The following is a 72,089-nucleotide window of genomic DNA, read 5'->3' on the forward strand; positions in this document are numbered from 1 at the left end:
GATGTTTGTCTGGCTTTGCTTTGTCTCCAGTTCAAGTTTTCCTGGGTTGTTGGGGTGAGGCGGGTTCAAATACTCCACCAAGATTGGGGGTGGTGTGGGAGGTGGGTAGGATAGGGTACTTTTTACTGTATGTTCTCTTTTATCTTGCTCTTGGGTTATGTGCCCCCCAGACGAGACACTGCAACACAGGAAGCTCTCTGCATCAAGTTCAATACACAACCAATTTCCTTTCATGCCACACTACCCACAGGCATTGACTTGTGACGTCGACAAAGTGCCTCATCTGGAACATTCGTGGTTGTAATGACCACTGGAAAGCTTGCCTCATTCTTGCCTACCTGGTCTGCCACCAAATAGACATATGTTTCCTCTAGGAGGTACACCTCACCTCACACACCACTCCTGGATTGCGAGCTAGGTGGTGCAGCAAAACTTATGCCTCATTGTACTCCAGTTATGCCAGAGGGGTCGCCATTTTAATACACAGGGGCCTCCCGTGGCACCTTACCAACACCATTATTAACAAAGAAGGACGCTACGTTATATTAGCACTACAAAGACACCCCATATTTCTGATGCCAGTCAATGGCCCAAACACAGACACTCCAGAATTTGTTTCTGATCTTTAGAGTGATGAGTGGCATTGGTCCTGGAGCCATAATTTGGGGGCTGGGGGGATTTTAATATGGCATTGAATGACCAGTCAGACCCTTTTAGGGCATCTCGATGTTCTCACCCCAGCGCAGCTTTGACACTTACCACAATTATATATTATAATCAGCTGCTGATGTCTGCAGACTGATGCATGCGGAGATGCAAGTGGGCAGTTGCTTTACATCACACCACAATGCCTGGCCGAGAATTGATTATTGGCTTACATCTAGAGACGTTAAAGCATGGGGATTAAAAGTAACACACCTATCTTATGCCTTGTTAGATAACGCCCCAGTTCTTTTATAATTTACAATTCCTCAGGCTCCCCCTCGCTCCTTTTCATGGCATCTTCCCCCAAGAGTGCTACAGAATTCAGCGTTTCGGTAGGAGATCCGTACAGAGATAGTCACCTATTTTGCACATGATGAGGGCTCTGTCAACTCCCCATCCATGCTGTGGGAAGTATTCAAGGTAGTGATATGAGGGGTATGTATTGCTAAACGGTCCGGTGTTCTGCTGTCTAAATGAGGTCAGCTGGTGAAGCTGGTGAATGACATACGTAGCTTAGAGACAGATTATTGACAAACCAATGACCCAGTCACCTTGGCGAGCATACAAGAAAAAAATATCAGAATACTCTGTTGAGGTAGCTCGTGAAACCAACTACTTTAGTCGGGACGCTCAAGCCTGCCTATATGAGGAGGGAGACTGCCTGGGCAAAATGTTAGCAGGTTTACACCGCCAGCCCCATGCTTCCACATACATGGTAGAACATTTCAACAACAATTCCACACTTCAAGAAACCCCACAGCATCTCCTAAACATGATGGGTACATTTTACTCTCAGCTATACACTGCCACCCCAGTACACTACCAGGCTACATTAACAGAATACTTGGATACAATTCAACTACTCTGGATTGACAGATCACACAGGGAATACCTCTACTCTCCCATCACTGTAGAAGAAATTGTGAAGACCATCACTTTGCTTCCAGGAGACAAAGCACCTGGGTTAAATAGCCTCACTACTGCTTTCTACAAAGAATTTGCACCCTTGCTAGCCCCCCTAGCAAGGGTACGCTGTCGGCTGTGCTTCGAGAGGACATTATCGTATCACTCCTTAAACCGGACAAAATAGCCTCCAAGTGTGATTCCTACACACCGCTTTCGCTGATAAACGTGGACAATAAGATCCTTGCCAAAATCCTGATGAATAGCTTCACGCGCCTGCTTCCTGATATAGTGAGACCAGACCAATCTGGATTCATTCCTGGCAGCTCTACCTCACATGAGTTGCGTGCCATCTTGGCAATCATGCATCACCTTGAACCCCAGAACTCTGCAGTAGCTGCCTTCCTCAATGCCACAAAAGATTTTGATTTGGTAGAATGGGCCTACTTCTTTCCATCCCTCCAGCATTTGGGTTTCAGTCCTACTTTTACCAGATATATTCAATTCCTGTACATGCTTCCAACTGCATGTGGTAATCTTAATGGGATGATTTCAGACCCATTTCGATTACTCAAGGCATGCAGGGTTGCCCACTTTCGGCATTAATATTTTATTTATTTAAGTTATTTATAATGTGCATGAATCATCCCCGGAGGGGTATCTCGGCGCAGCAGAAGAGAACACCAGCAGTGGAATTATGATACAAAAACAGTTCGTTTTTCAATTTCCTAAAGCTATGATGAACTATGCAATCTCGTATGTGAATAGGAAGCCTGTTCCAATATGAGGGGCTAGAAAAGAGAAAGCTCTGCCTCCAGAACGTGTTTTCTTAATTTGTGGGACACTTGTTTGTAGATCTTAAAGACCTTATGGGTCGGTAAGGAATGAGTTTCTCCATGAGATACCTCGGTCACTTGCCACTAAGTGCTTTGTGCACTAGGCATCAGATCTTGAAGATAATTCTATTGTATGAGACATATTCCATTACTATAGACATGGAACCCCTTGCTGCCAGACTCAGACAACACCAAATAAATTGGGGCATTGGCTTCACATAGAGAGTATTGATATTTTCGATGTGCGCTTATGAAATTTCACTATCCATCTGCATCCCTCGTGAACACCTGGGACCAATCACATGGGAGGTGATTCAAATTGGTGGCTTTTCTGGTATACACATAAACTGTGCTAATTCTATACTTTTCCCCCTTACTGACAACACACACCCCTTCCACAAGATGACTTCCTAGGGTGGGCAACTGACCTAGCCCGTTATTTGGTTATATGGCTTAGCCGAGATCTGACAGAGATCTGGGCAGCCAATTATGGTTATGTGATTGAGTGTCTGGAGGACAGAATCCCTATGGGGCATATTATCAAGGGGGTTTATCTCCGCTTTTTTGGCTTTAAAAGCCAAGAAAGCGGAGATAAAATTATCTCCCTATTACCTAGCTATCGCTAACACCAGTTAGCGACAGCTAGTAGGAGATAGCGACCATCTTGGGCCCCACTTTGCATGTCAGTGATATTTATCACTAATGACATGCAAAGTGGGCTTGCCAAGATGTTAGCGACTGAAAACAGTCGCTAACATCGCTATCTCCTATTACCAACTTTTGGAGATATTCGCGCTAAGCGCGAATATCTCCAAAAGCTAACACCTGCCCTGAGCAGTTCTTAGCCATGTTATCCAATGGGAGGTGGATAACATCGCTAAGAGCATTAGCTCGGTAATGCATGAATATCGCTGACTTTTCAGCGATATTCATGCATTGCGGCGATTTTTATCGCATTTGCGATAAACCTTGGTAATACCAAGGTTTATTTGCGGTAAAAATCGCCGCAGCTCAACGGTAAATTTTTGTCTCTACCCAAGCAATAGCGATAATTATCGCTATTGCTTGGTAATATGCTCCTATCTATTCTAAATTACCCCTCTCACTGGCTGGCCGGACAGCCATTGCCAAAATGGTGGTTCTCCCCAAATTCCTTTACATATTCCCTGATTTCCCTCTCCCACTCACAGCACATTTTTTGCGATGTTTGCAGTCTGATTTAATTACGCTGGTCCGGGCTGGTAGGCAGCCATCAGATTTCCTGGGACATATTCACTCTGCCTCTCACTCAGGGGGGGCTAGGCGATCCAGGCATGTCACCATATGCATTATGCACTCAGGCACAATTATCACACTACTATATTTATGCACCACCATATCTGCCCCTCGTTGCGGTTGAAATTGATGGTGTGACCCCCATGGCCCTTGTCCATGGCACTGTATGCCCTCTATAAAGCTCCAAGGGACGAAGTGGATATTGAGGCATGTGTACACTGAACCTGGGATGGCCTCAGGAAATGTGCCAGACTTTCCTGCATTTAGTCACCATCTATTCCCTTAAGCAACAATCCTCTGATCCCCCTTCACAAGACCAGAGTGCTGCAAAGCAAGCACGAGGACTCAACATCACTAACTTTTCAGATTTATATCCTGAGGACATCTTTTTGAAAAACCTTGCGGATGGTGCTTAACCCCCATTTTCTTCTCTAGGCCTTCTTTTGTACTACCAGATCAGGGCCACTTGTCACACTATTCTTGATACCTTCCTGGCCCAGACACCGACACTCCACGCACTTGAACACATACTTACCACACCATCCACTCGCAAATTAATGACCTGTCTATATAACATTATGCAAAATACCTCTCCGGTTGGGACTCCAAAAGCCCACACACAATGGGAATTTTATATTAGCTCTCCCCTATCTGTGGTCATTCTGCTGTGGGCAGGAAGACTTTCTTTTGATTATTTAGAAACCCAGCACAGTTATTCCAGATGGGCCTTGACCCTGGTTCCAACTGCCTACGTTGTGCCGCGCTACACGTCTCCTTCCTCCGCCTGGCATGGCAGTGCCCTAAAGTCACAGAGTTCTGGTAGGCAGTCTTTTTGACCATATACACATTGAGTGGACAGCGTGTTCAATGTACTCCGCTGATCGGGTTATTGGGTTATGTGAAAGACATTCCTGCGTCAGTTCGTAGACTCACTGCTACGCTACTTCTTATTGCCAAACGCAGAGTGGCCAGTAATTGTGGCAGACGCTCGGTGCCCACAATAGATGCCTGGCTAGGATACAGCAAATTGTTCTGAACAACTTTCCTGCTTTTGGGAATTAATGCCCAATGGTCACACCCTAAAGACATATGGGATCCTTTGCTTGTTTTCCTATGTGCCAGGAACCCAACGGAACAATCATTTGTGAACTCACCTAACATGACACCAGGCTCACTTGGCAATTGAAATTTTTTCTTTTCACATATTGTGCTGGGCTGCCGTGCCCTTTGCTTACATAACTCCTGTTATTCTACAATGCTCCTTGCATTATAACTGTTGTCTACTATCGGTAGGTTATCCAGTTGCTTGGTGTGCAATGCGCTTTAACCCGTTCCATGCTCGTGAAGGAACCATTCCATCATGAGTCACGGTTGGGCTGTGCTGATGACGGAATGGTTCCGTCACGAACACGCCTGCGATTGGAATGTCCAGCACAGGGCTGGAATTCCTTCCGCATGGAAGCGGTTAATGTCATACTTCACTTGCCACCCTAAATTGTGTCGTCGTATAAACTCCATTGTTTTTATGCTGGTATGTTGCTATTCCTGTTGCCGACCCTTCTTTTTCTTTCCTTTTGTTCTCTTCTCCTCATTTTTTAATAGCTCCGCACTCTTTCTTTTCTTTTCTCCTAATCTGTGTATTATTGATCCTTCATTTGTGGGATGGTTACATTTCTGTATCGGTTTCCGAAATGCTAATAAAAACATTAAAAAACAAAACAAAAATATCGGTCATGCTAGTATAATACCGGCCAGGTGGCAACTCTACCTGTATTGAGCCTGTAGTGTCTTGTGAGTTAGGGATGACGGCACCCTTTTGGTCCCTGGCGGTCTCCGTAGAACAGTGACGTAGGAGCTTGGGTGTGGGAATTGAATTCATGCTGTAGAATGTTCAGTTAATGGTTACACGCTGAGGAATAAAGATGTGTAATGCCAAGCTCCGAGTGTGGCATGATAATTTAGATGTACCTGATCTGGGGAGGACACTACAGAGCAGTTCTCATATATAATGCTTATTTGAGCTAAATCTATGCAGGAAGCGCTAGGCCTAAAGAGATCGCAAAAACAGTCACCTTGAAATAACTCTTCAAAAAATTTTGTTTTAATGTGCAAAGGATACAAGTATTCCTTCAAGCTCCAGGACACATAGAATGTTTTATCTGTGTGCTGTTTTGCAATATCGTATGAACTGGTCACGCTAACAGAAACAGGAATTCTGCCTTCTAACAACATACAGTATAACTACACCAGCCATGCTTTCAATTCTATTCTAAAGTCCACAGCACACAAAGTGTTAGGTCCACTAAAGCATCAAGGTTGTCTTCACAGCTTGCAGAAATAGTGTTGGTTATATAATTCTTTATTTTTCTACATTTATCCAAAACAGCTTTGGGGAAAATACATATATTCTCTGTAATGGATGTTCCTAAAAATCTACACTAATTATAGCAAAAAGTGATTTATGCACTTGTTATTTGAACTTGTTGTTGACAAAGCTGCACATTTTTCTTGTGCAATTATTTAGCACTGCTAGCCTAGTGACCTTTGACACAATATCAGAGTTATGTTACTTTTGACAGGCTCATACTTATTTTGACAGCTGATTACGTCTTTATGAATATTTTGCTGTGCACATTTTCCTTGTGCAATTATTTAGCACTGCTAGCCTATTGGCATTTGACACAATATCAGAGTTATGTTACTTTTGACAGGCTCATACTTATTTTGACAGCAGATTAAGGCTTAATGAATATTTTGCTGTCAAACTTCACTAGTTTGGAAAGGCAGTGTACACTGCAGTGCCTATTTTACACCAAGGTGCTATAAAAAGGCAGAAAATGAAGAAGGCCTACTCATGTCAATAAAAGCACCAATAAAAGACGTGCTCAGTATTACACGTTAAAGGACGAATACAGGCCGAATGTGTCTTTGGTAGCAGGATAGAAAAAAAAGTTTGAGCTATTGGTATTGCAAATGACACATTTTTTATTTATGTGTTGGTTTTGAAAATAGCGAAGTAGCTTTGTCATTTACAATGCCAATAGTTATAACTTTCGCAAATGTGACACCTATAGCATTTGTAATGCAATATGTGTTGTATTTACGTGACTTACATGTATTGATATTACAAATAACAATGGCTTTTATTTTTTTTAAACGTGAAGTGCATGATTGTTTCAACCTAATATAAACTTATTTATACTTGTACTTAGGCGGTTGTTAATTTACTTACTTATATACTATTGCACGACCACCTCTGACGTGTCTGTAAAACGTACCTTTTGTCCCGAAGTTTTGTCCTGAATTTTAACCATTTGTCCTGAATTTTTGTCCTGAATTTAGTCCCTTTGTCCTGAATTTTTACTCTCACCGTCCTGAATTTGCACCTATGCCAGTTGGTCACCCTAGACACAGTAACCCCGGGGCCAATCGCACTTAGTCCCGACAGCCTGTTGCTTGCAACATTTGATTAACTTAATATTCATAATCAACTCATCGGGTCTTTATTTTCACCACCCAACTTTACAATGTACTCTACGGTGGCTGCCTTTTTCCAGCGCGAGGTCCAGCAGAGATTCAGAACTCCGTCTCCCCTAGACACATGCGCAGTACAGCCACGCTCCCCCTGTGCATGCGCGATGAAACACTTCATTCTCACGCAGCCGCAGCATCAGGAGACATGATTGAGCACATCGGAAGGGGGAACATCCCATTCACCACAAGTACGCCAGGTACTTAACATGGTCAGAAAACCTAGCACCTTTACATGCAAGCAGGTGCCAGGACTGGGCAGGTCTCACGAGCCGGCACCCGACCGCACCCGTGAGTAATATTGATCGGTTTTCGATAGGAAAAACTTATCTTTCCAAGGAAGTGTGTGTGTGTTTGAAAACCGACGCCCGTTTGCCTTACTTAACTGACTGTTGCCTCCTTTCCCCTTTTTTCCGTTCCTCCCGCCCACGTCGCTCCTTGTGCCTGTAGCCCATTTAGGTGTATGCTTCCTGCGCCATAGCTTATGGAGCACTGCTAGGGCTCCCTTAGGTAAGCATGGTAGCTTTTGTGATATTTACATGAATCAACCATGACTCACAAGACCCGGGCCTTATCGGACGTATTGTTTGTGTTCAACATAGCGCCATCATGAGGACTGTGCCCAGGGTACGATTATGATATGGTTTGATGAAGGAGTCGTGAAACCAACTTCCGTATGATGTTGGAGGGGGGGGGGATCGGGTGCGCTTGTATGTGCCTGCCTGTGTGTACATGTGCCTGTGTGCAGGGGTGTGGGGGCTGGCTGTGTGAGCACGGGAATGTAAGGCACGAGAGGGGCACGGCGACGTGCGCGCTCACAAGGTCAAATCTGAGCAAATCTGCGCTCGTGCACCCTCTCGCGTCCACATTCCTAAATACGGGCCACAATAGGTCTGAAGCAGACACCATCAATGCTCACGCATTGAGGGTTAGGTCTGCTCGACCTAAAAAGAGCACAGGTGAAGACAGGACCCCGGGGAAGGGAATTAGATATGAGCTTCAGTAGGATAGGCAAATATAATTAGGCATAGAACACATGGAAGGTCACAAGCCCGCATTGCAAGAATACATATCTGAGAAAATATGTAGATTAGGCAGCAGAGAGGTGCAGAATACGTGGGAGGTTAGGCTTTGCCAGGCAGCAGATGTGTAGGGAGTATAGCATTTTTAGGCTTCAAGTACGAGACTAGTCGAAGACACCTGTAGTGAAGCAGCGGTGTGTAAGTGTAACTAATGGTAACATGTGCTCCTGAGTGGCATTAGTAAACATGTGACTAGCTCTTTTTGCAGAAAGTATAACCTTTTGATAATAATGTTGTGCTTCGGAAGATGGTCATTTGCCAAGCAAATGTATGATGTATTTTCGATAAAACATGTATAAAAGAAACTGTCTGTTGCATTGGAAGTCGAAGCTCCGATTCCAGTTCCAAGGAGCTGACTGACCTTGCCCGCTTGTTTTTACATGAAAGTCTGTACTATTTTGCCAGTAGAAGTCATGCTGTTTTTTCTTTCATTCGGCAACAAAAGGAGCACTTGTAGTATACTGTAGTACTGTAGCTTAGACAACATTTCAGGGAAAACACACAAGGCACACCTTATAGCAAAATCTACATCTGTCTTACAGTGGATTATGAGAGACTGATCATAGAGGTGCTTTATTTAGGAGGCAGAGCCATCCCTCAGGTTACACAAAAGGTATGTGCTCAGACAACCTGGTCTTCCAAACCTTGGCCTTTCTGAAGCGTGCACAGAGCAACAATGGTCATGTATGTGGCAGCTGTCATTATGATTCTAAAGTACACATCTGTCGAAATGGTGACCTCACCAAAGGAAAAGAAAATCCAGAGTTTATATGAGGTGAGGAGAGAGAGAGAGAGTGTGAGAGAGAGAGAGAGAGAGAGAGAGAGAGAGAGAGAGAGAGAGAGAGAGAGAAGGAGAGAGAGAGAGAGAAGTGTAGAGGAGAATGGGAGTGACTGGGATGTTCAGAATAACACTCTCCTTTACAAAGACATTTTTAATGTTATAATTTAAACTCCTTCAATTCTAATAATTCACAAACTATTATTGCTGCTCATATACGTGATGTTGAATACAAATCAGTGATAACAAGTACTGGAAAAGCCAATAGCTATGGCTTAATTTATGTGTATGCATTCATTGAGTAACATTTTCAAATGCTGTCAAAGAGCACCCAAATACTGGTCAAGAGGCACATTCTGTCAGGCACAGTATTCTAGTTTGCATGTCCTAGACTTTGCTCTTAATGACATATGCTGCAACCTCTCTGGGATGGTTTGTGTCCATCTGCAGGGACCTGGCGTGGCAGTCCAGGCTGGGTGGTTCATATTGGAGCAGTGTCAATACTGATTTGCATAAGCCGATCTCTTTCTAAAGCGGTGTTGGCATGGGAATGGCATCTCTATTGTAAATCGGCCATGTACTGAGTGACTAAATGGTATATGAAGCTGGTGTTCTAAATGCTGTTGGCTCTGCCAGCATGCAAATTTAGGGTGTGCCCTGAGGCATCGACCTGTCCATGGTGATTTCAAGATCCAGAATCTGTTCTGTGACTTGGAGGGGTGCAAAGCGCTTGCCATCTTTGTTCACATGTGGTAGCAGCATATCTATTTTGATAATTGGCAGATCTGAGCAGATTTTTTCCTATTTCATGAGAACTGTGGCTTACCAGCTCCACTCATGTAAACCTTGGTGATGTCATTCCGTGTATGTCAAGTAAGTGTACGTATACTATGCTTGGTAGAATGACTCCATGTTATGATGAGTGTCTGGCTGCTGGGACCAGTCTGATCCATTTTGGATGGTCCCTGGCTATGACATGGCACAAGATGGAGCAAGGGAGTCAGCTTTTCCAGACAGTGGAACTATATTGTCTGCATTCCTGGTGCTGTATGGAAGAGACCCAGACATTGAAGTGTGTCTGGAGATAGGACTGTTCTTAGAAATCCAATGTAAACCTTTGACGCAAGAGATTGTTCATCACTCCTTCCTGAGCACTGATGCTTAGTAGATTTAAGAAAGGGGGAATGAGACAAAATATTATGTTGTTAAGGGTGAGTACGTTTGCAGGCCCTGTCCATGTGTCTTTCCCTGTTGGCTGCTTCAGGAAGGCTACTGACAGCCAGGTGCAGAGTCTTCACTATTCATCGTGCTCATATTTTGGCATACTCTGACTTGAAAATAGTATAGTTACTACTTGATGTGAGAGATATCACTTTGCAAAAGGCTGTGCCTGCTCTGCAGGCAGGAAAAGGACATTTGAAAAGGGGCAACCTCAAAACTGTCCCAGAAACTTACAAAATGGTTCAACATTCACCATTTGGAAAATGAGAACAAAAGTGGGATCCAAAATATCCCACTTTGCTCCAGGTCCAAGTTCTCCTTGAGCAGGGAAGGGAGTTTTTCTGCAGAGAACTTCAAAATCTGCTGTGAACCAAAGCTGGTGTCTGCATGACAACCAGGTTCCAAAGGTGAGAGGATCTCGCCTTAAGTCTGTGCAACGTGCTGTTTGTCTGCCTTGAAACTAGAGGCTTGCTTGCCTGCTCAGAGAGGGAAAGAGAATGGTGTCTGGCCCTACACGAGAAAAGGCTTTTCATGAAGAGAAGCCCAGCCATGGTCCTGGTATGTGGAGCACTGAGAAGACTTACACAGAAGCATAACTGTGCTGGTGCTGACTTGAGCTGAGGGTCATGCTTTCTCTCTGCATTGCTCAAGAGGCGAACTGTATAAGATGATTACAAATCTTAAGTATCAGCGTTCCATTCGGTACTCCTGCGGTGAGACTAGAGGGGTACTGTGCTGCTACTGCCTCTATGGATGGTACATCCAGTGAGAAGCCACAAAGCTGGCATATGCCCCATGGGACGATGGCTGCAGGCAAGCACCTTCGAACCAAATCTGCTACACTGATCATTCCCAGGGACCTGAGACAGAAGGGAGGATGCCACCCACAATCCTGTACTTCTAACAAAGACACCTACAGTGAAACCGAAATCACCACACCAATGACCACGTCCACACAAACAGGTAACAAGGGGCCTGTGATCAAAAGACCGAGAGGGTGTACCTTGAACACATGAAAGATAAATCTGCTATCAGGAGTATAATGATTGGTGGCATGAACTCTTTTGCTCAAGTTCAAAACAAAATGACCTACGGGTTACGTACTTTGTGAGGATACTATAGTTAGTAGGATTATGTGATTCTGTGTCCGTAGCATTTTTAGGATTATTATGGATTGCTGCAATTACCACATAATCCATCATCTGCTGCACAATTTGCAGATTTTGGCAAACACAACTGTTTTCTGGTTTATACAGATCAAAAGTTACTAAAAAAGCAGTGACATGTGTTGCCAGTCAGTGCAAGGCCTTCTGCATTGGTTAACTGGTCACTTTTCTGTTGGTAAATCCTGTATTTGGGAGTTAAAGTGGAAACAAGGAGTTGAAATCTTTGTCAAGACAGTGTTTCCATGTGTACAAAGGATAAAATAATGAACTGATACTATCACAAAATATGCCACATTATGTCGCATAATGTACATTTTCTTGACTCATAACTTAGACAACTCTGCCACATAATTTGGTCCTCCCTTGCTGCATACTTTTTATTTTATTTTATTTTATTTAAAGAGTTTTGTATAGCGCGAACATGACCCTTGGGTATCAGAGCGCTTCACATTTACATGAGGTAGTATAGAGTTACATCTTGTATAGCATAACGATTCACAGTGATATGAGGTAGGTACATTAAACAGCCATAGAATATTAACATAAGTATATACATTGACATTCGGTAACTTTAGGATGCAGCTTGATATCAAGGTGTGCTGGGGCTTCCAGTACACAATAGTTCTGAAATGTCTTTTTCCCGTGCATTCTACAAAAGTCAGGGGTAGTATAGTGCCGACAGAGGTTATTCCCCGTATAACTGGTGACTTTCTCTATACTATATAGTTGTCCTGTTTAGGAAACATCTATGTCACAGTGCTGGTGATGACCTGTCTTACCTATGGAAGGAACTTACTCATAAGGAAGATCTTAGCTTCACTTTTAAAGGTTGCTGTGTTTGGAATTTTCGTAATTATTGGAGGGAGTGAGTTCCATATTCTGGGGGCTGCTCCTGAGAAAGCTCTATCATATGTTTTCTTCTTCCGGAAGATGCGTGGTCGCAGCAGCAGCTCCTTGGCACTCCTGGCTGGTTTGTTTCCTCCTGATAACTCAATTGTTTGGGCCAGGTATCTTGGTGTTTTGTAGTGGATCGCTTTGTGGGTAATACATTCCAGTTTAAGTTGAATTCTGGCTTCGTACGATAGCCAGTTTAACGCTTTCAGGTGTGGGGAGATACGGTTGAATTTCCTCGATCCTGTGATGATTCTTGCAGCTACATTGAGGCGTGCTTTTAGTGGTGCTGTGGAAATTTTAGGTAGACCTGCTAAAGTTGTACAACCATATTCAATCCTTGATATAACTAAGGATTGGACTGCCAGGTTGAGATCCGCCGGAGAAATTAGTGGTTTCATTTTCTAATGTAGTTCAAATAAAAATGGGCACTTTTTACCATTGATTTGATGTGGGCTTTCATGTCTAGGTTCTCATCCAGTGTGATTCCTAGTGATTTCGCTGAGTCCACTAGAGTAGGGGTACAGTTTAGTGATGTGATCAGTTTGGTTCATTCCTTCATATCTGTGTGGTTCTTTGGTGGTGAAATGAATAGGAATTCCATTTTGTGTGCATTTAGCTTCAGATGATTGCTAGATAACCATTGTTATGACACTTTTACGGCCTAAATCATTAACTTGATGTCTTCCAGAGATGCGATCTTAATGTATATCTGCGTGTCGTCTGCATACATGTGATAGGATATGTTTGCGTCTCTGAGAATTTCTGTAAGAGGTTCGACATACCGGTTGAACAGTGATGGAGATAGTGTAGATCCTTGTGGGACTCCAATCAAATTGGTAGACAGTCAAAATATCGAGTTGGAAATATCGACCTACCATAATATCGAGTCTGAAATATCGAAGGAGCATAATATCGAAGGCAAGAATATCGTAGGACAGAATATCGACCCAAGGTAAGTAATATCGAAATACTTAATATCGATGTAAGTAATATCGAAGTTAGTAATATCGTTAGCATATATATCGATGTTAATAATTTCGATGACACTAATATCGATATTTGTATTATTTTATAGTTTTTTATTATGTATGTGTTATATGTTTAATTTAAGTATTTAAAATAATTACTATTATATGTGTATACATTTTCTATAATAATATAGAAATTTATAAGGAAATTTGATGTTTTAGTACCAGAGCGGGTTGTGGGTTTATAGGGGAATAGGGTGGGAAGTAATTTAATTATGGTAAGTTGATTAATAATTAGTAGGATTAATTAATTAATTATAATTATTTGCTAATTAATATTGATTAATTGGGAAATAATTAATTGATTAATTGATATATATTTTCTGTAGCGGGATGTGGGTTTATAGGGGAATAGGGTGGGGAGTAATTTAATAATATTTAATTAATTAATATATGTTTTTAAATATTTATAACTAATTAATTGGCAAATAATTAATATTAATTAGTTAATTAATTAATATAATTTGGTACATATTTTAAATTAGTAATTAATTGGTAATTAAATAATATTAGTTAGTTAATTACATTATTAGAGTAATTTATTTATATATATAATTTTTAGTTACTGTTAATTAATTAATTGGGGAAAAATGATATTAATTATTAAATTATATTAATTACAGCTTATGTGCTAATATATTTACTTTATTGTTATTGTTAATTAATTATTAATTGCTAATTAAATAATATTATTTAACTTTGGGTTAAGGAGTATTTTTAGGGTTCAGGGTCATTTTTGGGTTTTTGGGTAAAGGGGTATTTTTAGGGTTCAGGGTCAGTTTTCTGTTTTTGGGTAAAGGGGTATTTTTAGGGTTCAGGGTCAGTTTTCAGTTCATGGGTAAATGGGTATTTTTAGTGTTCAGGGTCAGTTTTCAGTTCATGGGTAAAGGGGTATTTTTAGGGTTCAGGGTCAGTTTTCAGTTCATGGGTAAAGGGGTATTTTTAGGGTTCAGGGTCAGTTTTCAGTTTTTGGGTAAAGGGGTATTTTTAGGGTTCAGGGTCAGTTTTCAGTTCATGGGTAAAGGGGTATTTTTAGGGTTCAGGGTCAGTTTTCAGTTCATGGGTAAAGGGGTATTTTTAGGGTTCAGGGTCAGTTTTCAGTTCATGGGGAAAGGGGTATTTTTAGGGTTCAGGGTCAGTTTTCAGTTCATGGGTAAAGGGGTATTTTTAGGGTTCAGGGTCAGTTTTCAGTTTTTGGGTAAAGGGGTATTTTTAGGGTTCAGGGTCAGTTTTCAGTTCTTGGGTAAAGGGGTATTTTTAGGGTTCAGGGTCAGTTTTCAGTTTTTGGGTAAAGGGGTATTTTTAGGGTTCAGGGTCAGTTTTCAGTTCTTGGGTAAAGGGGTATTTTTAGGGTTCAGGGTCAGTTTTCAGTTTTTGGGTAAAGGGGTATTTTTAGGGTTCAGGGTCAGTTTTCAGTTTTTGGGTAAAGGGGTATTTTTAGGGTTCAGGGTCAGTTTTCAGTTCGTGGGTAAAGGGGTGGTTTTTGGGGTCAGGGTCAGTTTTCTCGACTGTTGCACTCTCTGGAGTGGGAATAGTAATTTTATCCCTATGCTATCAAACGCTTTATATAATTAATTGTTAAAATATCACATGTTTATTTTATTTTTTATATTACTTACATTTTATGTATGTTATTGTTTTATGTTTGTACATGTATTAGTAAATTAGAATATATTTCATTAATTTAGAAATTAGTAAATTAATTATTAATACTTATTGTTCAGTACATATATATTATATCTTTACTGTATATATTTAATTAATGTATTATTAATATATATGTTTTATTTATTAATTTTAAACATTATTAGATACTTTTAAATATGTATATTTTATTTATTAGTGTTATATACTTACTTTTACATTTATATATATTAAAAAAAAAATCGATATTTTTAACATCGATATTTTTTACAACGATATCATTTTTTCGATATTTTTGTACTTACCATGTTGTAGATAGGATGTCGATATTTTTGCCCTCGATATTGTTGATTCGATATTCTTGTAGGTCGATATTTTTGTAGTCGATATTCTGTCATAGATCCAATCAAATTAGGTCATGGTGGAGATAGTGTTCTGGTTAACCATGCATATTTGCGTTCTATTCTGAGGAAGGATTCAAACCATTTCAGCACATTTCCAGACATTCCCATCCTGTCATGAAGCCTGGCTAGTAATTTTTGATGGTTTACCGTGTCAAATGCAGACGACAGGTCAAGAAGGACTAGTAGATATTTTCGATTGTGGTCTGGGCCTGTAATGGATCATCGACAATATGTAGGATCGCTGTTTCCGTGCTGTGGCCTGTTCTGAATCCCGATTGGCAGTCGTCCAGCAGCGAGAAATTGGCGATGTGATGGCTCAGTTGATTTTGCACACATTTCTCAGGGCCACTTCCAGTGGCCCTGGCTATAAGATAGTATGATTAGACCATTTAGATGAGATTGTAATCGATTCCACATCACTGCATGTAGTATTTAGTGTAGCTGCAACAATAAACTACTATTTAGTTGGATAAGCACTGGTCTGGATAAAGTTATTGTGTCTGTTTGAGTTCAATTTCTCTGCCCCTTGCAATACCGCCCTGAGAAGCTGGTGACTGCTGGACCTCACTATCCCAAGAATCTGTTACGGAAAAGATAAATCTGCCCCCAAATGTCAGAAAAGTAGTAGGATGGGCTACAGGACACCAGAGATAAATGACCCTCAACCACCATAGTTGTGGTCCAGTAGCCCATTTCTGCCCATTTACAAACCCAACAGTTAACAAATTTGGCACAGTGGGCTACAATTGATGGGCAAGAATGTATCCTGAGTGATTGTCAGAGCCTGAGATTAATTCAAGCATTCCTTGCCACCCTTTCATGTTTGTTTCTTAATTACATAGTCAACACCTCTTGTAAAATGGTGCTTTTTTCCGCCACACTCCTTTCGGAGGCCTATGCCTCCACCTTTCTATATCTTACTTTAAGCATTGTACACTGGCGATTTCTTGTGTAGCATGCCATTCCATCAGTTCATTTAGGATATGTTCTATTAAAGAAGGGGGCCAAACATATCCAAATTATTATTGTCTCCTCCTCTAAAATAAGCAGTCTAGTCGAAGTCAGCCAAGCTAGGCAACGCTCCCTCTGAGCGGGAACCCGGGCAACCCGTAACTTAATATGGCTTAAGCAGTACTCATCGGTGAGGCTCACCAAGAACCTCAATGGAACAGCAAGCTCAGACGACCTGCATATCCTGCCCTGTATGAGGTCTCCCATCCCCTTTCCTGTCCCTGTGCATTGAGGCCAATTTAGGGCAACATAAAGCATTTTCAAAGAAAAACCACGGCATAAAATGAGATGACGGTAACAAAATAATGGACGTTGGTCTTTTATATTAGCCTAGACGAGTAAAAACTTCAAAGAATGAAATGCTCCCAATAGTAAATGTCAGTGGTTATAACTGACTCGAGATTTACCCTCTTTCGTGCTTGTATTTTGTCAGGGAGCATTTCTGTTCTATGAACAAGTCCTCTACAACAATTATTGTCTCCCATGGTGAAATGAGCTAATGCAGCCCCCTCGACCTGACAATTGGGTTACAGTTGATGGTTCTTCACAATCAAGTCGCCACCTTTTCTGGACTCTATAGGTGAATGGGTAGAACTAACTGGTCATTTAAAAGTTCCTAGACCAGGTGTCTCCAACTAGTCAATCGTGAGCTACCAGTAGCTTGCAGGCACCCCCAGAGTAGCTCACAGCCTTGAACTAATTTTAAAATAAGCACAAGGTCACGTTTTCCTTTGAAAATTAAGAGAAGACTGTGTTTATTGTACATTATCATCATCAGGCTGCAGCCAGTCGGGCGTGATATTGAGCAGTGCTTGACTCTGATTTGTGACCCAGTTTGGGGCTCCAATGTGAAGAACTGAAGCACTGAGGTATTGAACTAGTCACTAAAAGCCCTTGTCAACTCAGTATTGAAGCATGAGAACAAAAATATGTTTTGGAATGTTTTTAAATGGGAAAAAATTAAAATCATTAAGTTAACTCTTCACTTTCATTAAGTTATCTCTTCACTTTCATTAAGTTACCTTGTCATTTTAATATTCTCCCATTTTAAAGTGTTGCATTTACAAACAGCAGGCCTCTTGCTCCCAGTAGCCAATAGACACAATGCCAAATTTACAACTAAAAAGTATGGTCAATTTTTTTAAATGGGAGACATTTAAAGTGAAGAAAAATACTTCTATGATTCATTAAGTCTTAATGTTTTTCTACCCTCTCAATAAAGCCAATTACGTCTATGTTTTATGAAGTACTTTTTAAATGATGAGTTTTTTGGAAGCCATATAAAAGTAAAGTTAACTATTCTGTTTAATGTTCTCCCATTTCAAAGTGTAGCATTTACACACAGCAGCCATCATGCTTACAGTTGGTGGTACACACTGTGCAATACTTACAACTAAAAAAGCTATTTCTTTAAATGGGAGACATTTAAAGTACATAAAAATGTTCCGTAGTATGAACATTGTTGCTGAACATTTTTCTGCATTTTTAATTTTTCTAGTTAAAAAATGGTTGTATGTTTGTGTTATAAATGCAACAGTGCCACATATGGTAAAAGGAATGGTCTGTGCATCAAGTACATATGACACCGGCTGTCAGTTACCCATGCACTTGTCCAATTAATACGCCCACATATTCATACATTCCCACTGACTACACTCTCACTGACACACATGGCAGCCATGTCATAATGTCCCTAGTCAAAGGTTTTTGTTCAAACCATCATATCTGGCTTAATGGACATTAGGTTTAAAGTCAATAAAGCTGGGCATAGGGGTGTCTGATAACCATGCACAAGTTGCTTAGCCTTAAATAGCTCACAATGATTTTCACCGATCAGAAGTACGTCTCACTACAGAAAAGGTTAGAGACCCTTGTCCTAGAAACTATTATTTATAGGCTTACCTTTGCACAGTGGCATAACACACAACAAGGCGGCCTCCTACAGAATGCAACAAGGGGCCCTGAGGCTCCCATATCTTAAAGATAGACGTAGAATAAATGAGGTCCACCGTGGGGGCACCTATCCTTTTCAAGGGATGTAGTTACCTGTGTTACGTTCCGGCCAATGTACTTAGTAAAGAAGTTGTTATAACCTGCCTGTACTGGATTATCATTGGCTCAGTGGCGTTCTGGTAGATGCGATGACTGTACCATGGCAACTATGGAACACAGGGTAAGGAGAAGAGAGTTGACTGTTGGTAGGGTAAGAGCTTCACTAACCTGTGCTGTGATGTTGGTGGAATAAACAATACTGGAAGTATGGTTTGCCTTGTGACATTTTTCCTAAAACTGGCGACGAGGTCCTGGTGGGACTTTCAGAAAAAACAGCCACACTTTAAGAAAAGTGCCAAAAATGTTGATTCACATGTGGTCAGACATTATCAACAAAAATATAAAAAGCAATTTGATGACAACCACAAAGAATGTAAGCGTGAGTGGAAGGTGGATGAGTTGGTTTATGTGAAAAAACCTATTTGGTCACCTAAAGGAAAATCGAAATTCATGGGCCAAAATGCATAATCCAATTTAAAAAGGGATGTGGTGATACTGAGTGATGGTGAAGTGTGGAGCATGTCACGCCAAGCCAGAGTTACGGGGACAGATGATCTGGGAGTGGACACATGAGGTCTCGCGATTCCTTCCATCTATGCAAAAAGGTGTAAAGAATGGGGATAGTTTTTCTTTATTTTGATAAGTAGTTTTCTTTCATGATATTAATTGCATATCAACGATTCAAACTTGAACAGTTCAAAAGTAAGGTTATCCAGTTATAATGTTCAAAGAACTCCGATGCATTTCGGGCGATGTGCCCTTTCTCAAGGAGTACTGAAAGAAGAAGAAATGCATGGTGATGAGGAAACTGAATTGTTAGATGAAGGAAATCGTGGTGATTAGTCCGGCAGGCAAAGTGCTCGTGGTTTTGTAAAAAACAACAGTTAGGTGGGGCGTGAGAGGTGGACTGTGAAGAAAATAATATTAGTAAGGTGGTGATATGGGGAGTGGTTGGAATGCTATATTGGCCGGTGTGACGAAAGACAGGTAATGCCGGTGTTCGTTTGGATACTTACGAAATGGTGGCGGCGTGGGTAGCAAGGAAGCTGGGGAAAAAGTGACGGGAAGAGGATTAGGATACCAGGTTGTGGTATATTAATACCTGCAAGAATCGCGAGGTAAGAAGGGAAACTTACTTCATGGTGAAGACGCCGTTGTTTGCGGATGTCGGTCGGGTTTCGTGTTTCGCGGGTGAACGCGAATGGTGAAGGTTGGAGGTGAGTTGGGGAAGGGAAACTAAAGTAGTAGAAAGTGGACTGACACGTGGTATGGGACAAGGAAAAGTGGTAAAAATAGAAATAGAAAACGGTAAAAATAAAAGACGGGAAACTAAGATAGTGTGGGTGGCCATGTTGGAAGTGAACGGAATAACCAGAAAAGTTTAAGGAATAAGGAGTAGAGTGAGACATAAAGAGCAATACAAAAGTACTTTATAGATAGCAACTGAATTCTGTACGGTCATTGAGTCCATGTAGCTTTAATGTCTGAAGACGATAAATCCATTCTAATTCCCGTTTGAGCAGGAATTTACGATTGTCTATTCCCTCAGTTCACCACCCGTGTTGCAGCCATCAACAGACAGGAAACTTTAACAAAATCAACCAAACAGACTGAACAACGTATGGTTTGGTATCTAAATACTCCACGGCCAGTGCCACTTTCAAGAAAATCAACCTTAAACATTGGCCCATTTTACAAATGGAACCTGATTTCAGAGACATCTTTAAAACACAACCTTTGTTCGCCTACACTCGTAGCAATAACATTAAGGAAATACTGGCAAAGAAACCTGCCAGCATCAAAGAATATAAAGGAACTCGTCCATGCATGTACTGTAACAACTGCAATTGCATCATCAAAGGGAATAACATCAGACACCCCATGAAAGGCCACATAATCCAGCTTCACGTAAATGCCACATGCGATTCTACAAACCTCATCTATGCCATCAAATGCCCCTGCGGGAAAATGTACGTAGGAAAGACTGAGAGAAAAATCAAAGTGCGCATTAACGAGCACAAATTCAACATCCGGACTAAGAACGAAAAATCCAACGTTGCAACTCACTTTCTTGAATTTCATCACACCATTGCTCAACTGCAATTTATCGTTCTAGAAACGTTGGCACTTTTCCTTGTCCCATACCACGTGTCAGTCCACTTTCTACTACTTTAGTTTCCCTTCCGCAACTCACCTCCAACCTTCACCATTCGCGTTCACCCGCGAAACCCGAAACCCGACCGATATCCGCAAACAACAGCGTCTTCGCCATGAAGTAAGTATCCCTTCTTACCTCGCGATTCTTGCAGGTATTAATATACCACAACCTTGTATCCTAATCCTCTTCCCGTCACTTTTTCCCCAGCTTCCTTGCTACCCACGCTGCCACCATTTCGTAAGTATCCAAACCCACACCGGCATTACCTGTCTTTCGTCACACCGGCCAATATAGCATTCCAACCACTCCCCATATCACCACCTTACTAATATTATTTTCTTCACAGTCCACCTCTCACGCCCCACCTAACTGTTGTTTTTTACAAAACCACGAGCACTTCGCCTGCCGAACTAATCACCACGGTTTCCTTCATCTAACAATTCAGTTTCCTCATTACCATGCATTTCTTCTTCTTTCAGTACTCCTTGAGAAAGGGCACATCGCCCGAAATGCATCGGAGTTCTTTGAACATTAGAACTCGATAACCTTACTTTTGAACTGTTCAAGTTTGAATCGTTGATATGCAATTAATATCATGAAAGAAAACTACTTATCAAAATAAAGAAAAACTATCTGCACAACTTTGGAATCTTTTATGAACCAACCCGGAGTGCCTCTTCACCAGGGATGTACACACAGTTTCATGCGGGCACTACCGATTAGTATACTTCAGTCGCCTCTTGGACGGAGATGACACCTGAGAGATCACCCAACCTGTTAAATCTCCAACCAACCTCTATTTCCAGCGTTTCTACAAAAACCAGCAGTGCACCCTCTACCACTCATTCTAGTAAAGAATGGGGAGCCTACAGTGGATGGTGATGAGCCATGCCAAGGTAGAGTTCACAGTAGCTTCCGACTCAGTGCCTGGTAAGTGATGGACCACATGTGGGAAATCCAAGTAATCTCGCGTAATGGACTTCGAAGGATGTTGGGCTATCACCATGTGTCCTTTGCTGGTCACAACATGAAATGGTTCAGCATTGAAAGGATCATCAGACTATCATTTTCTATGCTGACAAACAAGCCCTCGATCTCCTCTAGTGAACTTAAAGTAATTTGCATGTCAGCGCTGGTCTGCATAGGCCTTCATTTTCCTCTTATGATCTACGTCTTTTATGCGGGTTTCTTCCTCAGTATTTGATCTTCTGTTGGTTCATTGAGGTAACTTGGTCATTATGGCTCCCCTGAACATTAAGATTGCAGGGCTTTCACCTGTGGTCGAGTGGAGCGGTGGTCGAATGTTCAAAGAGTCAAATTTAAGACAGCTTTAAGGGCGAGCTTTTCTAGTACAGCACACTGGACCAATTTCTTAAGAGTACTCACAAAACGTTTGACAATCTTTAGAAGGAAGCCATTATGCTTTGAAGATTAAGTTGTGAATGGTTAGCACTTCTGATGGGATGGAAGCTTTTACAATGGCACCCTATGCCACTGTATATCTTCATTTCTGTTAAGTGACCTTCGATTGTGGTCTTTTGCTTGTTGCTTTCAGGGAGGGGACTTTTGTTGTACATATTTTGTATATACTTTTGCCATGTTGTTTTCAGGATGGAAACAACTATTTTTTTTTGTTCTTTTCTCTCTGTACAAACTTTTTGCCATTTAGAAATGTCATTTTTACTGTTTTGTGGGAGATGCATTATTTTTATTTAACCAATTGTTATTGATTTTTAAATTATACAAGCCACGTGACAGTGTACAAATAAAGACAGCATCAGACTGCATGTTCCCAGAGGGTCCATAGACTCTGCAATGATAATTGTCACAACAAGAGACATTGGTTCAACTTCACGTGATCAACAAACAGTGTTTAAGACAAATACAACTGGCAGGTCATAACAGTTACGAACTATCAAGATCTCTGCACATGTAACATGGAAACAACCCTGATAATACATTGAGCAAGAAAACATACTACTGACAACAATGAGAAAGGTAATCCCCTGCGTTATGCATATGACAGGACTCAGGAGGGCAAATTATGGGGTGGCGAACAATAAAGGGGAGGAGGTAATAGGAAGGGGCGATGTGTTATAACATAGGGCCACTGGAATTATGCAGCAGGAGAGGGCCAAATTATATGTCAGGCTTAAGTAAATTAAGCAGTAAGAAAAGGCAAATTATGCTGCAATATGTGACATATTTCATAGTAGTATTACTTCATTATTTCAGCGTTTTAAAACTTTGTAAACACTGTCTGGGCCTAAGTTGCACCGTATTAGAACCAGTTCAATACCAAAATGAAGCAATAAGCAGCAGAAAGGTGACCTGGGGGCATATTATCAAGGGGGTTTATCTCCGCTTTTTTGGCTTTAAAAGCCAAGAAAGCGGAGATAAAATTATCTCCCTATTACCAAGCTGTCGCTAACACCAGTTAGCGACAGCTAGTAGGAGATAGCAACCATCTTGGGCCCCACTTTGCATGTCAGTGATATTTATCACTAATGAGATGCAAAGTGGGCGTGCCAAGATGTTAGAGACTGAAAACAGTCGCTAACATCGCTATCTCCTATTACCAACTTTTGGAGATATTCGCGCTAAGCGGGAATATCTCCAAAAGCTAACACCTGCCCTGAGCAGTTCTTAGCCATGTTATCCAATGGGAGGTGGATAACATGGCTAAGAGCATTTGCTCGATAATGCATGAATATCGCGGACTTTTCAGCGATATTCATGCATTTCGGCCGTTTTTTATCGCATTTGCGATAAACCTTGTTAATAGCAAGGTTTATCTGCGATAAAAATCGCCGATGTGCGGCGATAATTTTTGTCTCTAAACAAGTTAGAGACAAAAATTATCGCTAGTTGTTGGTAATATGCCCCCAGATTTTCAAAGGGCCTTACACTGCGCGGCACTTCATTTTTAGTAACTTTTGAACGGTTTGAGCTAGAAACAATTTTTGGGGTTAACATCTGCAGATTATGCGGTAGACGATGGATTATGTGGCAACTGCATCAATTCTATATTTACGTGAAAATTGCCGCTGCCGCACAATCGCATAATTCCAGTGGCCCTAGTTATACGCTGCTGGATTGGATTATCATTTGCTCAGTGAGGTTTTGTTTGATGCCATGACTGTACCAAGGCAACTATGGAACACCGGGGTGAGGAGAAGAGAGTTGACTGTCGTCGGGGTAAGAGCTCCGCTGATTTGTGCTTTTATGTTGGTGGAACAAACTACTGCAAGTACAGTTTGCCTCATTAAGTACTATCACAAGTCATCTTCTCTATCGGGAGAACATGCATTTCTTGCGAGGGGTAACTTGCGGCTCTTCAAGCGCTTAGATTTCGATTCTTCTAGTCGCAATGACTGGCTAACAGTAATATCTAGGGTGCAATCTGATCTGCCTCCTCATTCACACCCGCGAATAGACACAGATGTTTCTTCTCAGATGATTTTTCGGAGCAGCCTTAGATAGATTAGGATTTACCGCCATCTGCAGGTGAGGTTTATAGTTGCAAGCTGAGAAGGGTACTGAACATTCCTGGCCATCTCTCTTTACAGCCTGGAACTATTTGTGGATTTGCTTGAGGTAGCAGCTGGTGTAGGGACCACCTGTTTCCAGATCTACAGTCCGGTTCAGGACCTGTTCCGCCAGGGAGATCTCCCCTTACCTGCCCCTGTCCAAATGTCCGTTAAATCTTTATCATATGATTATTTAAAACCGTAAAAAGAAAAAAGCCATGCTCGTTATTAGCCACCGATAGCAACAGATGCATACATCCTTTATTTAACCTAATGTCAACATTTGTCCATTGCATTTAACCTCGCTTGTTCGTTCTGTGTCATTAATCGCAAACAACGAGTAATTCAAAAAATGTGGCTGTTTTGGAGCAGAGTTGATTTGATTCCCCCGATAACACAAGCACAGGGCTTAATTTTCGTTGTGTAAATTGTGGGCCTGATTAACAAAGGTAAACTTACGAGTGTAAGTTAACAACTAGTAAAATTACTAGTAGTAAAAATACACTCGTAGTTTGTGAATAGCAAAACAGCAGGCAGTACCTGATCCTAAAGTTTACTGGGTATGGAGAAAGCTTGATCTAGCACACACAGTTTATCATGCCACTGTGTGGCCACCCTTCTATCTGCCTGCCCACAGCCTCCAGCCAGGCCAACTTCCAAGCTCCAAACTGGAAATAAAAGCTAAAAGCCCCCACATGGACATAAGCTACTGTGAAGGGCCCTAAGCCTTGTGCAGCAGTTACTGAGTTCAGGTCCTGCAGCGAGCGCATGTGTGAATGTAAGCCATTGCATATGGCCCTTTACCATAGACCTTTAAGCATGCAACCGTTGCGCTGTAACTTATTATTGCAAGTTTCCAAAATAAAAACATGTACAACAATAACATGCCAACAGTGCAACATTGCAGCATTACCCCACATATACATTGCATAGTTCCCGTGGACCTCCCTGTCTGGCGGGGGAGAGGATATTTTATTCTCACGTACTGTATCGTTATAACCAAGAGCATAAACCAACTCAATCCAGACTCGTAGAACCTGCATACGACTCCTTTGACATTCCCCATTTGGGTCTCACACACTCCTGCAGCGTCCCACCATCTACTCAGATGATTCACTAATCCAGAACTGTGGTTTCAAAATGGAGACTTTGTTTGGCAGTTGCAGCCAGCCTTTTGTGCTCCATGAATCCAAATGGTACTATATTATATGGTTACTTTTGAGACCGAAATGTTCCTCACATAGTAATGGATGTATACTCCTGGGGCCTTATTTATGAAGGCCTTGCGTCAGTTTTGCGCCTCCGGTGCGTCACTTTTTGTGACGCACCAGCGGTGTAAAAAATGCGCCTTGTTGCGCCATATTTAAAAAGTGACGCATCTAGGTAGATGCGTCACTTTTTAAACCCCTGCGCCACATTATACCTGCGTCAGGTATAATGTACTTCAACAAAAACAGAGAGGTCAGGTCAGTCTTAGGACTGCCACAAAACTGGAGCAAAGTTTAGAAGAGTCGCACACTCACTCAAGTTGAGTAGGAAGGCCCTCACACACCGACCTAGTCAGTGTCATGCTTCATCACTGGGCCCCACCAAAGAGGCCGAGTGCCTCTTTGGTGTGCTGCGACGCCAGAAAGACTGCGGAGCTGGTTGTGTGAGAAGGGCGTGATGTGAGAGTAACTATAATTAAAAGTGCCTAAGAGGGTATCGAAAAAAATTATTTTAATGAGTGATCCCTAAGACACAGGTGAGTAATATTTATGTGTCTGAATTTACATGCCAAGGTTTTAGGATTGGTTAAATTCAGCTAAATATAACAAAGTCAGTCAACATGTTTCTGCCATACGGGTGGTTTCAATTTACCAAGGCATTCATCAGGACTATACCCCGGCGGTATGGACTCTCTAATCGTCCACCCTAACCTGGGGGCGTGAAAGTGAAAAATAAAAAGGTGAAAAAAGTGCTTAAAAATTAGAAGAGCGGGTAGCTCATTCTAAAGAAAAAGAACTCCAAATTCAGGAGTGTCTCAGCACTTTAAAATAGGGCGCTACTTGCACCATGGGTCTCGGGAGGAGGGTTGGAGCGCACCTGGCACATCGCCCTCAGCGCTCACAGCCCGCTCTGAACCTTCAGAATGCCTCGAAACCGGACCCCGACGATCAGGTATAATGTATGCAGAGGGGGCGTTCCCCCGCAAAAAGCCTCGTAATAGTGACGCAGTGAAATCTATGAGATTTCACTGCGTCACTTTTAGGACGCTGTTGCGTCAAAATCTTGCGCCTGCCTCACAGCAGGCGTAAGACTGACGCAAGCCCTTTCACATGGGGCTTTCCCCATGTGAAAGGACGCATTGCTGGAGTTGCGTCACTTTTGTGACACACTCCAGCAATGCGTCACTTTTGCGCTTACAGATACGTCAGAAATACTGACGTATCTGTAACTCCTTGCGACATGATGCATCATACATTAAATATGCCGCATCAGGAATGTCGCAAGGAGTGCGCAGTGAAAAGTGACGCATCGCTGTTTTCACGCAGCGATGCGTCACTTTTCATAAATGAGGCCCCTGGTCTGAGTACACCCAACTGCAATGAAGTCTGGACCCCTGCTGCTGATTTTTACTGTCATGGCCGAACATGGCTCAGTTCATTCCTTGGCATGGATAGTTATTGCTTTAGATACCTACAAGACTTTACCACTGTCAGTGTGACATTAAGAGACTTGACAAAAAGAATGTTTATTTTCTTTGGTCGCATGAATGCGAGCAAAGCTTCCAGAAAGCAAACAAGCTATTGAGAAAACTACTGAACTAGCATACTTTGATCCATGGCTTCAAATTGAGGTTGTTGTTGAGGCTAACCATATGGGGTTAGGCACCATCCTTGCACAGCACAGCAAACACCCAAATGCTCAAAGACGTATTGTGGCATATACAAGCCGAAGTTTGTCCCAAACTGAATGGGCTTATTCACAACCTGAGAAAGAAAGTTTAGCACTGGTGTGGGCCTGTGAACATTTCCATGTATTCTTGTATGGGAAGTCCTTCACTCTTGTAACAGATCAGCAAGCATTGTTGACTATCTTTGGCAATCCAAAGACAAAAATGCTTCCCTGCATTGGATGTTGGGGTCTGCGATTTCAAGAATACAATTCCATCATCGTGCATTGTCCACGGAAAGGTCAGAACCCTGCTGACTACTTCTCAGCAGTGCCTCTACAATGTTCTTGTACATATTTCAAGATGGCTGAAGCTAACATAAATTGCATAGTGAAATCAAGCACCCCAGCTACCACTATGTTACTGTTACGAGTCAAGATAGTGACATGCTGAAACTGAAAAACATTATTACACATCAGTCTTGGTACCAGCACCCTCAACCTATTACAAGTGTCAGTAAATATCAGAAGTTCCAAAATGTCAAAGATCAACTGTCCGTTACTCAGGAGGTATTATTCTAGGAGGTTTGTGACTTGTCATTCCGAAGAGTCTGCGACAACAGATAATTGAAGTGGCACATGAAGGACATCATTGAATTGTTGCCACCAAACGAGCTCTCCGAGACAGAGTCTGGTTTCCACAGCTCGACGAGTGAGTTTAAAAAGAATTAAAGGCCTGTCATCAATGCAACTGCCAGTCATTTAAAACCACTCAACACCCCATAAACATATCAGAGCTGCCAATGCATGCATTGAAAAGAATTGTAGTTGATTTCTTTGCGCCTCTTGACAAAGGACATAACATGATTGTGAGCGTTGATGAATACTCCCGCTTTGCATTGATAGAAGGTCTATCAATCAGGAATATGCCATTGAGCGATTAGACAGCATCTTTGTGACTTGGGATGCTCCTGCAATCTTAAAGTCTGTCAATGGCCCACCTTTCAACAATCGAGAATTCAGAGACTTTTTCAGTCATCTTAATGTGAAGCATCAGAAGCGTACACCTCTTTGGCCACGTCAAACATTTTGTGAGCACTCTTAAGAAATCTGTCCATCGTGCTGTACTAGAAAAGTTCACCCTTAAAACGGCCTTAAATTTGACTCATTGAGCTTTCGAAACTCACCCCCCCTCACTCGACCACAGGTGAAAGCTCTGCAATATTAATGTTCGGGAGAGACATGATGACCAAGGTAACTTAATGGACTAACAAAAGATCAAACACTGAGGAAGAAACCAGCATGAAAGTCATGGATCGTAAGAGGAAAATGAAGGGCTATGCAGACAAGTACTGACATGCAAAAGATGTCAAGTTCACTAGAGGAGATCAAAGGCTTGTTCGTCAGCATAGAAAATGAAAGTCTGATGATCCTTTCAATACTGAACCATTTTATGTTGTGACCTGCAAAGGACACATGGTGACTGCTTAACATCCTTGGAAGTCCATTACGCAACATTTCTCGCATTTCCCACATGTTGCTAATTGCTCATCAGGCACTGATGTTAATTTAGAGACTGAGTTTGAAAGGACATGTGGAGAAGTGTGGCTCAGGGGTTAGAGGCGGCAGACCCGGAAGCTGAGATCGGCCCTGGACCAGGGTTCAATTCCCCGCCTCGGCGGGTCTTGGGCTCAAAAATTCCACGGACTCGATAATTCTCGCTCCGGTGCCTTCTCAACTCACGGGTTCACACTCTGCGACTCTGGGCAATAGCTTGCTTAATCTCCACAACGGCCCCTCGCGGCGGGATGCCTGGCTTTCACCTTGTGGATACCCTGCCGGGGTTATCTCACAAGGGAATACCAGGACGGGTTCCCTAAGCAAGCGCCGGGAAACCCTTTGTGGGTAGCTGTGCGCTATATAAGCTCAAATATAAGCTCAAAATACATACATGTGAAAAATCCCTGACGGCTGCTGTTTCTACATCACCAACACCAGTCATGAACACTTCTACTGCCTCTCCAAGTTTCCGAAGACACAGTATGGATGTGTGATCAAACCGTCATGAAGACTCATTGAAGAGCTATGATTGTGTATATATTTGTAAAAAATTATAAGGGGAGATGTAGTGTCGTATGAGTTTGTACGGAACTCTTGTGGCTCTTGATGGACTCTGTAGAACTGTGTCATAAGCATTAGAGCCTAGTGAAGAGAATGCAGGTTTAGAATGTTGGGTTTGTGGTTACACCAAGATGAATAAAGATGTGTTATATTAAGCTCCATGTGTGGCATAATCATTGCCGAGTATCCAGGTGAGAGGGAGGGAGGCCAAGGATTTTCAGGCACATGGTGACAGAGCGACTCAAGAAGAAGTGCTATACCCCACTTAGGCACTACCTGTCTGATCTGACATTGAGGGATCCAGAGAAGCTTACAGTGTTGGCTGAGAAGTGGCAAGCTAACAGGTTTCACAAGTGGCAAGAACAACACAGTTCTAAGCCAAAGGGGGAGAGTAACTCTCCACAGACTGGTTTCAAAATAGAGTGTAAGGGCCAGGGTTATTTCCATGGAACCCGAGGAGGGCCCAGACAAAATGGTAATGGATGTACATCATGAGAAGGGAGGATTGGAAAGTTATTTAAAAGTCCAAGGTGGTGACTTGCTGTCAAGTGATGCCAAGTGGTACACTTCAAGAGGGAGCGTCAGGTGAAATACCCTGACCCAATTACACCTGTGATCGAAAGCATGTTAAATGTGGATGAAGGGACCCAAGAGGGCTTGGTTGCGCTCAACCTAATAGCTGTGGAGATCTGGGAGAGAGTTTGTAGTAAAGAAGAGACAAATCCAAGAAGGAAATCCAAGGTTTATTGGATTGCAGCACAGTACTTCCAGCCTCCAGGTAAAATCCAGTTAATCTGACATTAGTACATTTCATAACAACACAATTCCAAATGGAACTGCCCCACAGTGTGCATGTGCAAGAACAAAGACACATTCTATTAAAAGGGAAATATGACTATGGATTAGAATATAATATTAAAAGGGAAATATTTACAAATAAGGATTTAACACATCTTCCCCCTAAAAGAAAATAAGTAACAACTCAAATTATCTAAAACAAAATTACACAAATGAATACACAATATAGGAGCACTAAGATGCGCACTTAGATACCCTTCTAACATTCCACCTCTTACCATCTTGTGTAACAACACTATTGTGATAAACCTTCACTACTTTCATAGGTTTGCCAAACTTTCTCTCACCTTTGGTAACATAACCAGGTTTCCGAATTCTAACAACGTCACCCACCATAAATGCAGGTTGTTTGACCTTCATTCGAGAATCATAATCACATTTGCATTTGCTTTGTTTAAGCTCCACTTTCTCAGCAACATCCTTGACATTCACATCAACCATGCGATAACCAACACTCTTCTTAAACCACCAAGGACACAAATTAGATACAGGATCTCTACCCTTTAACAGGCGGAAAGGTGAAACCTCTGTTGTGGCATGAGGCGTTATACGGTACAACCATAACTTTTCTCTCAATTTTTCTTTCCACATTCCCCCAAACTTCCGTGCCCATAAGATATCTTGTTTGAGAACCCTGTTATATCTCTCAACTTGTCCATTACCCTGCGGTTCATACAAAGCAGTAGTACAATGTTTTATACCATATGAACGCAAGAATTCTGACATTTCCAAAGACTTGAACTGTACCCCGTTATCAGATACAACACTTTCTGAAAAACCTTCTCTTGAGAAAATCTCTTTCAAAAAAAGAATAACACTTTCAGTGTTAGGATGTGGTACAAGTTTGACATCAGGCCACTTGAAGTGATAATCTACTGCAACAATCGCAAATCTACACTCCTGTGGCAAAAAATTTAATGGACCAGCAATATCAATCCCTAATTTCTGCCACGTATGATCTGGCCATTTCACAGGAGTCAAAGGTGCCGGATCACACTTACACATTTTATCACTTTCAATACACTCAGGACACTCCCTAACAAGCCTATCTACAAACTTATCAACTCCTGGCCACCAGAAATTCGACCTAATTAATCTTTTCATGGACGACATTCCCATGTGGCATTCATGACTCATTTGCAAAATAATAGCTCTTACTGAGAATGGTGGAATACATTTTCCAGCTCTGAATAACAAATCTCCCTCGATGGCCAATTCATCAGCAACATTAAAAAAAGGCATAACTTCAGCAGGAATAAGATCCTTATAAGGCCAACCCAAATTGACAAATTCTCTCACCTTACATAAGACAACATCCTCACTCATGCTTTTCATCCACAATTCTTCCGAAATCACACTGAACTTCTCAGACAACGTTTCAGTTATACTGACCACCACTTCTTCATCTCCATCACCACCTACACTGGGACACGGTAACCTTGACAAACAATCTGCAGCCACATTAAGTTTACCAGGCACATATTCTATGTCAAAATTGTATTCCTGCAGTCGCGACATCAATCTAGCAATCCGAGCAGTTGCTCTTAAACCTCCACCTGGTGAGAGAATACTCACCAAAGGTTTATGATCTGTACGTATCAAAAACCTTGCACCCCAAATATAATTCCAGAAGTGCTCAACCGCCCACACACATCCTAACAATTCCTTTTCGATAACCGCGTACCGTCTCTCAGTGAGATTTAAGGACCTGATGCGAATGCAACATTCCAATCTTCTTTACCCGAACGTTGGGAAAGCACACATCCCAAACCATAAAGACTGGCATCTACTGTTAAAACACAAAGCTTGTTTAGACAAAATGGTTTAAGTGTAGGAGCTGACACCATGCAAAGCTTAATACTGTCAAAAGCATCTTGTTGCCTAGTACCCCACAAAAAGTCTACATCCTTTCTAGTTAACTCCCTTAACGGCTCCATTTTAGTTGCAAAACCAATGATGACCTTACTATAGTACTCACAGAGTCCTAAGAATGATAGCAGTTTATCTTTGCAATCTGGTGCGGAAGCTTTCAAAATCGCATCAACCAATGATTTCTTGGGGGCAACACCATTCTCAGAGACAGTATGTCCTAGATACTCTACACTCTTTTGAAATAACTTGCACTCCTTACTTTTAATGGTAAGACCAAACTTAGTCAACATTTTACACACACTCCTAAGATGTTCCATATGTATCTCATCACTCTTAGAAAACACAAGGATGTCATCCTGAAAACACTTCACATAGTTTCCCATGTCCTTAAATATGTGATACATCGATCTCTGGAAAACTGAGGCTGCCGATGCTAATCCAAACGGCATCTGTTTGAACTGATACAAACCTTGTGGCGTAATGAATGCCGTGAGATGACGTGACTCCTCTGCCAACACCACCTGGTGATACGCAGACCTCAGATCCAAAGTAGAAAACACAACAGCCTCACCAAGCATACTCACCACTTCGTTAATATTCGGCAGCGGATGACAATCTACCACAATGTTAGCATTTAGAGCCCTCAAATCTATGCAGAGTCTCAGAGATTTATCAGGCTTGCGTGCCACAACTACTGGAGAAACCCATTCTGAGGATTCTATCTCCTCTATAACATCATTTTTTAACATTTCATCAAGTGCACTACTTAACTCTTCTCTAACATTTAGCGTTACGGGTCTAAGCTTTTGTACAATGGGTTCAGCTCGTTGTTTGAGTTTGATAACATGAGTGAAATTCCTTAACCTACCTAACTCTTCTGAAAACACATCAGGGAACTCACTTGATAGCAGCTTCCAAGCACTATCTTCCCCCACACACATAACTCTCTTATCTGAAACACAATCATCTTGTAAAACCATAACAGGATCTTTGCTACGTGGATTCAACATGATGTTAAGTTTGAATTGATCACGCCAACCCAGAACATTTACCCCCTTTACAACAACATACAATTTGATGTAGGCGGATTTACCCTTAAAATGAATGGTGGAAGCAATATAACCAATGAAATCTATGTTTGAACCATTGAAACTCCGTGCCATTACATCAGGAGGACATAAATCACTCTTAGAAATTTTGAATTCATACTTCTCATCAAAATACTCTTCCGTTATAATGGTCCAAGGAGACCCGGAATCAGCCATAAGCTCTAGTTCAACATTCTTAAATCTTACTACACATTGAGGAGAGTCTAAAACATCTTCCTCAAGTGACCCTAAACTCACTAAAGATACGGTCATACCTCTTTCCTTAAGGGATTCATCAGATACAACATGCTCACACCTTGATAAAGTAGACCCAAAATCCGTGTCTTCTCTCACACAAGAAACTTCCCCTTTTTTAAAATAACTACTTTTGTCCCCAACTTTCTTCTTGTCTTCCCTGCAAGCTTTCGAAAAATGACCAATTCTGCCACACTTATTGCACTCTTTTCCTAATGCAGGACAAAACTTGAAAGAAGCTACGTGATTGTAACTCCCACATCTGAAACATACAACACGATTGCGCAATACAGTTCTATACGTTTGAAAACCTTTTGTAACGTTGTTCATCGCACACACTTCTTCACACAGTTTATCATTCTTTCCACCTCTACTACTCGTTTCCTCAATAGTTTTCATCCATTTGTTAGACTGCTCAAAAGCTTTAGCAGTGGAAATGCTTTCTAATAAAGTAGGATTACCTAAAATCCACAACTGTTCTTGGTTTGATGATCTGATCCCTAATCATTTCGTCTGTCATTGCCCCAAAATTACACGAAACCACAAAAGCTCTTAAACCTGTCAAAAAATCATCAAAAGATTAATTTTCCTTTTGTGCTCTTGTATAAAACTTATAACGATTCAGAGCAATGCTTGTTGTGGGTTTAAAACGCGTTTCTACACGAAGCATAGCTTCATCAAACACACCAGAGTCACCAGGTACAGACGGTAAATTTCTAAATATAGCTTGCCCCTCGGATCCCAAACAGTGAAGAAAAATATTTTTTTTTCTCTCATTTCCCATTCTTTCCCCATCAATAGCCTTTAAATACGTTAAAAACTCCTCTTTCCATCTGTTCCAGGGAATGGGAGGATCACCCTTACTTTGCAAAAATTGTGAGGGAGGATCAAACTGCATATTGTATGATTACAAGTTTTAAAAATAGTCTCGAAATGCAATTAGTGACAACTGGACAAATGATTACATTCAAATTAAAAAAAAAAACGATTCATGAGTACACAAGCTGTGTACATCAGCAATGTTATCCCTTGTAAAAGAGTTGCAGATTTTGAAATAGTGAAGTAGGCGAGCCTGTATGCCAAGTGGGGCTACCATGAAGATTCCTGCCATGCCGATTAGGCCATAGCCCATGTGTGCAGTGAGTATGGTGACCCCTTTTGCCAGGTGGGGCCACCAGGAAAAATGAAGCATAGTCTGGTCAAGATTATCTTTGTGAGAAAAAGTTCACAGTGGTAACCCTATGAGATGCGAGCCCCAGTGTAGGATCTGCACCAGGAGTGTCTTATTCTCCTCCATCTGTTGGGAGGTTCCAAGGAAACTTACCCGCATTGGAGGAGCATCGAGGATTCCTGGTGGCTGTGCCTACAGGACCGCATATGAGGAACTTGGCACACCTAACTGCTTGGGTGGTGTTCACCAGAGACAGCCGCTCCAGCTCCGGGGTCCATGAGGAGGGCGCTCTCAGAGTATCCAGTCATGCCGAGTCTGCTGGTGTGGGTAAGACTGATCTAATGGACCTGAAGGTCACAGGGGAGCTTGCCTGCCATATAGCGTTCTGGCGGTGGAACACTTTTGACTCTAATTGGAGTCAGAGTGGGACTCCTGAGACTCAGGCTATTAGTGGGGTTTAACTTGAATATCGCCTATAGTGAATGAGGAACAACCACTACTGCTAGCAAGAGGAGATTGGGACTGAGGAACTGCCTATTGAAATACCTACCTTCTGGGATCTGTGTATTATTTGTGAATGTAGTGTTTTACTTTCTGTTCGTATAAAAATATTCTATTTTAAGTTTGCCTAGACAGCACATGCAATGTCTTTGCAAGACATGTTATTTACATACAGTGGGCTTGCAACCTGCAGAAAGCTTACCATTTGTTAGCTCCAGCGTCTCTCTCAATTCCTTCATCCCCGTTTGTCATGGTATACGGACATCATATCCTCTTCTTGTGTTTAGCCCTGACCTGGAGCATGGACCATGTACTTATGTCCATCCACTGTTCTTATTTTTGGAGCTACTTTTTTTTGTGTGTTCAAGCACTCCATATGAGTGCTTGTGTTTTCAGTCCATCCCTCATATTTCTGTCCATGAAGCTTTTATTCCCTCCCACCAATCCCCCTTCCATGTCACTTCTTTTCCCTCTCACACTCCACCCTATACTCTACATCACTGCACTCAATAACCCTGCACTATACATGACTGTACTCTACGCGACACCACTGCATTTTATGCCACTCTGCTCTTCTCCGCACCATTCTATGCCACTGCACTCTACACGACTCTACACCACTGCACTTTATGCCACTCTACCCAACACTATTCTACTTTACTGCTTTCTACAACAAAGGACACTGTGCCACTGCACTCTACTCTGGACCACTCTATGCCAGTGCACTCTACTCCTTTACACTTTATGCCACTGCACTGTATGACACTCTAATCTGCACCACTCTGCTCTATGCCACTGCACTCTACTCTGCACTACTCTAGGCCATTACACTCTACACCACTCTACTGTGCACCACTCCACTGCACTTTATGCCACTGCACTATGCCACTACACTGCACCACTTTATTCTACTCCAATGCACTCTACACCAATGAATTTAATGCCGCACCACTCCACTCTACTGTGCACCACTCTACTCTATGCCACTGCACTCTGCACCACTGCACTCTACGCACTGCATACTATGCCACTCTACTCTGCAAAACTCTACTCCACTGCACTCTTCTTTGCACCACTCTACGGCACTCGACTCTGTGGCACTGCACTCTACTCTATGCCACTGCACTCTAATCTGCACTACTCAAGGCCACTGCACTCTACACCACTCTACTCTGCACCAATCCACTGCACTCTACAACACTGCTGTGCACCACTCTATTCTGCTCCAATGCACTTTACACCAGCGTACATTATGCCACTCTACTCTATGACACTGCACTGTGTACACTATCTCCTCTGCACTGCTCTACTCTATACCAATCTACTACTGCACTCTATGCCTCTGTACTCTATGCCACTGCACTCTATGCCACTCTACTCTACTTTGCACCACTCTACTGTTTGCCATTGCACTCTATACCACTGCACTCTGCGCCTCTGCACCGTACACCACTCTGCTCTATGCCAGTGTACTCTAGGTCACTCAACTCCACTGCACTCTATCCCAGTGCACTATATGCCACTCTGCAACACTCTACTTAACTGCACTCTACACCACTTCACTCTACTCTGCACCACTTTACTTTACACCACTACAGAACAAGTTACTTACCTTCGCAGATTCCTTAACTTCGAATACTCCCCAGGCATCATACAGGTCCGGTAAATCTTTTCCAGCAGCACCTCTGTGCGCCGGCGTCAGCAGAGCCATATATACCCCGACACGCCAACATCAGTTTTCGCCAGAAGACTTTTCCGCGTCAGAACGCAAAGCCACCACCAAAAACTGTGAAATATGGGAACAGTGTGCAGAAAAAGAAAAACAATGTATGGAGAAAAACTTCACCATAGAAGGACAGTGCCATGCACAGTATATTATAAACTGAGGGAGGGAAACGAACAGACCACCACTGGGAGGGACCCCCGCAATTGTTAAGTCCAAAACCTCCCCCGAAGGTAGAAGAAGATGCAGAGCAGGGGCAGGATTGGAACCCCTGGCCTGTGTGAGCCTGTGCCATCAGAGGCACAAGTCTTACCATTGATATAGCTCCTTGGTGAGCCGTCACAGCAGCCGACAGAAAGGCTGAAACCACAATAAATGACAGCGAAGGACAACCAGTCCAGAACCCAGGAGTAAAAACAAACTACCATAAGGCGTCACCCAAAGGGAGACATTAGATCTGAATAAGGGACCTACCGAAGGCAGCATTGTCTGAGACTGGAACCGCTAGAGTGCAGGGGAGGCAAGAGACCCTTAGCGGTTGAAGAAGATAGAAGGGGGTAGATGGGTTTAATCTCACATTGGGCAACCAATGGTAAGGGTTGCAAAAGACACATGGCATAAGGGCATACCGTCCAATCACAAGGATGGGAAGAGCAGAGCCAGGAAACAGAATGTAGCCTCGTGAGTCGGAGTGAAAAGAAGACGTCATTCCGCAGAGGAATAAAGTCACCCAAAGGAAGGCAAAGGCAAGAAGCCCAACCTAAAAAGGTTGTCGCAGGACGGGGAGGATGGGCGGGGGTTAAGGAATCTGCGGTTAGACTAGGTCTGTACCAGACACATCGTTACCGAAGGTAAGTAACTTGTTCATCTGAAAGAGACGTCTAGCCGCAGATTACTTAACTTAGAATAGATACCAAAGCCATACCCGAGAGGAGGCGGGACTGCGACTGAACCCCACTAAGGTCCAGAAAAACCTAGTTGTCAATAAAATGACCAAAAGAGTTTCGCCAACCAAAGGCGAAACACAGTGGGGACAGAAATTACAGCGCAGCAAACCAACAGACCCCTATGCTCTAAAGAGAGCGAGAATCATGGGAGGCTAGGGCACCACAGCCCATCCAGAATGGCACGAAAACCCCCATATGTAGAGGGGACGAGAGAAGGAAAACACCAAGCCAGAACGCTGCTTCCTGAGAGAAAAGTGCCAAACTTTGAAAGAAGACGAGCAAAGGGGCATGAAGGATCCGCAGGATCCAAGGTGTCGACAAGAAGTCAGAGCTAGCCCCAGCTAAACTACTCGAACAATGTAAAACACTGTTGAACCTGCTCCTGTAAGGATACGAAGGCAGCAGGATATTGACCCCTGCTCAGCAAGGGCCGATATGCAAGAAAAACCACACCCAGTAAATAAAGTGGCGTGAAAAGGGAGTTCAGTACCTTGCAAGAAGTAGAATTGAACCTATGGGCCCAAAAGACTGCTAAGTGGTAAGGGGAGAGAACGCATACCGCCCCCGCATGTACCACAGAGGAAGAGTACTGCCGAGATCCTCGCCAACCAGACATGCGTGAGAGCATCGAAAGGATGCCTATACCCAACTAGAAGGACGCTCATGCACGACCAGAGGGTGACTGTAGAATCTTAACAGAAGAACACCAGGGAGCAAGAGAGCAGAACAGCTGAGATGCGCACAATAGCAAGAAGGCAACAGGCCACAAACACCAGAGAAGATCTGGTAGTGTAAGAGGACAGGGCCAAAACGAAGGTAGGAAGCCCGCACAAGCCATTAGGAAGATCATGGTGCCGAAACATCATCAAGAGGATGCCGACACACAGCCAAACCCAGGGACTAGAGTATGCTCAAAAGTACCCCCATTTATACAGAAGTTGGAACTAGTCTAGGCTATAAACAGCATCTGCCTCCAGTCCGGAAGAGAGAGTAGTCCCCTCGCAGGACAATTTAGAAGAAAGGATGAGCCTAACAAGGGAGTACTCAGAACCAACTCATGGGTCCTAGACGCCAGGTAGAGCGGAGTTCAAGGAGAACCGGCTCCACGAATCCGCCACGTTAAGAATGTCAGCAGAACGTAGAAATCCCTGCGTGGAAGCAGCTGGGATATGGAGAAAACTTCTCGGGAATAAGCCAAAAGGCCATAACAATTGTATAATAGAGAGGCCACGGCGCATCCTTATCAACGAGAACAACCCAGAACGGACCATGTGAAAAAAAGCATGATGCCAGGCTATGCGAGGTAGATACTACAGCAGCATAGACCTAGACCAGGAGTTGAAGACCACCAAGCGCTGCGACCATACGGGACGCATTAAAGGGGTGTATGAATCCCAGAGGGATACTCATAATGAAAACTCCACAGGAGCGAACAAAGGCGAATGCAGACAACTGCCACCAGCCAAAACTCCACACAGGGCAAAGGTCTACCCCTGGCAAAAAGGGGGCGTCCTCTTGGCAAAACAGTCAGAGAACTGAAAACAAAACCAACCAGCCATACGGCTGTACAAACAATACAGAGACACCAACCTGTCTCTACTAAAAATCGGGCCGTAAAGAAAGACCCGCAACCAAGAAGAAAGTCAGTCAGTGACACAGCAGAATTATGGTAGCCCTGTCAGACGCCTGGAAATCGCCCAATCCGCATGGGACCCAAAAAGATCTATTACGTTAAACGGCATGTCTTGAAGGCTCTCACAAATATTATCAGTCCCAGAGTGCAAAGGATGCACGTGCAAACACGCATTTACTGTTTAAAGCGCGGATGGCCGCCCTAGAAGAAGCAAAAAGCTGTCTTCCACATGCATCCAGCCACCTGGATTCCAGGGTGGGAGTAAACAAGGGCAAAGCGGAGGAGTCCTGTAACCCAAAAGTCGCCTGAATTACCAGGCCCTGAGCAGTAGGGTGGGGGATAAGGCAAAGTGGATCCCCTCGGGCCGCACGGTGACTACCAGCAATGGCCCGATCTACCGGGGCTCCGGAAGAGGGCCGTGCCCATGCGCCATGCAGGACTTCTAATAAGGCACCCCCAAGGGGCAGCAAAGGCTCCACGGCAACGGGCTTGAGATGAAGCAGATCCATCAAGGGATCGGTAATGAGGGGTACCACAGGAGGCTGAAAGCCGAGATAGCAGCTGCACGGTTGATAGTCTGCGCATAGGAGGCCCCAAGCTCAGTATTCACCCTAGGAGGGGACAAGAGGCCGCCGGTAGGAGACGGTTGGAGACCAATTCTCCCAGTTGCCATAAAGAGGGGGGCTGGGGAACGACCTGAAGGTCATGCCACACTAGGGACCTGCACCAGAGGCTCCCGACCAGGGGAAGCAGCAGCCTCTGAAAAGGCTGTGGCGGATACTGGTGTTGTCCGACCCCGCTGAGGAGACAGAAATGAGGAATCCGGAGGGAGATCAACCCCAGGCATGGACGTCGGTGTCGATGAACGGATGGACACCGGCGGCGATGGATGCGTCGATAGCGGCGTCGGTGGGCGCTGTGTCGGAGTCCACTGGACGTCGACGGCCTTATCACGGGACGCTACCTTGACGTCAACCGCGCCGCGGCGGGGCATGTATGGCTCCGCTGGCATCACGTCCATGGACAATGTCAGGGCGGAGCCATACGGCGCCGCCTCCCGGCGTGCAGAGGTGCTGCTGCCCTTGATTTTACGGACCAGTCTGACGCCTGGGGAGTATTCCAAGTTAAGAAATCTGCGGCAAGACGTCTCTATAAGATCTCTATGCAACAGCACTCTCCTCCAGTCCACTCTATTCTAAGCCACCCCACTGTACTCCAGGCAACTCCACTCTATGTCACACCACTCTACTCCTCTCCACTCTGTGCAACCGTATGTCACTCCATTCTACACAATCCCACTCTACTCTACTTCACTTCACTCTGTGCCACTTTACTCCACCGAGCTCTACATCACTCTATGCAGTCACTCCACTCTACACCACTCTAGTCTTCCCCACTCCGCACCACTCTACTCCATACCAATCCACTTAACACCCCTGCAGTCTACTCTACACCAGTCCACTCCACTCTACTCTACTCTATGAAACTCCACTTAACCATACGTCACCCCACTCTATTCTATATCACTCCACTCTATGCTACTTCACTCTTCTCTACACCACTCCAAGCCACTCAACTCTACGCCACTCCACACCACTCTTCGCAATGCAACTCCACTCCACGTGCTATGCAGCATGGCTAAAAGACATTGGCAAAACCAATAGCTCTTGTGAAGGTTAAACCTATTGGCTTTGTCCATGCTTGTTTAATAAAAGAACATATTTGACTGGACAATCATTTATTACTGAGTTGTGTGCCTGCAGTCTCCCCCTGAAACTTCTTGACCTACTCTGCCACTGTGAGTCAATTGCTGTAGAGGTACTTGGGACAGTTGCTCATGGCCTATAGTAGGCCGGGACCCTGGATACTGGGAGTAAAAGGCTTGAACCCCCATGGTTGGGCCCAGTATTTCCCACTTTCTCTGTGGTCCTCTTAATGGAGTTCTGACAATTTCTTACTTTGTATGCTCTCTGGCTGTTTCCATGGTGTTGAGCTGGCTATTTCCTGGTACATAGAAAAGGTGTTCAGTACACTTGGGCCCCATGATTACACTGGGATATAGAGTAACCTGTTGTTAAATGCGGGTGAAGAGAAGTTACACACGAGGTGACACTTGTATGGAATGGCCCATCATATGAGCTAAGTCCACCTGGGCAACTCTGCATGCTTCCTTGGTTGGGGTGCAGCTGAGACACATGAAGGTTGCCTTTGTATGCATTGGCCCCTACGATTGCAAATTTATAGAATGAGCCGAGGTGATGCGCCGGTCAACCAGTCCTTGTATTATTATGCACATAATCCGGCTTTTCTTTATTGTCTCTATTTCTTCAAACTTTTTCTTCTGTCTCCTACTTCTCTCTCTTGCTCTGTCTTGCTCCTGCTTCCTGCTATTTGCCTCCTGCTATTTGAGTCTCTTTGCTTTTCCAACAATCAGGAAATTATAAGTGGCAATGGGTGTGCTTACCAATGCCTTATTATCTTTAATATATATATATATGTTTAACACACATAAACTCCTAAAAACACTTAAACTCACTGCATGTCATCAGGGATGTCATTTGAGATGTAATCTGTGATGTCACTGACCGTATCGTAAGTAATGTGAGGTCATAAGCAGTGCATTGAAGTGGAGTAAGTTATAATTAGCTCAGGTAACTATAACTGCTGAATTTCTCTGGTTTTGTACGAGTGAAATCTGAGCCTAGCTATAATGTCCCTGTAAGCTTTATTTTTTTCAATGAATATATTAAATATAACTCACACCCTTGCCATGCATTGCAAAAACTCAATAGCTCAATGAAAGGAAAATGACTGTTTCTGAGTTAGCCTCTGATTTCATCTGTCACAAATTGATGCACGGGAAAGGCCAACCCTGCCGTGATGTTGATGGCCACCACAAGGACAACAAGAAACTGGAGAAGGACCTCTGGCGGAAACGCCCACATCTTATGCTGTCAGGCTGCCCCTGGATTAGAGCATGAAGACCACTTTTGTCTCTTTGATGAGACTACCAGAGCAAGCACCAAGACTGTTACGTTGATGATGACCTCTGCTGGGGCTCCCATCCCCGTTGCCCATTTAATGACATGAAGATGGATGCAAACTCTATACGCATGATATAACAATTTTTTCTTCAAGTTTGTACTTCAGTAAGTGACATGATGGGCATCCACTTGCACCCATTAACTGCCACTTTTTGAAACAACACTGAAAACAATTCATATACGGTGGATAGATCTCGGCGGGTGCATACTCTTCGGAAAGCCTAGCATCCAGTGTCATTGTATTCCATGGACATGTGCTCTAAAGAATAGAGGAGAAGCCCCAACATTGTTCCTCAAGTAGGACAATGTCCAACATTTTTTGGTTAGACCTTTGAGCACTTTCACAAAGAACAATGTAGTCTTCATTCGTGTTGTATACTTGTAGTCTTCTATATTCAGCTTGTTACACAGACCATTCTAGCCTGCCAACACGGTTTGTCATCTGGTAAGTCGCCAATGACTTCCTCAAGGCTAGAAATCATATAATTCACACCCACTCCAAAAGATTATACCTTGGGGTATTGCTATAGGCTGCCCTGCAGGACATTTCAACTGTTTACACAAACCTAGTGATCAGTGATACTTAGAGGGACTTGTGATTTTAGTTAAAGTTTACATCACCCTTAAAATAGTATCTTTCCATGAGTTATAATAAGAATGCATTTCATTACATTGGCAACGAGTGTGAAGTAACCCTCTGCACCTCATGAACAAAAACTTTCTATTTATTCACATCAATATTAAGGGTAAAGTGTAAGAAAGATAAGAAAATGTGGGTAGAAAATGTAAAATTGAGTCGAAAGTCCATTAAGTAAGCGTGAGGTATAACAGGATTCAGAGAGTAGCAAAGTTCTCACCTATTAACTATTAATACTGAGTGCATTAAGGGCGAGTTCCATGTATTTCTGTCAAACATGTGTTCTATAGGATCAGCTACAAAATCACCAGATTGTCTAATTTGCCTTTAGAATTAAATAGATCGAGTGCTAAATGGATGCTGATAGAGTAAAACAGGTAAGTCATGTCCCCTAAAACCTTTTGGTTTCTTTTTTATCTCTAGTTTATTTGCAGAATAATGTCATTACCCAATATATGAGTTTATTCATCTATAAACATAACCGAGAGGTCTTTGTAATTTACACAAACTGGTCTATTGAGAAATGTGTTCAAAACATTTCAGGGTAGAATCATACATCCACAGTCGGCTTAGCACTAATCAAGCACCCTAATTACGAATTTAAATCTGCTCAATTCACCTGGGTAATTTAATCCTCAAATAAATTGGGCAGGTGTTCCACAATCATTCCTCAAATATTAGCTATGCCAGCAGATAGTGGAGTAAGCCAAGGTATTTTAAGAAAACGTGTGTTCCCCATATGTTATCATATGTTTTAGTAAATAATCAAGGGCGAAGCTTAACCAGTTAGATTCGTGGAGGGTGAAAAAGAGATTTCCCAACCATCACTGCCATTAAAATAGCAAAATGGGTGAAAATAGTTTTACATTTAAAAGGCTTCTCTGCACCACATCAGAGCCATCCAGACCCTTTGTTTATTCTTGGCCTGTTGTGTGAGAGGGAAAAGGAGGGGTGGGTGTATAGAAGCTTTGCAAAACGGCATAGAGATGTGTGTCTGTGCAACGAGGACTCCTAATCCGAGTGGAAAACCCGACAATGCTAGCCCGACTGGAGGCCCCTGGGCCCAACTATACACACCATGATCACACCCAACACACCCCCTTCAAATAATCCGTACAATTTATCATCTTGCACAATCTGCCAGTATTAATAATGAATCGTCTATACATCTGCTGTGCCCTCTCATATCTTCTTAAATTATATGTCCAGTAGCGGCCAGCATGGATCTGTGGTGGCGGGGCAGGGGGTGAGTGGGTAGGAGAGTGTAAAAAATTAAAAAGACACTTACCTCTTCACCGCTCTCTCCCATGTCATCTCTCCTCTGCGTCGGCCGAACAGGAAGTAGCGAGGATACCCATAGCCAATCACAACGCTGCAATACAGCATTGTGATTGGTCTGAGCACGTAGTTTGGTGCTCAGATGGGGACTGGGAGCCTGGGCATGTTCTCTACCCAGGCTGAAATGCAGGCTAGGTGGAGAACACACTAAGTGCGCAAGAATGTTTGGTTGGCCAGAGACAGCCAGCCAAGTGTCATGTACACTTCAGCATTCCAACCACTCCCGCCTGCCCTGCTCTACGAGCAGAGCAGAGCAGCCCAGCCCGCACCCATGCTGCAGCAGCAGGAACAAATAACATCAAGTTATCATTTTATTGTTCCTTTCTTTCATTGCTTTAAAGCAGTGGGGCAACACTCCTCCTCCTTAGTGGAGGAGCCGCCATTGTAAAATATGTCCCATTGCTTCACTTACCACTAAGAATCGTTGCAGAAAGTGTTGGACGAGAACTGGTTTATTTTAAGGAATATATTTCACTGAGTGATTCCCTCTCAATAGGATACTGTTCTATTAATTTTGCAGACAGACTTTCAGGTATATGATGTGCATAACTCTTAGCGCTGTGCGACTCGCCCTGTTGACTGCTGCGATTCTTAGTGAAGCAATGCAAATACTTTTTGTATCCTCTGCGGTTGGAATATCTAATATCTAACCTGAACGCCTGTGTGGCCTCGCTGCTTGACAGCTGGTTTCCCTTGCGGTTCCCTCCTCCTGTCGTTTCCCAACAGGGGTCACGGTGTTCTGCTCTGCTGCTGGAACCTGTCAAGTGTCAACCCTGGTGTCTGTTTTGTGGCTGCTTAAGACAGCATTGCTCTTTAATAATAACATTGGCCTCTGTGGCTCTTTTAGTAGCTTCATATTGCCTTATTTACAGCAGTGCTTCTCAGTGATGGTTTGGTCATCTTTAGTTTGATTTTTACTGTTTCTGTTAGGGATTATTTGAAGGTTAATAGCCCTGGTAAAAAGGTGCAGTTAAGACAACTACCAAGGAAATATGTTAATGCATATTTAGGACACAGTGGGCCAGATGTACAACCATTTTTGCATGTGCGAACAGGTTTGTCCACCCGTTTGTGCAAGCAAAAACAGCATGGGGAATGTACAAACCCTATTTTGCAAGTTGTAATTTTTTGCAACTCGCAAAATAGGGTTTTGCGACTCCCTATTAGGAAGGGACGTTCCCTTCCTAATAGGGAGGGCAACCCTATGTAAGAATGTTTTGTGCCATCAATTGTGGGCGCAAAACACTCTCAAATTACCATGCTCTTCAAGAGGGTGATTATGGGGTCGCAAAAGGGAGGGGGTCCCCAGGGGACCTCTTCCCCTTAGCAAACGCTGGGAAAAATATTTTTTAAGGGCAGGCAGTGGTTCCTGGGACCACTGACTGCTCTTAACCCATTGTGTGCGCGTGTTGGCCAACGGCCGTTGCGAGCACTACCTCGGTGGTGCTGCGCATGTCCGTTGGCCGACGCGGCCCGCACACTTATTAGAACTCCTGCGGAATTTGCGCAGCGGGTAAGGAGTTAAAAAATGAAACGAAAACGTTTTTTTATTTTTTATTTTTGAATGCATCCCGGTTTCCTTTAAGAAAAACGGCTGCATTTAAAGCAAGCATTTACAATGCAACGGTCTCGCCTTTGCAAACGTTAGAGCTATTGCCATTGTAAATGACAATTTTTAGGTCGAGGCTACTATCCGGTTCGTCAGAACCGGATGTAGCGAGATCTTATGTCTACTAGAGGGGCTCTTCATCCCGCCTCTAATTTTGGCTCTCTCCCATTGGCTGGCTTCCTAAATGGAGGCCAGCCATTGGAGGAGAGAGCCATCACTCCAAACAGGCTCCATCCTTTTCGGATTTGGAGGTGTGTTCGGTGTGCTTCTTTCCACTTTTTAGCCACGCCCACCGAACACGCCCCCAAATCCGAAAAGACGGAGCTTGCCTCCGTGTAATTAGGCTGCTCTTTCCTCGACCCCCCTCTCCTGCGCATGCGCAGTGTCCCTGCCACTTCGCTGGCTAGCTCAGCGTTGCTCTTGATTTGTGTCCTAGCGCAGGGAGCGGTTTATTTTTCACGAGCGCTTTGGGAGCGCTTAATTTATCTTTACCACCGGTGCCCACCCGGCATTGCCAGGTGAAATTGTCCCCGTTGCCGCCCGGCCGCGACCAGGAAGTCAGGCAGGCCGGGGGCGGGACTGCGGGACATCCCATGATATCATCCCCCGGGCCGCGCTCTGATTGGCAGCCGGCCCGGGACAGGGAAGAGGAAGTCGGGAGCTGCCTGCCGGGGCTCCCATGTGAATGCAGATCCCCGGCCGGGAGAGAGGGAAGAGTCCGCCGCCTTTTGCAGTACTCGGTCCCCAGGAGCAGGACCGGGTGACCAGGAGGGCGCGGCCCTCGCCGAGGAGACCGGCCGCGGCACAGAGGGAGCAGGCGCCGCTCCAGAGAAGGAGAGCCCCTGCCAGCCGACCCGGTGAGTGTGTTGAGGGAGAGGAGGGGCGTCGGGCCACATTGCCGGTGCCGCCCCTCCCCTCCAGAGCGATTCTGTTGGTGCAAAAAGGCCCGTGGGGCCTTACCTGATGCCGAACTCTGTAGCCCTGAAGATTGGGGGCCTAGGGAATAAAGCTCCCTCTACCTTCTTCCCTCTTCTGAGGGCCCTATAGTACAAGTAATTCGTAAAAACAAAAAGTGAGGCGGGGGAGAGTAATCCAAGCATAGCCGGGTGGACGCATGCATGGGCAGGAGGAGTGATTGCCTCTCCCGCATATAACATTACTCCACCTCCCTTGCTATTCCTTCAATCATACTGGACTACGTAGTAATGTGACTGTACATACGAGGGCGGGGAGGTGGCAACGGCTAAGAAACCCGGTGGGTCTACTAAGCCTTTCATCATCAAGTGGCCAATAGAGGACCATTGACGCTGGTGCAATAAACCTCTTGTATTCAGTATTCACGGGCACGTTATCCCATGGGGGTGTCCGTGAGCTTCACAGAAGCACGTTGTGTTATATGTTATACCGCATGATGCAATAATAGAAAGCAGCAAATATTTTATTGTTAAAACAGGCGCAAAGGATGCCCGTCTCCAAAAGCCCGAGCACCCATATATTTCATTAAATGTTTTGCAACTGGCTCGCATTAGCGAGCCCCCTTCGAAGCTATCCAAATCTGCCCTTAGTGGTTTGTGTCACTTTCTATTGCACGCGCCACTCGCAGACAGTGATGTCACCAGCAGGTAAATAAAACCACAGCTGATGCTGGAGGGACGGGGGGGAGGGGGGCTGCGGACAGGCAACGTAAGGACATAGGTCGCGGCATTTGAGTTGGCTCTTTCTAGATTACGTACAGGGCTTTTTTTTTGTAAGAGACTAGAGATAATCTGCTGTGGTCACTGTCCTAGAATCCCGGCGTGCTTCCGAGAAGTACCAGCACTCTCCCATTATAAGTATTGCACTTCTGCTGAGAAGTGCGAGTACTCCTTCATTAAAATGAAAGAAGTGCAAGTTCTCTGTACCTGACATCAGCCCGTTTAAAGAACTATTGACGGGGGGGATCGATAATCAATACACGCTCTGCCACAGAATGAAGTCCCCCTCTTATCCATACGTCGCCAGTCCAAATCACCAGCCTGATGTATAGCGTGCACCGTCTGTGCACTGTGGCTCGAGTCACCCCAGGGTCCAGAATATTGACATGGGACAAATGAGCATACAATACATTTCAAGTTAATTATTTACAAAGTAGGATGTTATTCTTGAATCCCGGCATGTCTACATCGCTCGAGGGCCAGCTTTGGACACCCACGGCCCTGTAAGCGTGCAGTATACATTGCACATTTCACCCATGTCTTATGGGAGATGTTAAAGTCTGAATTTGAAAGTGTGGCCTCGGGACAATGATATGTCTTGTTTTACAGATTGCAGCTCGTACTTCTTAGGTACAGCGGATGCTCTTTGCTCTAGTCATCCTGCCCCCCCCTGTTTGTGCCGTTGTGTATTGCCTATAACTCCCTGTTTGTGCACTCCTTCCCTCCGCCCGCTACATGGCACAGATTTCCCGATTGCGTACACTGTTTAACTTAAGTGCTGCTCGTTATGCTTTGTTTCTCGGTTTCATTCTTACAAGAACCCCCTCCTTTCCCCCCTCTCTCTATGTATTTTGTTCTCTTTCTCGCTCGCGCTCTCTTTCCCCCTCGCCACCCCACCCTCAAAGTATGCCTACATTTGCCTCCCCCTCTACATTGCCCACGTGCTCTGCCCTTGAGATTTGTTTCCGGTAAATCCTGTAGGAGCCCGCGGGCATCTCTCCACAGGAGTCTGTCGAGCATTAGGGCCACCAAACAGTAAGGACCCGGGAATAGCGCCGCTATCACGCGAACAGTAAGTCCAGCATTTAGCCACAGTGACGTCCCGCTGAACAGTAGAGCAGCCTCCATGACACCGAGAACAAGGAGTCCACCATTATGACTAATGTGAGGGTAAAAATGAGAAATACATCATTACAACTAATGTGACGTCAACAATGATTACAGTCATTCTAAAGTCACCAATCAGGAGGCAAGTATTGCAGCCACTATGATGTCAACGAGGCGGAGTCCAGAAACAAGGGGCCAGGCCTATGACACCATAAGCCGGGGAGGAGGGCGGGGTCCTGGGTCGGAACGGTGGTCCTATGACACCATAAGCCGGGGGCAGCAATTACCCAAGGGCATCAAGGGGGGGATGCATAGTCCGCAGAGAGCCCTGCCACCCCTCCCTCCGGCGGCTCTCGGGGGCACAGAGCCTCTGTGACAGAGGCTGTCTGTAAGGGGGGTGGGAGAGGGGGCGTCTTGAAGCCCTTCACTCTTGCAATTCTGCCGCCGGATCAGATGTCCGCATGCAGATGGTCTCCGAGAGCAGCCAGCCCCCAGGGCTCAGGTAACAGGCTCTCTGCAGAGCGCCCCGGCCTCAAATTCCGCTCCACACGGAGGCCTTTCAAATAAACATCACCTGCCTCTAAAAGAAAGAACCGCGTGCCAGCCTCTTGATTCCGGGCCTTCAGGGCAATGGTCGCTCTTTTAAGTTCAAAATATTCACATCGGAATGATAGTACTAATAATAACATTTAGCAGAATTAAAGTGTTCTGGTATTAGTATTTCTTGTTATCGTTACCAGCTTAACTGCCAGATTCATGAAGCTACCATTTTGCGATTAGCAAATAGCGAGAAATTGCGTATCGCTATTTGAGAATCGCAAAATGGCATTCATGATGGAAAGCGCGGAAAAATTGCGATTCGCATTTGATCGCAATTGGCGATTGTGATGTAGCCGCAATCGCCAAATAATCGCAGTTTCAGCCGAAATAGCGACATCGCAAATAGCGATATCGCAATTAGCGATCTCTCTAACAGCGAGATCGCAAAAACGGGAAGGCGCATTTCGAGCCCACTGATGACATCACAACCAGGAAGTAGGCTCACCACACCCACAAACCGAACACAGAGCCAGGGAGTGGCAGCATTGAGTTTGGAGCTCCTAAAGCAAGACCCTGCAGCACCCCAGCCTGAAGGAAAGTGCAGAAAGATGGCCCAGGAAGCAGCAGCAGGGAGCAGTGGGCAGGAGAGGAAAAGAAAAATGAAATTTTCAGAGGCTGAATTGGAGTATGTCATTGAGGGGGTGTGCAATGACTATGGGAAGCTGTTTGGCAAAGACTCTCGGAGGGTGCCAGAGCCCGAGAAGCGCAGGATTTGGCAGCGCATCCGCGCCCAGGTCAATTCGGTCGGTGTCACCCAGCGCTCCATCGACGACATTAAGAAGCGCTGGTATGACCTGCGAGGACGTTCGAAGGAGCGGATTGCTTTGCGGCTTGGAGACCAACTGGGCACTGGTGGAGGGGAAGCACAAGCCACACCTAACACCCCCTTGGAGGACATGATTGAGGAGACCATAGCGCCAGCAGCCTGCGTGGGGGTCGTTCAGCTGGACTCCTCACGACCCGGCCAACAACAAAGTCAAGGTAAGTGCCATGCGACTGCGACCCAGTCCCCAACAATGCCCATACGTCCTGAACTAGCACCATGACATCCCCAAATATGCAGACCAAGCACGCCAAATAAGCCCCATAGCATTGTGGTACTTGTAGTGTAATCATGAGCCCGCAGTCTGCCCAACAGTGCCAGAGCACTCATTGCTAAGTCTAAACAAAACCCAGTCAGGGAAAGCAAGGCTGCGTGCATGTGTGAAATTTTCATGTGCAATACACATAACATTAATCATCCACCCTTTCACATTACAGGTGCAGGGGATCAAGGCAGCACCGATAGTGATGCGCTACACATTGCAGAGAGCCCGGAGGACACTGAGGGTGAGGGACAGTCCTCCCAACAACCTGGAACATCACATCAAGCAGCATTGCAGCCAGCACCACTCACAGCACCAACACCCCGTGCCGACAGGGCCACCCCTGCATCCACTGCAGTGCAGCCAGCACCAGCGACAGCACCAACACCCCGTGCCGCCACAGCAGTGGTACAGCCTCCACCACCAGCGCATGGGAGGCCGACGAGGCACACACCAGCTGGCAGGGCACAGACCATCGCACAGAGGCGCCAGCAGCGCCAGGGCCCAGCAGGCAGCGGCAGGGCACTAGACACACCAGACCCAGGCCTGGTCATTGAACGCCACATGCTGGCGGTGCATCGCACGCAGGCACGCCACATGGCGGCAATGCTTGCGCAGATGCAGGCAAATGGCCAACATCTTGCCCAGTTGACAGCAGCTGTGAGACAGAACAACCAGCTGCTTGTCTCACAGCAGGACATGACCCGTAGACGCCACCGACAACTACTGGCCCGCCTATCGGCCTACACTAGGTCTAACCATGTTGTCGGCCACGCCACATCACAGCTGGCACGTCGGTCTCTCGCTATGCAGGCACAAATGGTGCAGTGTTGCCAGGATGTGGCCAGGTCCCTGGGCCTACTCACTGCAGCAGTGCTTGGCAGACAGGCCAGTGGCCGGGATGATGCAGAGGGTGGTGACGACGCAAGTGAGGCTGCGTCGACGAATAGCAGTGCCTCCTTACCACCGTTGCCTCACCTTCGCCGCAGCAGCCGCCCAACATCAGGGAGTAGGGCCAACAACGTCCCTGACAATGCTGAGAGACGACTTGGGGCGTCTCGTCGCCAACATCGTTGAGGACTGTAAGAACATGAGGGTGGCCATGCAGTCAAGTCCTGCAAACCCCCTACCCCAGCATGGGGAGGTATGGAGTAATACACTCCCCATCAGACAATTGTTTTTCTTGAAGGCCAATTTAATGTGACGTAACATTAAAGATGAAAGGTCATACTTCATACACACTCATGTCATTATTTTATCCGTCATGCATGGGTGCAGTGTTGTGATAGTGGTATGTGTGCACTAGAAACAGTTTGTAGTGATGTGGTTGCGGCGCCTGTGTCCTTCCGCAGGATCTTCTCCGCGGGCATGACGTACATGTGGAGGTGGACGGTCGTCCCCTTCAGATTCACTGCCAGAGATGTCGACAGGTATCCGGCGCTTGGTTGCCATGTTATGTAGTATTGCGCAGACAGCCACAATGCGGCAGCACACTGCTGGACTGTAATACATGGCCCCACCTGTCTTGTGCAGTATGCGGAACCTGCTCTTGAGCAGGCCAAATGTCCTTTCTATGCAATTCCTTGTCCGTATGTGTGCAGCGTTGTAACGGCGCTGCTGGGGTGTGGCAGGGTTGAAGTAAGGGGTCAGGAGGTATTCACGGAGGGCGTAGCCACTGTCACCTAAATGAGAGGAGCAGATGGTGAGTGGCTGTGCTGCGCAGTTACTACATAGCAATGTGACATTGTTGACAAAGTGCACTTACCAAGTAGGTGTCCTTCACCAAACTCTCCCCTGACCAGTCGTGAGTGGAGGCCGCTGTGCCGGAATATGAAGGAGTCATGGGTACTCCCTGGGTACTGGGCCACAATGTCAGTGATGTATGACTTAGCATTGCACACCATCTGTATGTTCAGGGAGTGGTAAGACTTTCGATTGCGGAACATATACTCAGTGGCAGCTGGTGGGCAGATGGCGACGTGGGTACAATCTATACATACAAGTACATGGGGAAAATGGGCTACATTGTAGAATTGTAGCTTGGTCAAGTCCAATTCCTGTTGGCTCGTGGGAAATTTGATGTGACGCTGTAGCTGGGTGAGCATGGCGTCAATGAAAGTGTGGAGGCAGCGTGACATGGTGGGCTGGGATATCCCCCCAGCAGCCGCTACTATCCCCTGGAAACTCCCGGAGGCCAGGAGGTGCAGGCTACACAATACCTGCACATGTGTAGGCACCGCATTGGTACGGCTTGTTGGGTGCTGCATCAGGGGGTCAAGGTCCTGTATTAGCTGCATTATCATTTCCCCATTCAGCCTATATTTGGCATATATCTGCTCTCTGGTTTGGCCCAGCAAGGTGACCCGCTGGAGGAAAATTCTGTCCTGGATCCTGCGTCTCCTCTGTGCTGCTCGCTGCAGCCTTCGACGCCTCACCACCATGTACATTCCTGGCATTGTGGCACTCCACATGCTGTTGCTGGATGTCCTAATGTGTGATTGGTCAGGCCTGAACCTGTTGCTGATTGTCCAACAGTTTTTCAAATGTGATTTTTTCATGGCTTTTATGGTTACCACCTGGTTTGAGTTCTCCTTAATTAGCGCCGCGCAAACAGCGATTTTTGGGTTTTTCGCTATTTGCGATTTTTAATGAATGCCGATAGCGATTTTCTTGCGAAATCGCATTTTTTTTTCGCAGAATCCATGGTTTGTCGCAATTTCAGATTCGCAATTGATGGGCTACCGGGATTCTGCGATTTTTTTTGCGATTTCGCTATTATGTGTTAGCGATGTCGCTGTTTTTATGTTGAATGCCGATTTCGTCAATTGCGCCCGCAATTGCTTTCTCGCAGCGATTGCGGGCGCAATTTCACTTCATGAATATGGAGAATGTTATGCGAAATAATTAGGCTCACACTGGTACTACATTTATCTGTGCAAAACGTTGAGGTTGGCATCCTTATCTACTTTCTTCTACCTCAGCAAGATGCTTTCTCGTCCTCCTTCCTTGCCTGTTTCTCCAATGTTTGCCTCTGTTTCTCAGCCTGTCCTGCTCACGATTCTCTTATTTCCCTTCCATGCGCTTTCACGCATTTGTTGTTTTTATTGTTGTCTGCTATTTGGCTTTTTCCTCTGCCTTTGTGACCGTCTTTCTCGCTCTATATCTATCACTTAGCTGTCTCTCGCTGTCACTCTGCTGCTCGCCTCTTTCTTTGTGCATCGCCTGTCTCTCCCCCTCATAAAGTTGGTATTAAAAATAGATTTGTAGGCCAGCCAGCAGGCTTGCAGTCACAGCCTTTGGTTTATGATGCAATTAGACAGAAAATTGTCGTTTTCGTGTTTTAGACATTATCTGCCACGAAACAGCCATACTAAAGGGGGTAAGGTTGGTGACAGGGTTAGAGTTTAACATATTTGTCTCAAAACAGCAGAAGCTTGGTTTTTTTAGTTACTAGTTGTGACGGGGTGGACTCGGGTCCGCCTGGCTTACCTGTCTCACCTCTCTTTGAACAGCATACAGGCGCCTGGCGGGGAGCTGAGGAACTGGACGACACGGACACAGAAGATATTGGAGAACACTGTTTCTTTAATTGGGCGGAGCTGGACAACGATAGCATCACCGGACACGCCCCCTCGGCTCAGGTAAAGGCCGCCCAGGAACAATCTCAGGTGTGTTATGCACTCGGAGGAGTCGGAGGTGAGAGCGACGAAGAGCGGAGTGAAGGAGAGGACGAGCGGAGATTGAGAGCGGAGACGGAGGAGAGGCGGGAGTTGAGGCGAGAAGAGGAGGCAGGAGAGGAGGCGAGAGAACACCGGAGGCAGGAGGCAGGAGAGGAGACGAGAGAGCATCAGAGGCAGGAGGCTGGAGAGGAGACGAGAAACCATCGGAGCCAGGAGACTGAGACGGGACCAGCGGAGAGAGGACGACGGGGAAAGCCAGGAGGCCAACAGGAAGGCTCTTCGCCCAGCCACACTTCATCGAGGGAAGTGTGGCTACCAGAGGTACGGTCAGGGCTTGCGGGCTGGGCGGGCTTTAAGTGGGCGAAACCGCCATGGAATTACCTCACTCACACCCTGTGCACTACCCCCTCCCTCACTACCCTGCACCCTAGAGCCGAGTTGTGTACGTGTGAGTCCTCACTCCCTTTCCCTGTGAGATCGGTCCGACCAGGAGCCTAAAACGCTGTTGTTTTTCTTTCCACCCTGACGAGACGGCCCGACACCGTGGAGGAGAAGGATCGGACTCCCAGTCCCAGAAGACACCGGGACGAGAGGAAAACAGCGTCTGAGAAACGACTGCAAAGACTCACGGACGAAGCAGAGACAGCACTTCCTTATTACCGTAAAACCACATATCGTAAACGCACTTTCAAGTCAATAAAGCCTGCGTTACCCAGATTCCCGGTGTCTGTGAGTCTCCTTGAGGGGATAGTACCCACCCCCACGGCCCCGATCATACCCCTACCTACGGTCCAGGACCAAGACGAACCCGAAGCGCTACAAGTGGTGGAGAATGCGGGCACCTCGATAGCCATCTGTGACACAAAGATGGAGGAATTGCTGCAACGGCTAGTGAAGGGGCAGGAGCAGTTGGGGTGGGCTATAGAACAACAGATAGCCACTGCCCAGGCGGATAGAGATGCGCTCAGAGACTCTGTAGTAAAAACCTTGGGGGAGCTACAGCCAATAAGGATTGATCAAGCCGGCAACCCAGTGCGGGAAGTGAGACAACCCCCCACCCCATCCGGCATATCCCTACAAAAGTATATTGCAGGAGAAGACCCGGATGCCTTCCTTGTAAATTTCGAGAGGGTAGCCCTCGCATGCGGATGGCCTTTGGAGAAATGGCCGTTTTTTTTGGCCCCTCTGTTGACAGGTGAAGCCCAGGCCGCGTACCAGGTGGCCAATGGAAATGGACAGACACCCTATGCCCAGATAAAGGTCATCATCCTGGACCACCTAGGGCTAGACGCAGAGGCATATCGCGTACGCTTCCGCAAGGAAAGAGGGACCCCTGGCGAAAACCCTAAGACTCTGTTCTTTCGCCTGAAGGCAGCAGCCGATAAGTGGCTAACCCCCGCCCAGAGTAGTAAGGAGGCTATAATGGACAAAATTTACTTAGAGCAATATCTAGAGGCTCTGCCATTCGGGACCCAACGCTGGTTAAGGCAACACTCCAACCTGACCACCGCACAAGCCATTGAAATGGCCTCAACATTTTCAAGGGCCCAACCCCGGATACACCCGATGGAACCCGAAAAGAATATTAGAGCTCCGCTTCGAGTTGACCGGAAACCCCGACCCCCTGCTGGGTTACCTGCACCCAGACCTGTGCATCCAGACATAGCCCCATTCAGAGGCCCTCAATGCTTCGATTGCGGCACATGGGGACATATTGCTCGATTTTGCCCTAAGAAGAGGATACAGGAAGAACCCATGGAGGTTGGCTATCTACCCCGACCGGTGATGTTCTCAGCGGAGCTGGGAGGGGCCTACCACGTGAGTGTCCAGGTGAATGGTAGGAGCGTTAAGGCTCTGTTGGACTCGGGGTGCAAACAGTCGGTGATGCAGGGTAAGTTTGTGTGTGTTTCCCAGGTAATACCAGAGTCACTAGTACATATAAAATGCGTCCATGGGGACGTAAAGAGTTACCAGGTCGCTTGTGTCCCCTTAGAGTTAGAGGGGGGGCGGCAGATAGTGGTGAAAGTAGGGTTATTGGACTGCCTACCAGAAGAGCTCATATTAGGGACCAATAACCCACACTTCCTAGACCTTTTTTCCGAGACCTTGAAAAGAAGGGGGGTGGACCCAAAGACAGTACTCATAGCCCCTGATCCCTGGGAGGGTGACAGAAGCTTTCAGTTCGCCCAAGCCAATGACTCCACATTGTTTAATGCCTGGGAACAGGCTCATGCCGAACAAGATAACCCCAATCCCAGATATCCCCGATTTCTGATACAGGAGGACTTGCTATACAGGCAGGCGAAGCAGGATGAACCTAAACAGCTACTTGTCCCGGTATGTTTCAGAGAACAGGTTATGTTCTATGCCCACACCCATCTCCTAGCAGGACACACAGGCAGTGAGAAAACCACGCAGAACATCCTAAAGAATTTCTACTGGCCAGGAGTCTACCAGGACATCAAGACTCACTGCCAGACCTGTGACGTGTGCCAACGCAAAAACGTACACAGACCACCGGCTGCTCCACTGCAGCCACTACCGATCATAGGGACCCCATTCGAAAGGGTGGCGATGGATCTCATCGGCCCTCTCCCGAAGACCAGCAGAGGAAACCAATATGCCCTGGTCATTGTGGATTACGCCACCAGATATCCCGAGGCTTTTCCACTCAAGTCACCCACCTCCAAGAACATCGCGGAGAAGTTCCTGGAATTATTCTCTCGGGTGGGATTCCCGAAGGAGATACTTACTGACCAGGGCACTCCTTTTATGTCACGGGTAATGAAAGAGGTGTGCCTCATGCTAGACCTCCATCAAATCAAGACATCGATCTACCATCCCCAGACGGACGGTCTTGTGGAGCGCTATAACGGAACCCTAAAAGCATTTTAAAGAAAATGCTTGCAGCCAACCAGACCGATTGGGACCGTTTGCTTCCCCTGGCCCTATATGTTATTCGAGGGCAAAAACAGAGCAGTCTTGGCTGTTCATCCTTCGAAATGTTATACGGAAGACACCCCAGGAGCCTACTAGACATGACCAAAGAGTATTGGGAGGCTGAACCCACAAGAGGCACAAAAACGCTGCTGGAATATAGCCAGGCACTCAGAAATCAGATAGGAAAGATAAGGGAACTGGCTTATTCACAACTGGAGAAAAGTCAAACCAAGCAAAAATCCCACTATGACAAGGGGAAGAAGTGGAGAAAACTCGAGGTTCACGATTGGGCCCTGGTGTTGTTACCCTCAACCACGAAGAGGTTCCAAACGGAGTGGCAGGGACCCTATCAAGTCCTGGAAACCATCGGGAACACCACCTACCGGCTACGATTACCTGGACGGAAGAGTCAGATTTTCCACATCAACGTCCTGAAAAAGTGGCTAGGGGCGCCTCCCCTCACCGCCTATACGATCCCCGACGAAGGCCACAAGAAAGACAGCACTTTACACAACCTGGTCATCAACAAAGAGATTTTTCAAGACCTACGAGAAGGATTTACAAAGAGTCCTACAAAGATGTGCGGGCGTCTTCTCTGACCTCCCCGGATCCACGAACCTGGCTGAACACCGGATTGAGACCCCGAAAGGGATCATCATCAAACAACGACCATATCGGATACCAGCCGCCAAACGAGAAGCTATCAGCAGGGAGGTGAAGGAAATGATCCGCCTAGGAGTCGTCCGTCCATCAAAAAGTGAATGGTCATCCCCAATCGTGATGGTGCCTAAACCAGACGGGAGCAGCAGGTTCTGCATGGACTTCCAGGCCCTAAACGCGGTATCATCCTTCGATGCCTACCCCATACCAAGGATCGATGAGTTAATCGAGAAGTTGGGGGAAGCTAGATTCATCAGTACCCTGGACCTTACCAAGGGCTATTGGCAGGTGCCATTACGCGAAGAAGACCGCAAGAAAACCGCGTTTTCTACCCCTGACGGTTTATACGAATTTACCGTGCTCCCGTTCGGACTACACGGAGCCCCTGCGACGTTTCAGAGGCTGATGAATGAGGTGCTCCGGGAACATCAGGCCTACAGTTCAGCGTATTTGGACGATATCATCATCTTCAGCCCCGACTGGGAGACACACCTCAGACATCTGGAAACCGTCCTGTATCAGCTAACCAAAGCTGGCCTTCACGTCAATTCGAAGAAATCGAGGATCGGATTTCAAAAAGTAAAATACCTGGGATATGTGTTGGGCCACGGACTCATTGAGCCCCAAGATGAGAAGGTCCGGGCTATTGCAGACACCCCGTTCCCCACCAACCTCCGAGACATGAGGGCCTTCCTGGGGCTGGTAGGGTACTACCGAAGATTCATTCCCTCCTTTTCGGACATTGCAGCACCCCTCACGGATACCTTGAGGAACAAAACCCCAAAAAACGAGTTTCAGAATCCCACACCTGAGATGAGACGGGCATTTATATTTACAGCAAGGGGTGGTGAGGGACAGAGTCTCTGAATTAAGCAGAAAGCTCTTACCCAGTCAAGAGATCAGGGCTAGATCCAACACCGTTTTTTAGCTCACTGCACCATCCCAGTTTCAGAACCTGGCTGTATGCAAATTAGTCTGTTCCTGTCCCAGTGCATGATGGGAACAGGGCAAACCAAACTACAAAAGCCAATTCTTACACTGGGAAGGAAACAAGCTCCCGGGGACCGGTTTCTGGCATTACAGCCGTCTTCGGCCCGGTTTGCTTGAATCCTGATGGTGCAATGAGCAAGGGTCTCACATCTGAGAATACCCTTCCACGCTTAGGGTGGACAAAAATATTTACAGCAAGGGGTGGTGAGGGACAGAGTCTGTGGCAGGGTATACTCAGACATGAGTCCCTTTCTCACTGCTCCATCAGGATTCAAGCAAGCCGGGCCGAAGAGGCTGAAATGCCAGAAACCGGTCCCCGGTAGCTTGTCTCCTTTCTGGTAAAGAATTGGCTTGGTAGTTTAGTCTGCCCTGTTCCCATGATGCACTGGGCCAGGGACAGACTGATTTGCATATAGCCAGGTTCTGAGCTGGGATGGGGCAGTGAGATAAATAACGGTGATGGATCAAGCCCTGATCTTTGGACTGGGTAAGAGTGGTCTGCTCAATTCAGACACTCTGTTCATCACCACCCCCTTTTGTAAATCGATTTTGGCCACTATAGGTGTGGCAGGGTATACTCAGACATGAGTCCCTTTCTCACTGCTCCATCAGGATTCAAGCAAGCCGGGCCGAAGAGGCTGAAATGCCAGAAACCGGTCCCCGGTAGCTTGTCTCCTTTCTGGTAAAGAATTGGCTTGGTAGTTTAGTCTGCCCTGTTCCCATGATGCACTGGGCCAGGGACAGACTGATTTGCATATAGCCAGGTTCTGAGCTGGGATGGGGCAGTGAGATAAATAACGGTGATGGATCAAGCCCTGATCTTCGGACTGGGTAAGAGTGGTCTGCTCAATTCAGACACTCTGTTCATCACCACCCCCTTTTGTAAATCGATTTTGCCCACTATAGGTGTGGCAGGGTATACTCAGACATGAGTCCCTTTCTCACTGCTCCATCAGGATTCAAGCAAGCCGGGCCGAAGAGGCTGAAATGCCAGAAACCGGTCCCCGGTAGCTTGTCTCCTTTCTGGTAAAGAATTGGCTTGGTAGTTTAGTCTGCCCTGTTCCCATGATGCACTGGGCCAGGGACAGACTGATTTGCATATAGCCAGGTTCTGAGCTGGGATGGGGCAGTGAGATAAATAACGGTGATGGATCAAGCCCTGATCTTTGGACTGGGTAAGAGTGGTCTGCTCAATTCAGACACTCTGTTCATCACCACCCCCTTTTGTAAATCGAGACGGGCATTTATGTCCCTCAAAAAAACAATAACTTCCCGCCCGGTGCTCGCCTCTCCCGACTTTACCAAACCCTTCATATTGCACACAGGCGCCTCCGATTTCGGGATCGGGGCTGTTTTGTCACAAGTGACGGAGGAGGGGCTCGAACACCCGATATTGTACATAAGCAGGAAATTGTTCCCTAGGGAGGTGAGGTACCCCACGATTGAAAAAGAATGTCTGGCGATCAAGTGGGCGGTAGATAAACTGCGGTATTACCTGGAGGGACACACTTTTAGCTTGTACACCGATCACGCCCCTCTTCAATGGATGAGCCGCAACGCATCCAACAACCCCCGAGTCATGAGGTGGTTCGTGTCATTGCAACCCTTTTCCTTCCAAGTCTTGCACAGAAAAGGGAAGGACAATGTTAGTGCGGACTTTTTGTCCAGGTTTCCTCTCCCCGATCGGGAGAATCGTAGGGGGGAGGTGTGTGACGGGGTGGACTCGGGTCCGCCTGGCTTACCTGTCTCACCTCTCTTTGAACAGCATACAGGCACCTGGCGGGGAGCTGAGGAACTGGACGACACAGACACGGAAGATATTGGAGAACACTGTTTCTTTAATTGGGCGGAGCTGGACAACGATAGCATCACCGGACACGCCCCCTCAGCTCAGGTAAAGGCCGCCCAGGAACAATCTCAGGTGTGTTATGCACTCGGAGGAGTCGGAGGTGAGAGCGACGAAGAGCGGAGTGAAGGAGAGGACGAGCGGAGATTGAGAGCGGAGACGGAGGAGAGGCGGGAGTTGAGGCGAGAAGAGGAGGCAGGAGAGGAGGCGAGAGAACACCGGAGGCAGGAGGCAGGAGAGGAGACGAGAGAGCATCAGAGGCAGGAGGCTGGAGAGGAGACGAGAAACCATCGGAGCCAGGAGACTGAGACGGGACCAGCGGAGAGAGGACGACGGGGAAAGCCAGGAGGCCAACAGGAAGGCTCTTGCCCAGCCACACTTCATCGAGGGAAGTGTGGCTACCAAAGGTACGGTCACGGCTTGCGGGCTGGGCGGGCTTTAAGTGGGCGAAACCGCCATAGAATTACCTCACTCACACCCTGTGCACTACCCCCTCCCTCACTACCCTGCACCCTAGAGCCGAGTTGTGTACGTGTGAGTCCTCACTCCCTTTCCCTGTGAGATCGGTCCGACCAGGAGCCTAAAACGCTGTTGTTTTTCTTTCCACCCTGACGAGACGGCCCGAAACCGTGGTGGAGAAGGATCGGACTCCCAGTCCCAGAAGACACCGGGACGAGAGGAAAACAGCGTCTGAGAAACGACTGCAAAGACTCACGGACGAAGCAGAGACAGCACTTCCTTATTACCGTAAAACCACATATCGTAAACGCACTTTCAAGTCAATAAAGCCTGCGTTACCCAGATTCCCGGTGTCTGTGAGTCTCCTTGAGGGGATAGTACCCACCCCCACGGCCCCGATCATACCCCTACCTACGGTCCAGGACCAAGACGAACCCGAAGCGCTACACTAGTATTGTATTTTACCTTCCATCGTGCAGTTAATGGTGCATTTCTTTCTACTGGTCACTCTAGTCACCTGGCCTGGGTGAAAGGGCTGTACATGCTTTTCTCCTGGGGAAGAGACTAGGCTCACTCTTGCATTATGCCTTACTTGTGTTGGGAACCAAAGCCACCTGTGCCTGTTCCCCCACCCTTCTTGCTCCACTCTGTCTGGGACCCAGCGCTCTGAAGTGCTGGCTCCTATTCAGTGTGGTCGTTTTCTTGCCTTGTGCCCCCTGATTGCACTCGTTTTTCTTGCCTTTGCTCCCCTGATTGTGCCGTTTTTCTTGCCTCTGCCCCCCAGATTGTGTCATTTTTCTTGCCTTCTGCCCCCTGATTGTGCCGTTTTTCTGGCCTCTGCTCCCCTGATTGTGCCATTTTTATTGCCTCTGCCCCCCTGATTGTGCCATTTTCTTGCCTCTGCTCTGTCTATGTGTGTGTGGCTCTGTCTGTGTGTGTGTGGCTCTGTCTGTGTGTGTGTGGCTCTGTCTGTGTGTGTGTGGCTCTGTCTGTGTGTGTGTGGCTCTGTGTGTGTGTGGCTCTGTCTGTGTGTGTGTGGCTCTGTCTGTGTGTGTGTGGCTCCGTCTGTGTGTGGTGTGGCTCTGTCTGTCTGTGTGTGGTGTGGCTCTGTCTGTCTGTCTGTCTGTCTGGCTCTGTCTGTCTGGCTCTGTCTGTCTGGCTCTGTGTGTGGCTCTGTCTGTCTGTGTGTGTGGCTCTGTCTGTCTGTGTGTGTGGCTCTGTCTGTCTGTGTGTGTGGCTCTGTCTGTCTGTGTGTGTGGCTCTGTCTGTCTGTGTGTGTGGCTCTGTCTGTCTCTGTGTGTGGCTCTGTCTGTCTCTGTGTGTGGCTCTCTCTGTCTGTGTGTGTGGCTCTGTCTGTCTGTGTGTGTGGCTCTGTCTGTGTGCGCGTGGCTCTGTCTGTGTGTGCGCGTGGCTCTGTCTGTGTGTGCGCGTGGCTCTGTCTGTGTGTGCGCGTGGCTCTGTCTGTGTGTGCGCGTGGCCCTGTCTGTGTGTGCGCGTGGCCCTGTCTGTGTGTGCGCGTGGCTCTGTCTGTGTGTGCGCGTGGCTCTGTCTGTGTGTGCGCGTAGCTGTGTCTGTGTGTGCGCGTGGCTCTGTCTGTGTGTGCGCGTGGCTCTGTCTGTGTGTGCGCGTGGCTCTGTCTGTGTGCGCGCGTGGCTCTGTCTGTGTGCGCGCGTGGCTCTGTCTGTGTGCGCACGTGGCTCTGTCTGTGTGCGCGCGTGGCTCTGTCTGTGTGCGCGCGTGGCTCTGTCTGTGTGCGTGTGTGGCTCTGTCTGTGTGTGTGTGTGCACAGCTCTGTCTGTGTGTCTGTGTGTGTGTGTGTGTGTGGCTCCGTGTCCACAAATACTCTCTACTACTCTCTAATGCTCACCTACTGCCATTGTAAATGACAATACCATTTATTTATGTTTAAAAAAAAAAAAGAAAAAAAAGTCATGAGCAATGCCAATAGCTCTACCTTTAATAATGCCGAGACCATTGCATTGTAAATGCTTGTTTTATTTAAGTGTTGGTTTTGAAAACAGATAAATAAATGGCATTGTCATTTACAATGCCAATAGCTTAATCTCTCGCAAATGTTTGACCTACTGCATTTGCACCCACAAGCACCCACACACAGAGCCACACACACACACACACACACACACACACTCATAGATGTGGTGGTGGTAGATCTGGTGGATGTGGTGGTGGTGGTTGTGGTGGTTGTGGTGGTTGTGGTGGTGGTGGATGTGGTGGTGGTGGATGTGGTGGATGTGTTGGTGGTGGATGTGGTGGTGGATGTGGTGGTTGTGGTGGTGGATGTGGTGGTGGAGGTGGATGTGGTGGAGGTGGATGTGGTGGAGGTGAATGTGGTGGTGGTGGTGGATGTGGTGGTGGATGTGGTGGTGGTGGTGGATGTGGTGGTGGTGGTGGATGTGGCGGTGGTGGGTGTGGTGGTGGTGGATGTGGTGGTGGATGTGATGGATATGGTGGAGGATGTGGTGGATGTGGTGGTGGCGGTGGATGTGGTGGTGGATGTAGTGGAGGATGGGGTGGTGGATGTGGTGGTGATGTTGGATCTGGTGGTGGATGTGGTGGTGATGGTGGATGTGGTGGTGGATGTGGTGGTGATGGTGTATGTGGTGGTGGATGTGGTGGACGTGGTGGACGTGGTGGTGGACGTGGTGGTGGATGCGGTGGTGTATGTGGTGGTGGTGGATGTGGTGGTGGATGTGGTAGTGGATGTGGTGGTGGATGTGGTGGTGGATGTGGTGGTGCTGGATGTGGTGGATGTGGTGGTGGTGGTGTGATGGTCTTGCGCCAATAGTAAAGGAGAGTGCACAGACGAGGCCACGCCTCACTTCAGTGGCCACCCACTGTCAGGTTCCCTAAGCAGGGTGCTCAAACTGACTCGCAATAATTTATCAATGTACATTCATTGTAGTACCCACAGTGGATGCTTCAAAGGTGACTGAGGTACTAATCAGAACTACCTGATCGCCATCCTAACTTGTTACTGAATTATGCTGATATTCGCACAGGAAGAACTAGGAAGCAGCAAATCTTATGAGCGCAGATCCCGCGTCAGAGAGGCGGGAAGAGACTGCAGCTATGAGAGCCAGTGACGCATATGAAAATAACAGCCCTTGGCAGTACACACACAAACACTGACACAGGGAGCGAGCTCAACCCCTCCACCCACGGAGAGGAATGTCACGCGCTGAAAATAACAGGCGTGGGGTGGTTCGCTCACACACAGTGGGGGAGTGGCCTATAAGAAGCCAAGACACCGCACCTGACCCCCTTAGAACCTGTGACGCTGTAGCACAACAACAAAGGTGGAGGAGGGATACACACAAGCTTAGGTTCATACGCGCTGAGAAAACCCCTTTAGGCCGCCTTTCGCAAACCAGTGACACAGCTCAATTCATATAACACTGACTATTTATGCAATCACAAGGTGATTGCACAGATTTAAATGTTTTAAAAAATGCGACAAAATGCTAAAGAGTCGACCGGAAATAGCAGGTACACCCCTCGGGAAGGAACCGGTAGAGGCAGTCGCATGCATTGGGGGCTCCACTCGTCCACCGCGTGCGTTTGTTGCACCAACATGCCCAGGCATTTTTAACATAACGAGACTGCGGCAATGGCATGGCTCCTCACAGCACGCCCAGCAGTGTGGAGAGGAGGCGGCGGGCACCTTTTCCAGGCTCACCGGGCTGCAGAGTGCGTACCCGGGCAGGGTGAGGCACAGCGAGTCTACAGCGTGGGGGCAGCTCACGGGTCTCCTTCCAGCAGAGACGGCGGCAATGGCGTGGCTCCTCACCGCACGCCCAGCAGTGTGGAGAGGAGGCAGAGTGCGAACCCGGGCAGGGTGGAACACAGAGAGTCTACAGTGTGTCAGCTCGCGCTGCCTGCACGCGCCAGTCGCCCCTCTGATTGGTTAATAAGGAACACCAATGGTAGTGTTTATTTGGTAGTTGTCAACGAATCAGAGGGCCGACTTGGGGGTGCAGGCAGCGTGATGGGGAGCGTGTTGTGGACTGAGGACGTCACGGAGAGAAAGAACCGAAAAATCATGCCCCCAATCTGAAAAAGACGGGGCTTAAACTGAAAGACAAACCTCTTCTCCAATGGCTGGCCGCTGTTTAGGAAGCCAGCCAATAGAGAAGAGGGGCGGGTGTAAGCCTCACTACTAAGAACATAAAATCTTGCCAGCGAGACTGCGCATGTGCGCAGCCTACGCTAGCCGAGACCTAAAAAACTGCTTTATTTAAAAGCAGTCTCAGACATGGTGGTGTGCTGAGCCCAGCAGGCCACCATACCTAGGAGGGCCTGTCATTTCCAATGGGGCCGCAAATTGCGAGAGGTTCAATAATATTCATGAGCCTCTCAATTTGCGACCCCATTGGGAATCGCTAAGTGTGTTGTACAACCTAAATAGCGCGTCGCAAATTGCGAGTTGCAAAAGACTCGCAATTTGCAAGGCGCTATTTTGGCCTTTGTACATCTGGCCCAGTATTTCCAAGGGTTTCAAATGAGCCCTTCCAGGGATTGGTTCCAAATTGCATCGCATCAGCATTTCCGTGGAGTTCACCCTTTACAATTACTCTGCTATGGCTGACAATTTTCTTAGCTGTTTTAGCAGCCATTGCTTATAACGAAATGCAGTCCTGGTGCTAATCTTCAATTTAGTATTCCAAGGACGTGACGTGACGTTGGTCAAAATAAACACAAATCGAGCGCACCCCACAGACTACATATACCTTGACTCGGCTAAACATGGAACCCACGGCCAGAAAGGAAAGGGAGATAAAAAAGAAAGAGGTGGTGAACGAGATAAAAAAAATCAGAGAGGGGTGTTCAATGAGCATGTAGAAGCAAAAACGGTCGATTTCTGTCTGCATTGATGTTTAGAGGGAGAGAGGAAGAGAGACACGAGTGTCACAGACACATAAGCCATCCTCCCAACCGTGTGCTTATGTAGTACATACTTTTGAAGAGCACAGCGTGGCCCGCCAACACAGAGGATTTTTATGTCTCTTAGAAGAAAGGGACGTCGATCTTTACCCTCAAGGTCAGCTGGGTGGGGGGGGGGCTGTGTAAAGACCTTCCTATTAGAGCAGAAGGCTTCAATTTTGTTTGCTGTGAGCCACCCTAAGCAAAATTTTTGAATTTGTGAACTTGTCCAAAAATGTATGGCAAGAATAGGTGGAGGACTGATGTGGGGGATGGAGCTTTGAGAACATTTCAGGGGTATTTTTAGTTGCTCATAATCCTCACTAAATGTGAGACTTATAAAAGTGCAAATATATCAAACAGAAACAGAAATTAACTAAAACAAGCATTTACAATGCAACGGTTTCGCCTTTGGAAAAGTTTGAGCTATTGGCATTATGAATGACAAACTTTTTATTTATGTGTTAGTTTTGAAAACAGATAAATAAATGGCATTGTCATTTACAATGGCAATAGCTTAATCTCTCGCAAATGCGATTTGTATTGCAACTATTTCACTTATCATTTTGCACTACAATGAAAACTGGCTTGTGCATTTACTCCTGCAGAAGAGTATCAAGAGGAGAGGCCCTGTTGCAGACCCGTGGAGTTTCAAGTATCTGTTGTGCATCACCTCATAACAAACAGCATAATTGTAAACGGGACTGAGAAAACTTTTTTTTTTAAGAGGAGTGCCCCTCTAAAAGAAAGGCCCCGGTCTCTACTGCTTTCTTTTACAAGGACGCACTTGGTTGTTGTGAGGCGCAGGTTGAAAAGAGAAATTGCGTTGTCAGTCCTCGCCCTGGTCCAGTCAGCAGGGCCACATTGGTGCTGCCATACCCAACCTAGCGCTGCCAACTGCATGCCCAATGAACTCAGTGCAGCAACGTGTGCCCACCCTCATGCTGAAGCAAGCCACCCTGTCCTGAAGGCAGCAGCCCTGGTTCCGCCGCGGTGTCGCCGCCCTGGTCTCCCTGGTCCAGCGGGTGTCTTCCTGCTGCGCCCGCTCTCTTATCGACCAGTCAGTCACTTTCCCTCATCCGAAGCCCTGCTCCGTGCTGCACGTGTTCCTACCCCGCTGCAGGTGCCCCTCACCCGGGGCAGCTGCCCTTCACTCCTTCTGCGGGTGCCCCATTTCTGTCTCCTCGTGCAGCTGCCCTTCACAGCCCCCCCTTGCAGGAGCCCCTTTCCCTGCTGCAGGTGCCAGTGTCTATCTCCCTTGTGCAACTGAACACCCCCACCCTGCTCCCCACGGTGGTACACCCCTCGCCCTGGCGAAGGAGCCTCGCTGCCTGACGCATGTGTCTGCGCCCCTCTTCCGGGTGCACCAGCCCCACTCCCAGGTGCCTCGCCCTCATCCTGCTTCCCCTCTGCATCCCCTGAGCCCTAGTGCAGAAATCTCACTCCAGGCCTCCCTCTCTCCAGCGCAGTTAGCCCTGCCCCTGGAGAATGTGCCAACTCTCCCTGTGCCCTTGGTCCATGCTGATGTAGTCCATCTCGCCAGTAAACGTGTGTCAGTCTCTGAATGCAGCTGTCCCTCATCTGCACGCGGCAGTCTCTTTTTCCCTTTCGTGCAGGCCTCCCTTCACTTGTGCAGCTCTCCCTCTCAAGGTGGTTCTCCCCATGAACGGGCCCCTCTCTCTAATGCAGCAGCCCCTACCCCACAGGTCTCCCTTTCCTGGTCGAGCGCCCCCTACCCCCTACTGGGAATGGGCCCTTCTTCTCTTATGCAACACCCTGTCCCCGGAGCGGTAGTCTCTCGTCCATGTCTAGCACTCAGTAACCCGCTGCTTTATGCCCCGAGAACAGTCGGGTCACGAGGATAATGCCCGGTGCTGAATGGCAATCGTCCGGGGGAGGCTGAGCGTGGGCGCAGCCCTATTGACTGCATTAGCTCTTCATTAAAGCAAGGAATGTTGCATCTGCAGTCAGGGCACGGGCACGCGGCGGAAGCAGACTGAAAATCCCCGTGCTCTAGAACCCTTCCGTAAGCATTACATTTACCAAGAAGGAAAGGAACAGGGCGGGAACAGACATCTTCAGAACTGATACCATCTGCATCACCGAGCATTCTAGTCGCAATATAGGCAACCCTGCCTAGTACCTTGATAAAAATCTAAAAAAAAAAAAGTGCTTTGATAAAGGGTGTAACGCTTAATGAAACCCGAATTCGAAATATAGATGGATTAAATTTGATATGCCGGAATACATTAGACGGCGCTTTAAAGCCTTACAAATCAATGTAGTAAGCACTTTACTAATGCACACTCTCTCGCCCGACAAACTGATTCAAAGATGTTACGATCTAGTTAATTTATGACATTATTTCACCCACTTGGAAAGCTAACCAGCAGCAAAAGTGGTTTTGTTATTTAAGAGCAGCGGGAATCCCTGATACATATATTTAAAAGCTCGCGAGAAAGCAAACCCCCGAGACTCAGGACCGAACCCAGAGAATTTGCAAGCAGGGGTGCCATCCGCAGCCAGCGAATAGGTGAGCCACTGCTTGCAGCCTACTGGCAGCGTGCGGTGGGAGTCAGGAGGAAGCACGCGGACACGTGGTCTGTGCCAGATCAATACAGCACTGCACACACCTGATTTCGAGCCACTTTGGGGTCTGCCGGGAAAGGGATTGTTGATACCGAAGTTCGAGAGCGTGGCCCGAATTGACCTGGTAGAGTGGGGGACGCTAGGACCATCCGTCCTTCTAAACATAGTTCGCTCTGCTATTTTGATGCACATTCTCATTAGCACATACATGCACAAATAAATTAAATGACGCTAAAATAGTAAGATGGACTGTGAAGAAACATTGACGCACACGGAAAATCTCAAACTCGAGAGCAGGCTGAGATATCATAGCACGCCGTATGGTGGGAATAAACTAAAGTAGCCAGATTTGGATAATTGGATTCTGCGACATATGGTAAACCTGCAGATGTCAACATGAGAATCGGAGACGTAAGAGGTGCAGCATCCCGTTACCATGCGTCCTCGTCGCCGCAGCCCTCCTCAGCATCCTCCAAGTCCAGTATCTCCACCTGGTCCAGCATGTATTCGAGCTCGAAATAGCGAGCATCGAGCATTGTGAACAAAATAAACAAGTCCGGTCCCGGGCCGCGCTGTGATTGGCTGACGTCACGGGGGTGTCCCGGGCCGGCAGCCAATCACAGCGCGGCCCGGGGAATGACATCACGGGGGTGTCCCGGGCCGGCAGCCAATCGCAGCGCGGCCCGGGACAAAGGGGCGGGGCTTAAAAAAGCACCAGAAACGCCCCCGAATCGCGTTTTCTCTGAGAAAGCGTGATAGACAGCCTCTGTCTCCCAATGGCTAGCCTCCATTTATGGAGCTAGCCAATGAGAGACAGAGGCGGGTCATCAAGCCGATATTGAACTCAAGAGGTTTTTTAGCGCTTGCGCACTACGTGCGCAAACCGCAGGCAAAACCTAAAAAGCACTATGCCCATAATTGGGGTGTTGTGGGCCTGGGTCCCAATGCATTTGCACCTGTTGCAGCGGCAGCTCCTCCGCTATGGCGCAGGAGCGTCGCCCCCCCCCCCCCTGCTAGCAGCCAAAAACTGAAAAATAAAACTATAATAAACTTATTATCATGTTATTTTTTCTCTCGGAGCTGAGGCTTGGGGGCGGGTGCAGGGTGATGACAGGCTGGTGGAGGAGTGTTTTGCACTGGTATTCAATTTGCAAGATCGTCTACCTGGCCTTCTCAGGTCAGCCAAACCGTCATGCGTGCTGAAGCTCTCTCCAACCTGAGCTGCGTTGCCGGGTTGGAGAGGAGGTACAGGCTCCCGCAGGGCTTTAAGTGGAATTAAAAAACTCTGGGGTCTCTCAAAGGGGCATGGCCAATGTAATTAAGGGCTTGGCTTCAAAACACGTACGCGAAAAAGCTGCACTTAGCATAGTGTAGGGTGACCAGAATTTTAATGCCAAAAACCGGGACATTTTAAGGAAATAGAAGAAGGACTACAGTTTGACTTCAGGAATGACAGCGCTTCTCAGCAGAAAATTTCAGATTAGGCAGTTAGAACATACATAAAGAACACTTTTTTAAACCCAGTAGCTTGCCTGATAATTCAATTGTTTTCTTGAAATAATTGATAACTTTCCCTGCATTGTAAACATTAAAAAGCACCTCCTGCCGTTTTCAGTCGACCCTCTCTAAAAACGGGGACAGAAGCTGCATTCCCATAAATCTGCCAGGACAGCTGGTGAAAAACCAGGACCGTCAGGCAAATCCGGGACATCTGGTCCCCCTAGCATAGTGTGCCGCCCGACTTGTATTTTGCGATTTCTGTCATTGTATCCAGATATATGATAAAACAAGTAAAATCATACCTACAACAAGTCAGGACTATTGGCTTGGTCAATGGATGTCGGCTGCATAAGATAAATAAGCAGCAACTATGGCTTGTATATAATATTGAAATAGCTTCCACTTGAAGCCCTGGTGACCCACGACAATATTGCTACTCCTGACTTTCAAAGTGAAGAATGGAAATCCAGAGAGAAAATGACTCTCTTTAAAGGATTTCCCTTCCCTTGCTGTCACTGCAGTCCGGGAAAAACGGACCGCCAGTGCCAGGGCACAAAACAGAGTCCGATAGAGACCCGTTTCGAGGCCCCTTTTGAAAAACTGCCGGTGCTCAGAGCCGGTGAGACCCGGCCTACTTAAAGCCCTGGGCTCCCCGTTTGCACAGGCTCCCAGTCCAACTGAGAGCCAAAATTATCGGCACTCAGGACAATCCTGATGCTGCTTTTAGCAGCATGAAAGCAGTGTCAGGATTGGCCGCAGGACACTCTGGGAGACTGTGCCTGCAGAAGACAGGGGAACAATGCGGTGAGGCAGGAAAGTGTTTTAAATTTTTAGGTCTCGACCTACAGCATTGCTTCAACAATGCTTCTTTGTGTCGAGATTATAGTGAGGCTTTCAAAAGTCTACCCAAACTGCTGCAGAATGGGTACAGTTCATGCGAGCCAGGCGCCTGCACAAAGCAAACCACAAGCCTCGGCATCAGACTTCAAAGGGATCTGCTCCCCCGCCCCAACATCAGACTTCAAAGAAATGCGCTCCCCCGCCCGCCCCAGCAATGCTGAGAACTTCATCACACTCTCCTTACTTCTCCCGCATGTGACCCTACTGCCATCTTCATTCTTTTCTGCTTTTCCCTGTTTCCGCCACATACTCCACTACTTTCAGTCTCATTTCTGGCCTCTTTCCTACTTAACGTTTCATCCTTTCTCCTTTAATCCCAGTTCCACCTTTTCACAACCCCTTTGAGCACTGTTATCTTAACATTTGCGTTTCTCTCTGTCTTATAATGTCTGCCCTGCTGCCATTTGCTTCGGACCCTCACACTCCCTCACCCTCACACCTCCTCACTCACCCTCACCGTCACCCACCCTCACACCCCCTCACTCACCCTCACCCCCTCACCCCCCTCACCCCCTCACCTTCACACCCTCACTCACCCTCACACCCCCTCACCCTAACACCCTCACCCTCACACACCCTCACCCTCAACCTCACACACCCTCACTCACCCCCCTCACCCTCACAACCCACTCACCCCTCACCCTCACTCAACCTCACCCCCTTACCCTCACAACCCTCTCACCCTAAGACCTTCACCCTCACCTCACACACCCTCACACACCCTCACACCCCCTCACGCCCCTCACCTCACATCCCCTCACCCTCACATCCCCTCACCCTCATTCAAACCCTCACCCTCAGCCACCCTCACACCCCCTCTCACCCTCACACCCACACCCACCCTCACTCACCCCTCACAGCCCTCTCACCCTCACAACCCTCTCACCCTCACTCACCCTCACACACCCTCAACCTCATAACCCCTCACCCTCACAACCCTCTCACCCTCACAACCCACTCACCCCTCACCCTCACTCATCCTCACCCACTTACCCTCACAACCCTCTCACCCTAAGACCTTCACCCTCACCTCACACACCCTCACACACCCTCACACACCCTCACGCCCCTCACCTCACATCCCCTCACTCTCACATCCCCTCACCCTCATTCAAACCCTCACCCTCACCCTCAGCCACCCTCACACCCCCTCTCACCCACACCCTCACCCACCCTCACTCCCCCCTCACAGCCCTCTCACCCTCACAA

Source organism: Lissotriton vulgaris, chromosome 2_1 (genome assembly GCF_964263255.1).
Source record: "Lissotriton vulgaris chromosome 2_1, aLisVul1.2, whole genome shotgun sequence".
Classification (NCBI taxonomy): domain Eukaryota; kingdom Metazoa; phylum Chordata; class Amphibia; order Caudata; family Salamandridae; genus Lissotriton; species Lissotriton vulgaris.